Source organism: Psammomys obesus, unplaced genomic scaffold (assembly GCF_907164565.1).
Source record: "Psammomys obesus unplaced genomic scaffold, mPsaObe1.curated_primary_1811, whole genome shotgun sequence".
NCBI classification, from domain to species: Eukaryota; Metazoa; Chordata; class Mammalia; order Rodentia; family Muridae; genus Psammomys; species Psammomys obesus.
In genome coordinates this window covers 18,270,750-18,338,150 of record NW_026596109.1, presented here as the reverse complement: position 1 = coordinate 18,338,150, position 67,401 = coordinate 18,270,750, and the positions used below count along the sequence as shown (strand labels likewise).

The 67,401-nt window shown below is 38.9% G+C and overlaps 1 pseudogene; it reads left to right on the top strand.

Moving 5' to 3' along the window:
- The first annotated feature begins 30,516 nt into the window (after positions 1-30,516).
- LOC129692416 (tudor-interacting repair regulator protein-like) lies at positions 30,517-36,779 on the top strand (annotated as a pseudogene).
- The last annotated feature ends 30,622 nt before the right edge of the window (positions 36,780-67,401 follow it).

Genomic DNA, 67,401 nt, shown 5'->3' with positions numbered 1-67,401 from the left:
TTTCTTTCTTTCTTTCTTTCTTTCTTTCTTTCTTTCTTTCTTTCTTTTTTTGTCCTTGAACTCTTTTATTCTTATAGACCTTTTCTATACACTGTATGATGCACAAGGGTGGAGATGATGTCTATAGTTTTAATCATTTATTCTCTAGTCCCAGTGTATTTATTATTAATGCCAATAGTACATGCTGGGTGAGTAGAAAGGGAGAAAACGGTAACACAGGGGAAGAGTAATTAGGTATATAAAACTGGAGTCAGGAGCACTTTGGAGAGACATACATTTCCTACTGGGAAATACAGAAAAAGTCTTTCTGGGGAAGGTTACATTTAAATGAAAAGTAAATACTGGGACAGTTAGAAATATATCCATGTAGAGGTGATAGATAAGAGCCGGACACTGAATTAGGACATGAGCAATGCAATTAGGCATGCGATTGCCTATAGGGGTAGCAAGTACCAAGCCTGTTCATTTTGATACTTTCAGAGATCACTGTGTCTAACAGCATCTCTTTCTTAATTATTAAAGCTAAGTAAAATAAATGCTCATTTAAGTGTCAACTTAAAAATACCTCTTTTATTAATTTAAAACTATTAGCTGTGAAATTCCAGACACTGAATAATGACTGTTTAGTGTCCACAGGCTGGAGAGGCACAGCTACTGGCCTTAGGTAACAGTGATGACTATACTGAAAATATCAGACCCATTTAACTCTGTAAAATGTGTTACACTTACCTATCATCTATCTATTTATATCTATCTACCTATCTATCATCTATTGTGGTGTGTGTTGGGAGGCATGCTTTGGAGACAAGAGGAGAACTTGCATGTTCTACCTAGAGATCAAATTCAGTTTCTTGGGCTTGGCAGCCCATGCCTTTATACACCGAGTCAAATGGTGGGCCCTCATATCTCTCTCAGAGGGAATGGTGGGCCCTCATATCTCTCTCAGAGGGAATGGGAAGTTATGGAGCTGGGATGTTATTCTAAAATGAGATCTAGCACATGGCTTTTGAGTCCCATAGAATGTTATGTGGCTTCCTCTGCCTTTCTCATTTGTTAAAAATTGTTCCTCAGAATCTAACTGCTAAGTGTAGGTGTTCCAAGTGACAGAGGCCAACAACACTCTAGTCTTAGTATTCTGGACTTTTCACTACCATGGCTTTTGATCTGACCCCAGCCCTGGTTATAAACCTGCATTAAATATAACACCTTGATGAGACTACTCACCCTAGACTGATGAATGATCATAATAAGTTAGTGTTTTTGCTGTGTGAATTTTTAAAATAGTGGATGACTAAGCTGTTATCATTTGAAAATTCATATATTATTGAATAACAATGAAAGACAGTTATTGATACAAGCCAAAGGATTTGAAATACAGATGTGACCATTGCAGGTCATAAGTCTAGAAAGAGCTTGGCAGAGAAAATGAATTGGTAGATGGGTATTAAAGGAGGAGTATGAATAAATTCATCTTGACACAGTGTACATCAGTTGCTAAGATCACGTATTATGGAACTAAATAAAATATTTAATGTGTATTATAGGGAAAGTATTATAAATAATTTATAAACAGAGAAATTGGTAAACAGTTTTGGCATTAAGCCATTCAGTTGTAATTGTCATTTTATCTTGAATCACATAAGCCAAAAATATAAAATGTTACGAATAAAAAAAGCAAAACAAACTTAAAACTTGGACTATATAGAAGGGTTAAAGGGTATTTTTTGCAATGGAAAATAAAAAAAAACTGTTTTTCATTACTAAATTTATAATTTATAAATAAGAAAAGTTACATGGCTAATTAAAATAGAAGTCTTTGTGAGTGCTGAGGTTCTCACTGGTTAGGGGGCACTGCCTGCTTTTGCAGAGGACTTGGTTCTATTCCACATCAGTGGTTCACTACCTTCTACAATGATAGTTCCCCGGGATCTTACAGCCCATTCTGGCCTTTGTAGTCACCATGGTGCACAGACATACATGCAGGCAAAATATAAATATACATAAAGTAAGATAAAATTCAAAATAAATCAATATATTTATTATATATATTGTTGTTCTCATTTTTGCAATGGCACTATTTATTTATCATGTGTGTGCATATTCACATAATAGATAGATAGAGACAGACAGCTAGATAGACAGATAGATAGATAGATAGATGATAGATAGATAGATAGATAGATAGATAGATAGAGTGCTTGTCGCAGCTCACATATGGAGGTCAGAGGGTACCCTGCAAGAGTCACATGTCTCCCTCACCTCATTGGTTCCAGGGACTGAACTCAAGTTTTTACATTGCAGGACTAGGTGCATTATCTATTGTAGAAGTCTAGGCAGTCCTATTAAATTTTTTTTTTAATTGAAATAGAGTTACATCGCTTTCTTTCCTCCCTTTTCTCCTTTCTGCCTGTCTGTGCTACCCTGTCTCTAAGGCCGTCCATGCCTTCAAAGTCTCATGTTCGTAGCCTATTTCTCTTTGATTATTATTATTTATGTGTATATGTATATGTATGTATAAGTCTATGTTGTTGTGTGTGTGTTTATGGTTTCAAGGCTGACTGCTCTGCATTGGACAATTGATAAGTGGTTCATTCCTTGGAGAAGCTATTTCTCCTTTATTCATCTGTCATTAGCTGCCAGTAGTTCTTGGTCTTAGGGTGAGGCCCCCTTGGATTTTCTCTGTTCTATATTAACACATCCATTGAGGTTACCAATGTTATGATCTTGCTCATGTAACAATTTCTAAGAGAGACCATTTCATAACCAACTTCTTGGTATTCTGCACCTTTCTGCTACCTCTTCCATGATGTCTCCTGGGGTATAGATATAGGAGCCATGAGATAAATGTATCTATTGGGCAGAGCTCCCCATGGTTTGTTGACCTCTGAACTGTGCCAAGTTGTAGTTTCTTTGATGATATCACATTACTGTAAAAAGTGGTGAAAGTCGGTAGCTACTTTGATTCAGGAAACATGGCCCAGGCACAAAAGAAATCGGGTACATTTTAAAAAACTTGATGTTCAAACAAACAAGTGAAGGAATTAAAGGAAAAACAAGAAAATACATTCAGACAGGTGAAGGAAATCAACAAAACAGTTCAAGATCTGAAGACAGAATTGGAAAAATTTAAGAAAACACAAACGGAGAAAATCACAGACAGTGAAAACTTAGGGAAGAAAACAGGAACTACAGAGGTAAGCATATCCAACAGACTACAAGAGATGGAAGAAATAATCTCAGGTGTGGAAGATACAATGGAAGAAATTGATGTATCTGTCAAAGAAAATAATAAATCTAAAAAATTCCTGACACAAATCATCCAAGAAATCCAAGACAATATGAAAAGACAAAACCTAAGAATAATAGCAATAGAAGAAGAAGATTCCTGTCTCCAAGGCCAAGAAAATATTTTCAACAAAATCATAGATGAAAATTTCCCTAACATAAAGGAGAGGCCTATAAGCATACAGGAGGCCTACAGAACACCTGATAAATTAGACCAGAAAAGAAAATCCTCCCACCACATAATAATCAAAATAGTAACTATACAGAACAAAGAAAAATACTAAAACCTGCAAGGGAAAAAGGTCAAGTAACATATAATGGCAAATCAATCAGAACCACACCTGACTTCTCAACAGAGAGTATGAAAGCTAGAAGGACCTGGACGGATATCAGGATAACATGCAGACCATAGGAGAACACAGATGTCACCCCAGGCTACTATACCCAGCAAAACTCTCAGTCCTTACAGACAAAGAAAACCAGATTTTCAATGAAAAAAAAAAAAAAAAACAAATTCCAACAATACCTACACACAACCAGCATTACAGAAGATACTGGAAGAAAAAATACAACCCAAGAAAACTAACTACTTTCAAGAAAACACAGGAAATAAATAACCTACCACAGCAAAACAAAAAGAAGCCAAGCACACAAATACACTACCACAGCCAACATCAAAATAAAAGGATCTAACAGCCACTGGTCATTAATCTCTCTCAACATCAATGGACTCAATTCTTCAATAAAAAGACATAGACTAACAGAATGGATGAGTAAACAAGACCCAACAATCTGTTGCATACAAGAAACATACCTGAGTCACAAATATAGACATTACCTGAGAGTAAAGGGCTGGAAGATGGTTTTCCAAGCAAATGGACCCATGAAGCAAGCAGGAGTAGCCATTCTAATATCTAATAAAGTAGACTTTCAACCAAAATGAATCAAAAGAGATGGGGAAGGAAACTTCATACTCATCAAATGAAAATTCTGCCAGGAAGACATCACAATCCTGAACTTCTATGCCCCAAATACAAGGGCACACACATTTGTAAAAGAAACATTAATAAAACTTACATCATACATAGATCCTCACACATTAATAGTGGGAGACTTCAACATTCTACTCTCAACAAAGGACAGGTCAATAAAACAAAGTAAACAAAGAAAGAATAACTCTAACAGAGGTCATTAAAAAAATGGACCTAACAGACATCTATAGAACCTCTCACTCAAACACAAAAGAATTTACCTTCTTCTCAGCGCCTCATGGAACCTTCTCCAAGATAGACCATATAGTTGGTCACAAAGCAAGCCTCAACAGATACAAGAAAATTGAAATAATCCCTTGTATCCTATCTGATCTCCATGGACTAAAGCTTGACCTCAACAACAACAGAAACAGCAAAAAGCCTACACACACATGGAAACTGAACAACTTGCTACTAAATGACAGCTGGGTCAGGGAAGAAATAAAGAAAGAAATTAAAGTCTTCCTAGAATTCAATGAAAATGAAGGCACAACATACCCAAACTTATGAGACACAATGAAAGAGGCGCTAGAGGAAAGTTCATAGCACTAAGTGCCTTCAAGAAGAAATTCAAAACATGTCATTCAAGCAACTTAGTGGCTCACCTAAAAGCCCTAGAGAAAAAAGAAGCAGACACACCAAAAAGGTGTAGGCAGCTGGATTTAATCAAACTCAGGGCTGAAATCAATAAATTACAAACAAATAACACAATTCAAAGAATCAATGAAACCAAGAGCTGGTTCTTTGAGAAAATCAACAAGATAGACAAACCCTTAGCCAAACTGACTGAAAGGCAGTGAGACAAAATCCCAATTAGCAAAATCAAAAATGAAAAGGGGGACATAACAACAGACACTGAGGAAACCCAAACAATCATTAGGTTTCACTTCAAAAGTCTTAACACAATAAAATAGAAAAATCTAAATGAAATGGACAATTTTCTTGATTGATTCCATTTACCAAAGATGAATCAAGACCAGGTAAATCAATTAAATAGTCCTATATCTCCTAAGGAAATAGAAGTGGTTATCAAAAGTCTCCCATCCAAAAAAAAAGCCCAGGACCAAATGGTTTCAGCACAGAATTCTACCAGACCTTGAAAGAAAGCTAACTTCAATTCTCTTCAAACTACTTCACAAAATAGAAACAGAAGGAACACTACCAAACTCATTCTATGAAGCCACAGTCACCTTGGTACCTAAACCTTACAAAGATCCAACAAAGAAAGAAAATTTCAGGCCAATCTCCCTTATGAATATTGATGCAGAAATACTCAACAAAATACTTGCAAACCAAATCCAAGAACACATCAAAGGTATCATCCATTATGACCAAGTAGGCTTCATCCCAGGCATTCAGGCATGGTTCAATATATGGAAATCCACCAATGTGATCCACCATAAAAACAAACTGAAAGATAAAAAAACACACCTGATAATCTCCTTAGATGCTGAAAAAGCATTTCACAAAATCCACCATCCATTCATGTTTAAAGTCTTGGAGAGATCAGGGATACAAGGCACATACCTAAACATAGTAAAGGCAATATACTGCAAGCCTATAGCCAATATCAAACTAAACAGAGAGAAACTTAAATAAATCCCACTGAAATCAGGGACAAGGCAAGGCTGCCCACTTTTTCTATATCTCTTCAACATAGTTCTTGAAGTTCTTGCTAGAGCAATAAGACAATTCAAGGTTATCAAGGGGATACAAATTGGAAAGAAAGAAGTCAAAGTATCACTATTTGCAGATGATATGATAGTATACCTGAGTGAGTCCAAAAATTCAACCAGGGAACTCCTACAGCTGATAAACACCTGGATGTTTATCAGGCTGGATACAAAATAACTCAAAAAAAATCAGGGTAGCCCTCCTATATACAAAATACAATAGGGCTAACAAAGAAATTAGAAAAACTACATACTTCAAAATAGCCACAAAGGACATAAACTAACTTGGTGTGACCCTAACCAAGCAAGTCAAAGACCTGTATGAAAAAAATTTCAAGTCTCTGAAGAAAGAATTAGAAGAAGATATCAGAAGATGGAAAGATCTCCCATGCTCATGGCTTGGCAGGATTAACATAGTAAAAATGACCATCTTACCAACAGCAATCTACAGATTCAATGCAATTCCCATCAAATTACCAACACATCCTTTACAGACCTTGAAAGAAAAATTCTCAACTTCATATGGAATAACAAGAAACCCAGAATTGCTAAAACAATCCTCTACAATAAAAGATCTTCTGGAGGTATCTCCATCCCTGATCTCAAGCTGTACTATAGAGTAACAGTAATAAAAACTGCATGGTACTGGCATAGAAACAGAGTGGTGGATCACTGTAATTGAATGAAAGACCCAGAAATAAACCTGCATACTTATGGACACCTGATCTTTGACAAGGATGCCAAAACCATACAATGGAATAAAGATAGCATCTTCAGCAAATGGTGCTGGTCCAATTGGATGTCTCCATGTAGAAAAATGCAAATAGATCCATACTTATCACCCTACACAAAACTAAAGTCCAAGTGGATCAAAGACCTCAATATAAATTCAGACACATTAAACCTGTTAGAAGAAAAATTGGGAAGAGCCTTGAACTCATTGGCACAGGAGACAAGTTCCTGAACTGAACACCAATAACACATGCTCTAAGAGCAACAATCAGTAAATAGGACTTCATGAAACTGAAAAGCTTCTGTAAAGCAAAGGATACTGTTGTGAAAAACAAAACAACTGCCTACTGTTTGGGAAAGGGTCTTCACCAACTCTATATGACAGAGGGCTAATATCCAGAATATATAAAGAACTCAAGAATTTAAACAGCAACAAACCAAGTTATCCAATTTAAAAAATGGGGAACAGAGCTAAACAGAATATTCTCAATAGAGGAATATCTAATGGCAGACAAACACTTAAAGAAATGTTCAATGTCCTTAGTCATCAGGGAAATGAAAATCAAAACAACCCTGAGATTTCACCTTACACCCATCAGAATAGCTTAGATGAATAACTCAAGTGACAACACATGCTGGAGAGGATGTGGAGAAAGGGAAACCCTCCTCCACTGTTGGTGGGAATGTAAACTTGTGCAACCACTTTGGAAATCAATGTGGCACTTTTTCAGACAATTAGGAATAACACTTCCTCAAGATCCAGCTATATCACTGCTAGGCATATATCCAAAATATGCTCAAGTTCCACAAGGACCTGCTCAACCATGTTTGTAGCAGCAATAAAAAAACAAGGAAATCATCACGTTTGCAGGTAAATGGTAGGAACTGGAAAAGATCATCCTGAATGAAGTATCCCAGAAGCAGAAAGACACACAGGGTATGTACTCACTCATAAGTGGACATTAGATATATAATATAGGATAAACATACTAAAATCTGTACACCTAAGGAAGCTAATCAAGAAAGAGGACTCTGGCTAAGATGCTCAATCCTCATTCAGAAGGGCAAAGAGATAGACATTTGAGTAAGGAGAAAACAGGGAACAGGATAGGAGCTTACCACAAAGGGCCTCTGAAAGGCTCTACCCTGCAGGGTTTTGAGGTAGATGCTGAGATGCATAGCTAAACTTTGAGCAGAGTGCAAGGAATCTTATGAAAGAAGTGAGAAATAGTAAGCCCTGGAGAGGACAGGAGCTTCACATGGAAAGCAACAGATCCAAGAATTCTGGGCACAGGGGTCTTTTCTGAGACTGATACTCCAGCCAAGGACCACTTATGGAGATGGCCTGGAACCCCTACACAGAAGTAGCCCATGGCAGTTCAGTCTCCAAGTGGGTTCCATAGTTTCTGACAGGAACTGATTGGCCTCCTCTTTGGTCACTTCCCTCTGAGAGTGAGGAGCAGCCTCACCAGGCCACGGAGGAAGACAATGCAGCCACTCCTGATGAGACCTGATATACTAGGATCAGAGGGAAGGGGAGGAAGACCTCCCTTATCAGTGGACTGGGGGAGGGGCATGGGTGGAGAGGGGAGGAGAGAGGGAGCTACAGGGGGGATACAAAGTGAATAAACTAATTAATAAAAATAATTTAAAAATCTTTAAAAAAACTTACAGAAGGACTGTTACATGTTGGTACAGAATATGTAGTAAACTGTATTTTTTACATATAGTTGTACAATAAAATGTTTGCCATGCAATCTTATAATTAAGAAGAATGTGCATTACCTTCTCATTGATCTATTGTTGTGTTTGACTTTACACTTCTAGGTTCTACTGGATAACAGAATCTCTTTTGAATCTGTTCTCATTCATATGATGCTGTACACTTGAAATCTTCATGCATTTTTTGAAATTTTCATTTATAAATTGACAAAACTGAAAGAAAATCTCCCTGTTTATGTCTTTGTAATAGAGAACTTAATCTAGCTCTCTTAAATGGTGGAAGATATCAGACCACTGTTCAGCAAATATCTCCTGTCTTGCCCTTCTCATGGGAAGAATGTGCTTGCGATTTGACCACCGCAGAGCCTTTGATCAGTGAGATGTGGGAAACTGACAGAGCTTGCTGTCAGCTGAGAGGAAGGACTCCAGAACAGGCTTCATATGTTCATTGGGTCCTGGAACTGGACTTAGTACTAGGAATATAGCCTAGACTAGCAAACCTCAGACAAGTGACTAAATTACAGCTTGGTACAGAAATGTGAGTCTGAAACAAGCATTGAGAAGCCTGAATAATACACGTGACCACAAATATCAGACACTTTCATTCCTTTAGGACTTATTTTTCCTGAGATTGGAAGAATTAACTTTGTCTAAGGAAACAGTTGTCAATTTCCTTAACATGTTGTTATTTTCTAAATATGTAGGAACTTATAGATAGCTTTCTAAACTTAATATGGCGCCAGGGATTTAGCTTACTGATGAGATTTCATAACCACCCATATGCAAGTCTTTTCTTTATATTTATCCTGTCTGCATTTGGATTAGTTTGGAGAAGTCTGTTATAGTTAGTCACATGTAGTTATAAGCCACTCAGTGTGCCATCTGAGAATGTAACTCAGGTCTTCTAGAAGAAAAGGAAGTCATCCCAGCCACTGGACCATGTCTCCACCTTCTTAAAGAACACATATAGAGAGTCTCTAGACACTTTCCATGAAACCCTATTTTATGATACAAAGTATGAGGAATTAAAAGTATATTTTATATTTTAATTTCTCTCTGGTGAATATTATAGAGAAAATAACCTTTCTCATAGTATTGAATTTTTAACTTTGAAGTTTATTCTTCTTCTTCTTAGGTACTATTGTGGGATATTGGTGCACATATATATGCATTATATATATATATATATAAACCAAAAAGAGTTTACCTAGTTTTTAGTGGTGCAAAGTAATTGGTAGGTAAACTATCATTATCTGCAACAAGTTTCCACAGGCAAGTTTTATTTTCAGATTCATATATTGTACACTTACTTTTAAATAAATAAATAAATATTTATTTAGTTATTCAATTTACATTCTAATTATAGCTCCTCCCTCCTCTCTGTCCATAAATATATGGACAGAAGATAAATTTAAGGAGTTTAGGGAGAAAAATATTTTTTCCTTTGGTACACATTTGAAAACTTTTAGGCTCATGATCTTGGTAGGTGGAAGAGAGTAGTTCCCAAAACCAGGCAAAAAGGGAGGGACACCACCCACTAGAATCAGCAATAGATGGGGAACCTTAGGGTGTTGATTGACAGGGGTACTTATCTGGAGTCCATTTGACCTGTGAGAATTTAACCCAAGTCAATTCCCTGAAGCTAACAAGAATCTTTTTAAGTTTAAGATAAGATAAGTTTCAGACATATTAGCATTACTAAAGCCCACACTGCAGAGAAGGTAATAGCACACTCTTTAAGGAGAGCTCACAGAAGACAGAAGCCTGCCATGGAGCAGAAGGGGCAAAACTTGCTTGATCTTGATTTTCAGTATGACTACAAACCATGAAAGAAAGGCTTTTTCCCTCTTTCTAGAAGACTTCATGTATATTGATTCATCACAATGAGAAGCACTTTTAAGTCTATACTTAAAAGACAACCTGAGAAAATTTAAAATTGTGAGCTGGTAACAATGATAATAGTGGATTATATGATGGGAGGCTTTACCAGAGTTAGACTGAGAGCTTATCAAAACTCCATTGATTAATGTTAAAGATAAGGACTTTGAAGTCTTAATACAACAGACGAGGGAAAGGAATCTAACGCATTTTTCATACCTTTTATAAATCTTCAATCACTTTTTCAATAACCACTTTCTTATCACCACTTAAGTTTTCATGTCCTTCAACCCTTATAACTTGCATTTACCAACCTTAAAACACCTTCTTAGATCCTAAAACACTTCCTTAGATCCTCACAACTTAAGCTTCTGTATCCTCAGACCTCACACAAACTTTATATTTTTTCCCTATCCAATCATGAGACACAGGTGGTTGATTATTGGGAACAGGCATGGTACAGGGAGTTCCTTATATAAGGGAACAGTAAAAAGTTACATTCAAACCTGTTTTCTGAGTCTGGTAACAAAGTCTGACTAGACCTATTAGTTCTAGGAGAGTGAGGCCTGTAGCCTGATATTTTACTCATGAAGATAACCAGGAAGGCAAATGAAACCTTGGTCTCTGCACTTAAACCGACATATCTTTTACTAGTCTAGTCTTTGAATCCATGAGATACCTGAGAAGAATAAATTTTACTCTATTAAACAGAAAGTGCTAAGCAAGCAGCTTCCAAATCCATTAAAAATAATACAGATTACCAGGAAAGCCACCCAAGGTTCCTCTGTGGTTGGTGGGGCATCCATCTTTAGCTGCCAGGCACAGAAGATATGAGACTTTTTCTGTGAAGTGGGAACTTGGGCAGGCTGTCCTGGGGTGGCTGGCAGGCCCTTTTATCTGCAGCACATACCTGGTGCAGCCGGCAGTGGTAGGTGATGATGTAGGCGATTGCTAGGTCCCTGAGAGCAGGCTAGTGGAATTGCCTGTATGGTAACAGGGCTGTGGCTGGGGTCCCTGGGTCTGAAGTCCAACAGAAAGAAGAAAAGACACACTTCTACTTTACAGTCTCATTCCTTGTGTTTTTATTTTGCATTAAAGATTTATTTTAAATGAAACTATAAAACAACTAAAAGTACTATGGATAAATATTTAAATAAGCTCGAGAAGAGTCTGGTTTCCTAAGTATTAAAATAAATGCTGAAATTTCAGAGAAATAGTACTTGATAGAACTGCATTAAAACGTATTTGACATAACTGCTCAACAGAAAATCACACTGACAAGTAAATACTACAGACAGATTTGTAATGCACATCATAGGAATCGGTTGGGTTTCTATGTGGAAACAGATGACACGTACAGATGAGATAACCGAAGAAATGTAAATCACTGTAAAAATGTGTGAATGGGGTTGACAAGCACACAAAGCCCAGGAGCAATTAGTTCATTGGAGGCCCTTGGCCCTACCTGGCCTGCAAGACTGGGAGCAGGAGCCAAGGGAAGGCTGTCTCACAAACACCACACCCTGTAGCAAGGATAAACAGCCCAGCAGGGACAGTGCCAAAAGGATAAACACTGATAAATATTGAAATTTCTTTTTGCCTGTTACTCTCTATTTCACTCTGAATTCAATCACTAGAAGTCCAACCAGAATGTGAGGAAAAAAAAAAAAGTAAGTCTTCTGAGAGCCCAAAAGGTATGAGAGAAAGAAAACCTCCTATCTAGATTACGCACATATTTCTTAGAAAGAGAATTGTTATCTCACCAAAACAAAAATCAACAAACTTGTTCGTTCTTTTCTTACCTGGGAGCCTTTTCCTCTGCTGCTATTGGCAGGATAGGTATTCAACAGTGATGGTGGCAGACCAGCTTTTGCAAAGGAAGTGGTAGCATTGACTCTATTGTGTCCAGAGACTGGGTCATTGATTTTACTCAGTTATTTGGAGCCTTTCTGAGGAATGAGTACTTCCTAGTGATGAAAGCTTTATTCGCACATTTGGCTTATGCCTTTGTTCAGATGCAGGGGTCCATATCATAGACCCATTCAGGTAGTTTCTCCGTTTTCTACCTGTGAACTCCTGGTTCTGTTTATATTAATTTTCCTGTCCTGAGATATTTGGTAGTAGGTATTGTTCATGAATCAGTGCAGATTGATATTTTAGAAGACCTTTGCTTCTATACCAAGTTAGTTAACAAGTTTACTCACTGATTTTCTGACCCTCAGCACATTTATTTCATGGTAATTTCAGGGAATGGCTGCAATTATGAAAACTCCACTGAGGCAAGCATGAGGATAACAACACCAAGGACTATTCTGGGAACCAAGTTCGTGTGTGCTTCTCCCTTGCTAACTGAGTATAAGAAGCATTTCATACGACTGATTATAAATGTTGGTGGAGATGAATTAACAACCCAAGAGGAAGTATGGCAAAAAAGAAAAGAAAAGAAAAAGTACCTCTTACAGAGCTTTATAGTGCCTTCTGGGCTGCTCACACTTACTTCTTATAGTTTTACTTCACAATGTGATGTTGCTGTGGGCCTTTACCTCTCGAATTTGATGGATTAAATAGTTTTAAGGACATGGAAAACAGGGTGGCATATGTAACCACGTGAAGTGGACAGTGTTGTCATTAGTTGAGCTTCCAGTTTTGAAAGCAGACTTGTGTTGTTTTTAAGTATAGGAGATCATGGCCTAACTCCAAGAATTGTGTTGATTGTCATATTTTGATTTGGTTTTCGAAAGCCTGCATAGCACCTCAGCATGTTGTAGGCATTTCGGATACATTTGCTTAACTAATCAAAAGGACTGAAGAGTAAGATTACCTGTATCTGAGCTTGGACTGTCCATGCTTTAGATTGTTAGAAATAGGCAGCCTAGAAAATATGCTCAAACATTCTTGTTTCAGAATTTGATGTCCAACAAGTTCTATGAGTCTTCTTTCTTCTTTACGTCTGTCTGTCTATCTATCTATCTATCTATCTATCTATCTATCTATCTATCATCTATCTAATCTATTTATTTTTTTATTTATTCCCCTCCTATATAATACATCCTGATTATAATCTCCCCCATCTTCATTCTTCCTAAACCCTCCTTTCCTCTTCCCCAGATCTCCTCCCTTTTCCATTTCCCTTCAGAAAAAAATCAGGCCTCCTAGGGATATCAACTGAGCAGTCATAGCAAGACACAGTAAGACTAGGCACAAACCCTCTTATGAAGGTTGGACAAGGAAACACAGCAGGGGGAAAGGAGTCCCAGGAGTAGGCAAAAGAGTCAGAGACACTCTTCTTACTCTACTCCCACCGTTAGGAATCCCATAAGAGCATCAAGCTATGCAAACATGACATACATACAGAGGACCTAATGCAAACCCATATAGGCTCTGGCTCTGTGATTGCCACTTCAGTCTCTATGAGCCCCTGTGAGGCCTGCTTAGATCCTGTTGTCTGTGTTCTCCTGGTGTCCTTGACCCCTGTTGTGGGCCCTACAATATTTTCCCTATACTCTTCCTCAGGTTTTCCCAACTCTGTCTAGTGTACGGCTGTGGATCTCTGCATCTGCTCCCATCAGGTGCTGGATGGATGCCAACAGATCTCTGAATATTGCAGAATTTCATTAGGAATCATTTCATTTGCTTTTTCTTTTTTAGACAGTCAGGTTTGATTCTATTATGACTCTGGGCTATGCAGCTGTAATGCCTGGATCACAGGACCCTCAGAGACCACCAGAAGACGACTCCATGCAATAGCAAGAGAGGTTTATTATGAGAGCAATTGAACTCCGGACCCAAGTCTCACTGACCCAGCAGCAGAGAAGTAGGACCTTGAGCCCTGAGTGAGCAGGGTTTTTAAAGGGAAAGACTGCAAGCAGGGGGTTTCCATGACAGCACAGCAATCAGGGGAGCACATGTTTCCATGACAGCAAACGGTGGGGGGGAGCACATGCCTTGACGTTACAGGATTAGGTAAAAGTTAGAGGGGCAAGGTGACCTTCTCTGAGGCACATAATCACAGTTGCCTAAGGCATATGATCACAATTGCTATTCTAAACTGTATCTGAAACACTGGGGAGAATTTTCCCAGCCGATTCCCAACCGATTCTCATTGATTATTGCCAAGGAGATTGTCTCTAGCGTCTATGAAGTATTCATTCTGTGATATTTCCTGGAGGCTGTTGCTAGGAACGTTAACTTTGTTGTCTACCAAGTGTACATTCTGTGATATTTCCTGGTAACTGAGTTTAGCTCCCAGTCACGATGGCTCTCTATTTCAAAATGGAGATATACCCAGGCTGACTTAAATTCTTCACAGCCTCTGATTTCTGGCCAGCCAGGCAGTGTCATGGTGTGGGCCTCTGGTTAAACTAGTCATTGATTGTCTACTCCTGAAAGGTCAGCACTGCCATTCCTTCAACACATCTTTCAGGCAGGACAAATTGTATGTTGAAGGTTTTGTGGCTGGGTTGGTATTCCAAACCTACCACTGTAAGCTTTGCCTGGTTACAGAAGATGGCTGGTTCAGGCTCTATATTTCCACCACTGGGATTCCTTTCTAAGGCCACTCTGTAGATTCAGAGAATTTCAGCTGTATTGGGTTTCCGCATTGCCCCACAAATGCTCCCACTCCCAATCTCAGTTGTCTCTCCTTGTACTCACTCCTTCCATCGCTTCCTCTGACCTGATTGCTTCTCTTCCTCCCTCTCCCTCTCTCCACCTGAAAAATCTTGTTGACATTTCTCCTTCCAGGGAGGTCTTCTTGGTTGGAGCTCGTGGAAAGAAGAATAATATTTTTTGCTTATAGGCCATAGTTTTGTATGTCCTGACAATTAAGCTTTTCAAATTTTCCAGGTATTGCAATCCCTTGGTACACATAATGTCATCAATATAGTGAACCTGTGTCATGATTTGTAGCACCTCGTGATAATCAGGGCACCTGAATGCTTACTATATTAAAAAGAAAAAAAAAAAACCTGGTAAAATATGTAGTTCATTGCTGTATCTCCCGCATGACTGAAAACTGATTCAGGATATTGGTAAGGACTGATACAAGAAAGTATTTTCAAGGCAGAATTAATTAGCTCACTTTGCTGTAGATTCACTAAACATTCTGGACTGTGAGGCTCATCTTGTAAAGTTTCCACATCTGCTTTTAAGGGTGCATTTAACCCGTGTACGCCACAGTTACTTATTGGAGGAACTGACACAGTTCACTAACCGTTGTTCTAGGTTGCCAGTGCACCTGGTGGGGCCACGGAAGAGTAACCACTTACAGGCCTTTTCCTCCAGCTGTATGTCCAGCAGAAGTGTTTCTCATGGCTTGATGTGCCTTCTCCTCTCACCTTCAGGGTCCTTTGTTCCTAGTATGACATTAATCTCAGAAAAATCTAAAAAAAGGTGCTTTTTAAACATTTTAAATTTTTTTCATTGGAATGTATAATTTCAATTTAGCTTTTTAAATGGATCTTTTTCTTAATGATATTAGAAACCTGGATTTTTCTCCTATAGAGGCAGTTATCATTCTAGTCATATACTGTCATATCTAGCTTTGGCATACAGGCAAATATCTATTACAATAATATATTAGGACATATTATTGCAGCACAAACATTAATTTAATTAATGGCACTAAATTATTAGGTGCTTTTCTATATTGTCATGGGGTCTGAATTATCTACCCATGATTAATTTGCTATTTTTCAGAAAAAAAGGCATAAAGTTAAAGCAGTCCCTTTGTCTTATAAAAATATTTTTCTGTTTAATGTCAACTGATTTGTGAATACAATGGAGTTTTATACCTTTGATGGTTTCTCTCTCTTTCTCTTTTTGTTTTTCCGAGACAGGGTTTTTCTTTAGTAGCTTTGCCTGCATGGACTTGTTTTGTAGACTGGCCTCAAACTCACAGAGGTCTGCCTTCCTCTGCCCTCCCGTGTACTGGAATTACAGGTATGTACTACCACACCTGGCTTTTTCCAGTTTCTTAAAAGCCTCCAAATAGACTAGTATGTATGATAGGTATAATTTTGCCTGACCTCATAAGAATGTTTTTCTTTAATGTTACAGTCCTGAAATGTCTCATGAAAAACTCTTATACTTTGTAAGGTGTTTATATTACAAGTATATATTGATGGTGGAAATAATTTATAAGCCAATAGAATGTACCATACATATTTTGTTACTCTTGTTCTTGTGACTTAAGAATTCTATGAAGGTAGCGTGCACTACACAAAGAAACCCTGTTTCAAAACAATTGTTTTACTCTGAAAATTTCATACATGCATCTAGATACACCCACGCTCATTCTTTGCCTCTCTCATGTCTTCTTAAAATTATCATTGCTATATGCATATGAATATATACATACATGCATAAGCAGATATACAGATATATATGTATATGTATATATATATATCCTACTGAGTTCATCTAATTTTTAATTTTGCTCATAAGTGCATGTGTCTAAGAAAGACCACTTATGATTGGACAACCTGTGTGGGAGCTTGTCCCTGGAGGCAGTTGACTCATAAGTGCATGTGTCTAAGGAAGACCACTTATGATTGGACAACCTGTGTGGGAGCTTGTCCCTGGAGGCAATTGACTGTACCTTTTTCAACAACCATTGGCCTCCCATGGCTATTCATGCAGGTATGAGCTCCTTGGACCTTTGTTCCTATCCCCATGTCTGTTGCTATTTTGCTGGTTTTACAAAGGAAACCATATTGTTGAGATCTCATGGGCACTTTATTTATTTATTTTTTTTAACTATGTCTAGTGATGTGATCTATGCATAGATACTTTTGATCTCTGGCTCTTATTGTCTTTCCACATGTCCTTCTATGGTTTTCCCTGAGCTTCAGGTTTAAGAGTTTCATTGCAGATACATCGTTGAGGTTAGTCACTTTTTATCTGCATTTAGGTCAGCTGTGTATCTCTTTGATTGTTTTTATCTGTGGTAAAAAGAAGCTTCTTTGATGAAGAATGAGTGCTACACTTGCATGTAGGTATAAAAATGGGCATTTAGAAACCACCTATAAATTATATTTGTTTAGGATACTGACAGACTCTCAAGTCTGACCTCTGCAGCCATAGGTAGCAGGCTAGGTTTGAAGTACCAAGTATACCTTCCCTCCTGTCAAGCAGGGCTTGAGTCCAATTAGACAGCAGTTGGTCATAGGGCCAGTATTCCAACAGTGCAGATATCTTGCCAGACCAGTTTTTGCTGTGGTTCATAGGTTTACAGCTACCTAGAATTATTGATTTTCCCCTTCTTTGCCAACTTACATAGCACATTCAGATGCTATGAGATCTACTCCTCAAGGAGGAAGCTTCCAATCCTTCAAAGCAACTAAGGGCAATGACAATAGTCTGTATTGTTTAAGGTGTCTCTTGGCCTTCCCTGATCAACAACTCCAAAGTAAATATCTCATCCAGGGTGCTAGGGATTCCGTAGGAAGTCCATGGCTCAAGGTGTATCATTATCACCCCAAATAGTGTTGCTTGTTTAAACATTATGTATACACACACACAGACACAGACACATTTGTTATATGTAACTTCAGGAAAACATAAGATAGTATAATTCCCTATGTTTTATCTAATATCTGATAAATTAGACTTGAAACTGAAACAAATCAGAAGGGATAAAGGAGATGAAGGACATTCTAATTAAGCAACAATTAGCTAAAAAAAAAATTACAGTCCAGCTTGGTATGGTGGCTCATGCCTTTAATCACAGCACTCAAGGAGGCAGAGGCAGACATATTTTCTGTGAGTTTGAGGCCAGCTTGTTCTACAAAGCCAACCCAGGACAGCCAAGGCTACACAGAGAAACACTATCTCATAACAAACAAAGCAAAACAAAAACAACAAAAAGAAAACATTACAATCCTAAACATAGATCCATCAAATTATGGCACACCCAATTTCATAAAAGGCATTTTTTTCTCTAACCAACTTTTCTTCCTATGTTTATATTATTTTGTCTTAGTTATATAAAAGTTTTAAAATACAGAAATTTATTATTTTTCATATAATATGTACATTTTATTTTGAAATCCTGACAAAATAAATAAAATTTCTTTAAATAAAATTTTATTACTGAAGTTAATTGGCTCATATCTTTAATGGCAGTACACCAGAGACCTCTCAGGAAAAATAGTTTTGGACATAATGGAATACCAATTATTATGACTTTATTTTTTTACTTTGACACATGTTTTCTGCATTGTTTTCACATTTACCATCTTACTTTAGAAAATCTTCATTTACCACCAACTTTTGCATGTCATGTTATTGTACCCAGATCTTAAGGTCCCCGAAGACCGGCAGGAGCTGGGTCACATATGCAAGAGCAAAAAGCTTTATTCTCGGGGTTAAGCTCAGTTTCTCCACCTTCACCAATGCAGCGGATCAGAAAGAAGAGCCTCCAGCAGCTGCACAGTAGGGTTTTTATTGGGGATTGAAGAAGGAGCCGGAATTTCCAGTTTAACAATTACATGATTGGTTGACCAAGCGCAATCTTGTTACAAAGTGATTGGCTAACACACATAACAGTGAGCCATCTATAGACCTCAGGAATGTCAGGTATTTTCTGTGCCATGAAATGTTCTACTACAAGGTGGGTGGGCTGTCCAGCACAGATGCCCCACTCTGAGATAAGATACCTTCCCATTCTTGTGGTTATCCTAAGGCTGTTCCTTAGGAATCTTATGGCCTTGTTTCTGGAATTAGTGACCTATGGCCTAGTTTCTGGTGACCTTGGGGTGGGGTAACTAGTTTCTGGTGATTTACGGGTGATCTTGGTTAGGCCTAGTTCCTAGTGAACTTTGTGGTGTCAGGCCTGGTTCTTTCAATGTATTGCTTTTTGACACTTTTTCCTCTGTCTCTGTTTATCTATATCTATCCATCCATATATTTCATCTCTTCTTTCTGTAGGGATGATTATTTTTCAGTGTAAAAGTATATCCAGTGTAAATGTTATATCCACAGTGGAAAATTTTAATTATTAATAGTATGCTTATGAAATTACAAGATTAACCCTTTTTTTTTTTTTTTTTTACATAGGCTTTGTTTTGTTGAATTGAAATTGATTTATCTTTTGGAAGGAAATTTCAAATATGGTTGGTGACAAGCATACATTTTCACAGTTTTAGGATTCATATTTAATATTTTAAAACTTCTTCAGTGTGATATTTACCTCGTTTATCACAGCTTCTGTTGGCCTGCTTAATCAGAAAATATTTTGTGACATTTCATAGTGTAGTTTTTCCCAAAAGGTCATACCAGTGAGGATGAAGCAAGGTAGTTTTAATACATTTTACCTTAAAGTAATTTTAGGTGATTCCCTAGATTACCTTTCTTATTCCCTATATATATTGAACAATCCATCAATTCTTATTTTTTTGTTTATACATTAAGAAAATATCTGTTTGAAAGTATTTTACTCCTATAAATATTAATGAACTTATTTTTAAACACTTCTTTATCTAGAACTGTTATTTCCACTAAAATAAAAAAGCATGTCCCTAATGTAACCAGCATTTTATAAAAATTCATAAGGCCTTGAGATGAAAAAGAGATTAAGAAAACTCACAAAATTTCTATTTTTTCCCCAGTTAACCATTTTCTGACACCCCAGCCAACATCAATCAAAATGCATCCCTTGTGAACTGACAGTCTTTGCTCTTTTCTCATCTGATTTGATATTGACCTTGAGTTTTTCAGGAGAGCATTTCAATATGGCCACACTACATTTTCATTAAATTGAATAAAAGAATGCATTCATCTACAAATGATTGCCTACTTTTGAATTGCAGGTTTCTTAATCTCTCTTTACTTTTCCAGAGAAAGATAAAATATGATCTACATCATCCATATGTATGATACATCTCCGAGTACATATGCTGAGAGAGCAAGAGCAGAACTAGCACCATCTTGCTTTTCAGACACCACTCTGAATAACCCTGTCCTTTAGGTGACCCAAGGTCCCCCACCAGGAACTTGGCAAGTCAAAAATCCCAGGAGGAACTCTTCAAGAGCAAATAGGCCCACAGGAGGAACTTGGCAAGAATAACTAGCCCCTGCACCTGGAGCCAACTAGTGAAATACAAGTACACACACAGTTCTGGGTATTGCCTAGGTCAGGATGTTCCTTTTCAACACCCTCTTTCCCCTTGTGGTTTGGCTACCTCGCCGGAACCAATCAGCTTAAAGGTCACCTTGCTTGCTAAACCCTCACCCAATTGTGTAACACCAAGGCTTGGAATTCCCCACTTGCAGTTTTTCCCTTTAAAAACTCTGCCCTCCTGAGGCTTGGGGCCGTTCTTTCTGAACTGCTGCATCAGGGACTATTGAGAGCCTGAGCTCCAGCTTGAATAAAAATCCTCATGTGTTTACATCAGATTCGTGTTCCTGGTGGGCTTTTGGGGGCTCTCGTGATCTGGGCATAACATTTGGGGGCTCATCCTGGATTCCCCAGACCCTATCCCCAGGACTCCGACCTGAAGTATCTTGTCTTGGTCTGGCCAGTCAGTGTTCTTTGTTGTTTGTGCGTCTTGTTTTTGCTTTTGGTTTAAAGCTTGAGGTGTCTGTAAGGCGGCACTATGTGGCTAAGAGAGAACACACTGGAGGGTCCCAGCCACGGTTGAGGAGATGTTCTCAACCCTTGGGAGAGGACAGACAGCCTCTCAGTGGAGGATGGAGAGCCACCTACTCAGTTACTCTTAAACCCCTGTTTGTCTGACTGGCTCAGGGAGCCTCTACCAAGCAGTTGGTTTTGTTTTTGTTTACATTCACATTTTGGCTACAGAATCCGTTTTTGTTTTTCTGTTCTGTTTCTTGGTGTCTTGTGTGGTGTTGTCTTTTTGACAGTGATGGACATTATGGGACAAATTTCCTCTAACCCTTTAGCCTTGGTCCTGACCCACTTCAAAGAGGTTAGGACCTGAGCTCACAATTTGACAGTAGATGTTAGAAAAGGTAAAATGGTGACTTATTGCAACTCAGAATGGCCAGTGTTTGGTGTCAACTGGCCTCCAGAGAGGGGCTTTCCATCTCCCCATTGTGTTACCTGTGGAGGACTGAGTATTTCAGAGGGCATATGGACATTCTGAGAAAGTGCCCTACATTACTGTTTGGAGAAACTTGATTATTATACAACCCCCAGTTTGGCCTTATTGTCAGCACCAGCTTTGGGGTTACCTGACATTACCAAGCCCATTTTTCTGTTTGTGGATGAACATAAAGAAATTGCTAAGGGAGTCCTAACTCAAACACTGGGAACTTGGAATCACCCAATGGCATACCTGTCCATGAAGTAAGACCCAGTACCAGCCATATCTACTGAGACAGAAGTAATCTGGTCCCAGTCTCTCCCAGAAGGGTCTCTGCACAAAGGGCCGAACTGATAGTCCTAACCAAGGCTCTGACTTTGGGGAAGGTCTGGCAGTCAACATCTATATGGACAGCAGGCAGGCTTTTGCCACAGCCCATGTGCATGGTGCCATTTACCAAGAAAGAGGCCTACTTACAGCAGAAGGAAAAACCATTAAGAACAAAGAAGAAATTCTACATCTACTGAGAACCTTATGGCTACTGAAGAGTTTGCCAATTGTTCATTGCCCTGGACATCAGAAAGGAACCTCCACAGTTGCTAGAGGAAACAACATGGCTGACAAAGCTGCTTGAGGAGCAGCCCTACAGGAATCAGAAACTGCAGTTCTAGCAACTGTCCTTCTTCACCCTGGGAATCCAATTTACGAGGGTAACCAGAATATGCCTCTGAGGAAGTCCGATGGGCTTGAAATCTGCCCATGGGTCAATTGTTGGAAGGTTGGTGGCATTCGGCAGATGGTAAGTTGGTCCTGCCTGGCTCTCTGGCTAAGGTTATTCTTAAAAATATCCACAGGGCTACACAAAGGGGTGCTGGAAGGATGGTGGATGCTGTAAGGCAATTTAAAGTGACTTTCAAAGACAAGCATGCCAAAATTGACCAGATAATGTCAGACTGCAAGGCTTGTCAATTGATCAACAGAAGCAACCTTAAATACCCAGAGTCTCGACTCAGAGGTAAGAGACCAGGGGCTTACTGGGAAATTGATTTCACAGATATAAAACTAGGAAAATTTCGGTTACAAGTACCTTTCAGTGTTTGTTGACACTTTTTCTGGATGGACAGAATCTTTTCCCACCAAGTCTGAAAGAGCTAAAATAGCAGTTAAGAAACTGCGAGAGGACATTCTACCCAGGTATTTATTTCCTCATATGACAGGGTCAGATAGTGGGCCAGCTTTTGTGTCCAAGGTATGTCAGGATGTAACACAGTTTATTGGGGCATATTGGAAGTTGCATTGTGAATATAGGCCCCAGAGTTCAGGATAGGTAGAAAGAATGAATAGAACATTAAAAGAGACCCCAATTAAATTGACCTTGAAGACTGGCAGGGACTGGATGGCTCTCCTCCCCTTTGCCCTCTATAGGGTGAGGAATTCTTACCAAATGGTACTACCCCCTTTGAAATAATGTATGGTATTCCAGCTTCCATGTTCCAAACCTACAAACCTGCTATTGCTGAACTGGAAGATAATGACTTGTTATTTAGGATCAGAGCAACTCAATGGGCTCATAAGCATGTTTGGCCTAAACTATGTGCCCTTTGTGAAGCAGGCCCTACTCTGGAACCACATGGATACCACTCCAGTGACTGGGTCTATGTCAGGAGGTTCCAGCATGGGGACTCTTGAACCACACTGGAAGGGTCCTTACATCACCCTAGACAACACCCTGAGCCATCAAGGTTAACAGGATCACCTTGTGGATAAATTTATACCCATGCCAGGCCAGCTGATCCATTTGCTGCATCTGAACCCTGTGGTGCCTGAATGGAAGGCTCATCAAGGAGACAACCCCTTAAAGCTCAAGCTTTCAAGATCCTGATTTGTCTAGGACTCCTAAACTGTATGTACTGCAAATTTCAATCCTCATCAACCCTATAACCATACCTAGGTCCTTAAGAACTCACATGGGGAAACTGGCAAAACCAACACCTGGTATCCTGAAATTGTTTTCAACCTCATTGATGTGATGCCTTGGGGCCTGGCTTCGAATTCCTTATGGTCCTCTAAAGTTCCTTTTATGTCTGTCCACCCCTCTCCCACCCCCACACGCATTCCCCTGGAGAGTATGTAATTGTGGACAGGACAAAGATTTCTTCTTCGCTGTAGGGGGCTGTGAAACTCAAGGGACATGGTTGTCAGGCATATATACATTGCTTGGATGTGAATTTTTCTAGGGTTGCTAAATTGGGATCAGAAAAGGTCACATGTGCACAAAATTGATAATTTTTCTCTCAGTAGCCATTATATGTAGCTCTTTGTGTAAGGGTATCTTGGGGGCCCCCAACTTTGAAAACAACTGTGAAGAGTACCCATAAAAAAAATTTTAAAAAAGCCTCCACAACCCTGTAACCAGCTATGGTCACCTTTACCGATCAAGGGAAAATTTATGCTTGGGTAAAGGGAAAGTGGTTCAGGATCAGGCAATACAGGCACGGGACAGACTATGGGTGACTCCTGCAGGTGTAGTTATGTGTTTCCCTTCCACAGACTATATACCAGAGGCCATGGGCCCTAACCTACTATTAGCACCTATTAACCCCAAGAAGCCTCCCCTGGCCTCTACCACCACCTTGGATGGTCTTACTCAACCTCTGCCCAAATCTCTGCTAGGAAATACTGACCCCCTTTGGGCCATGATTGTCAGTACCTATCAGGTTTTAAATGAATCAAGATTGGATCTGACTGAATCTTGTTGGTTATGCTATAATTAACAGCTCCCTTATTATAAAGGAATTGGTTTCATTGATAACTATACCATTCAAAATGATTCCAGTAACTGTCAATGGTAGTCTGCTGGGCCAAAACTAACTCTTCAATCAGCGTCAGGACAAGGAGTTTGTCTGAACTAGGAACCACCATCTAGGAGCATTTATGTACATTACCTAACCCTTCCTTCACATCAGGCTAACAAATACTCGATTCCAACCATCCAGGGATGTGGGCTTGTGCCACTGGGCTCACTCCTTGCATTCATAACAGCATTCTAAATAATGCCCAAGATTTTTGTATTCTGGTTCAACTGGTTCGCAGGATTACTTACCTGGAAGAAGAGATGATTAATGCTCTTCTAGGGACACCTGGGACTCTAACTCAGTTCACATGAGAACCAATCATGTGATTGTTTTAATGTGATTAGCCTTAATCTTCAGCACAGCATTGTCTGGAGCAGGAACTGGAATTGCAGCCTTGGCCGAATAAAGTAAAAATTACAATGCTTTAAAGGCTAACATAGACCAAGCAATTCAACATGTAGAAAATTCCATCTCCTGCCCTGAAAGAAACAACTCTTTGCCTGAAGTGGTCTTACAAAATAGAAGGGAGTTAGACCTCCTATTTTTATAATGATTGACGGCCTGAGCTCGAGCTTGAATAAAAACCCTCATGTGCTTGCAGCAGATTCGTGTTCCTGGTGGTCTTTTGGGGGTCTCCTGATCTGGGCATAACAATGCATTGATATGCTAAAAGTGAAGACGTTTAGCAGAAACTTTAAAAATTTTTTCTTTTATGTATGTAAATATAATGTGGACATCTACATGATAGTAAATCTAGAAAAACCCTCAAGTGTTATATAAAAATATTAAGAACAATGAAAGATATGTATCCAGTTAAATTAACAATATTTTTAATTATAGTAGTATTTTATCTGTTTATAGCTACTTAAGATAATTATAATTAATGAAGTCTTATATTTAATAGAATATATTAGTCATAGTGCTATGGCTATCTGTAGTGATATATCTATAGTGATATAGCTGAGCATTACAAGGTGAGCTTGCTCAATGGTACTAAGTAGTACTTAGATTACTAGTTTTCCTCAACTATTGTTATAATTTGAAATAATATACATTTTTATATCTTTCATGTGAGTTTGTTTGAAGTGAAATGAAGCCTCACTAAGGCCAAATTGATTGGTCTACACAGCTGCCCTCCTCTGTGGTAACTCTAGTGGTAATTTAACTTCTTACTTTTCCCAACCCATAGAGGCACCTACCTTCCTCAGCTCCTTCCACTGACAGAACAAGTGCTGGTGTTTTGGTTCTTTCAAACAGAATCATTTGTATACTGAGATGATCTTGGCTAGTCTTTAGCATAAAGTGAGCTCCTTAGCAATGCTCCTTCTATCTGCTATCTATTCACCTTAGAAGCCTCTTATAGGCTTCAGAACTCATATACCACTGAGGGGCCAATATATATTTTTTTGTCTGGTATAACTAGTTGGAGGAGTTGTCAACTGTATTGAGTGTTTGCTCATCTTCTTCACTATGTTTTACTGCTATTAAATATCAGTGAAAGGTCGTCCTTTTAGAATAATCTAATAGGTTGAAACTGTAATTTCTGTGAAAATATCACTAATGTAATCATTATTTTGTATAAATTTATAACACTTGGAGAAGATTTAATAAGAAAAAAAGTAGAGATATTTTATTAACCTTAGAAAGCCAGTGAGGTTCAGTAATTTTGAGGAATTAAAACATGGAGAGGTACCTTGCAAAACTTGCTACTTGGTAATGGTCATTACAGATTCTAAAACCTCAAGCTTTGGCTGTAGAAAAGTGTTTTGTGAAGCATCATGTTGTAATACCCAAAATCAGCCTGTAAGAACCCTACCTGCCCAGGAACTAGGTAACTTCTTGAAGTGCTGGGAGTAGTAGTTCTTAGGGAAAGGGCATAAGGGGAGAAGAGGGAAGGTGGGTGGGACTGGGAGGAGATGAGGGAGGAGGCTGCAGAGGCAATACAAAGTGAATACATTGTTATAAATAAATAAATAGATAGATAGATAGATAAATAAATAAATAGATAAATAGATAAATATTAATAAAAGATGGCTACCAAAGACCCTGACCATATATACTTAGTATTTAAATAAAAGGCTATTCAGGCTCACTTCTTGTGAGTATCATTTCATTGTATATAATATATTGATGTAATTCCCCACAGCATCATATTGTAGACATTAAATCTGCATAATAATTTTTTTCAAAGAAAAACAAAACAAAAAACAAATTTGGCCAAAAATAAAATGGTAGAATCTGTTTTTCCCAGGAGAATTTCAGGATTAACAATGTCATATCTAAAATAAAACAAAACAAGACAGATGTATGAAATTTACATTTTAAGAGGCAGTATGAGTTTGTGTGAGAAAGATTCTTCTGATAGAGAAGTCCCATTCTGCCTCCGGAACAACTGCTCAGCACAAAGGTTCCTGGCAGCACCAGCGGGTAGTGTTTCCACTGTGTGACTGTTTCCCTTCTCCCTGCTGCAGAGTAAGGAGGACATTTTCAGTACAAGGAACTTGGTAAGAGAATACATTTGAAATATAAAAGGAGTCTAAAGAGTGCTAGGCAGCCGATGCTAGAAACAGCAATCAAGGCCAAAAAGCAGATGAAATTGGCACAATTAAAAAAAGTACTGAGGAGCTTAAGATTCTTGAGTCCAGGAAGTAATTAGGTGAGCAGAGTTTTAATGCACATTGGAAGAAGATGGTATGTAAAGTGTACAATGGTGATGCTAAGTGAAATTGTAGAGCAAGGACTGTTCATGTCCTCATGACTCACATCAGAATTGAGTTTGAGTGTTGAACTGGGTCTGAGTGCAGAGGAAAAACACACCTCATATTTAGCTGTGGGAAGCCAAGAGGATCTCGAGGCTAGGACTGGATATCTGTCTGTCTAGTTGTCTATCTGTCTGTCTTTCTCTCTTCTATATTTCTCTCTAATTATGTGTCTATAAAATTCAAACACTCATTTCACTGAGGCTGTCCAAGGACTTTGCCTCAGCACTCTGTCATTGGGTAAGCAGGGACTAAAATGTCATCCTACCAATAGGAAACCACCATGATCTATTTGAGCTTTATGGTCCTCTGGGTAGTCATGACAGCTCATTTTTTGTTGTTGTTTTGCAACATATGCATGTTTGGTGCCCACAGAGACCAGAAAAGGGAGTCAGATCTACTGGGACTGAAGTTACAGGCAACTGTGAGCCACCATGCGGGTGTGGAAATCGAGCCTAGGTACTCTGCAAGAGTATTCAGTGCTCTTCGGCGAGCCGTCTCTCCAGCCTTGAAACACTTGAAATTAAATCTTTAGAGAATCTGCCAATATCTTACTGTTTGTTTCTGAAGAGCCCTATCTTCAACCCATTATAATAATTATTCATTGTGGTTTGTTTGGAGAATAAATGTAGTTGAAAAATTAAGAACTCATTAATCCACCCCGGAGAAGCAAAGCCTGTCAGTAACTACTTTATTTCTATCTAATCTATGGGAATATTTCCATATACATCTCTTTTTAGCCATGCTAACACTCTAGGAAGCAATAAAACTAACATTAGAAAAACACAGATAAGGTAAACTACGAATCTGAGAACAGCAATAAATCAGTAAACAATTACTTTCATGAAGAATGAAGCCTTCAAGTTGATTTTTTTAAAACCATGAACAGAAGTGTTTCTAACCTAAAACATGAGGAAATGACATAAATGATACATTATAAAAATGCTGAGACTAGCCGTCATAATAAACTTAACCTCATTAGTCTTTAGTGAAATACAAATCATGACAAAAACTTGACATTACTGCTTTCCAGCAGATTAAACGAAGAAAATGAGAATGCTAATCATTCGTGGGCATGAGGAACAAGATAGCCTTCATGCATTATTAGTAAATTGATATAATAACTTTTAAAAATATTTGACTAAATGTTCTAGGTGGAAGCTGAATCACGTTAAAAAATATAGAATTGAAATGACTTTGGAAAATAAAACCCTGGTGGCAAGAGGCAGTTATTATATATGTTGTGGTGGGTAAATTGTACATTAACTGTATCTGCTAACATAAAAAATAAGACAACAGATGAAAATTTAGTTTTTCTTAAAGAGCCTCTACAGAAAATTTAAGACAAATGACATTGAAGAGGTCAAACACTTTGAGTTTTAAAAGGAGAAAAAGTTGCTTCACAGGACTCTTTCATGCAAACCCAACTTCCCAAGCCATTCTCTTTAGCTGGAAGGTCAGGTGCTACTATTTATTGCAGAAAAGATAAGACTATCCTGTTTGATCTTTTTTTATTATTATTATTTCTTAAAAGTAGTCAAACCTTTAAAATAATTTGCTGCCAAATTAAATTGCCTTAAGTTTATCTGGGAAGCCTAATCTAAGAAAGTCCAGGGTTCTATCCTAGGAAATTTTGATTCATTGTAGATAGGGTGGTTCTCAGAACTGTCACTCTTAATAAGCTCTCTAGGTCCTCATCGACTTATAGTAAAGGGTTTTATAGCATATTTTAAGATAATTGCCTTCATGTTTGTAAGGCAGATGGTGACTTAATGAATACAAAAAAGTGAAGCGGAAATAGATGTGTCAAGGGATTATTTTCTTCACACACTAACCATCCTGACTTAAATTTATCAACAAGCAAACCCACCTTGATGGCAAATTCTAAATATTTTTTCAATATGCCCTGTGTACCAGATTAAATCTCTTAATCATTACTGTAGTATTTTTACTGTCTCACAGATTTTTTCGACTCTCATTTCTTTCACGTACCACTTTTTATATGTCAGGAACACAACTGGAAACTTAAAAGGCAGGGAGCATGGGAAATAACAATAATAGTAGGCAAATAAGATAAGGCAAGGTGAGGAGGAGCCTCTTCATAGCCTAGTGGGATAACAAAACACACTTGCTGATATTAATCTGACAAGTGATTCATATCCAAAATGTGAATATCACCTACACTTAACAGTGAACATACAACAACAGATACCTGATAGAAATAGCAGAAGACTTGAACAAATATTAGTCAAGACAAGAGATGACCACCAAGTACACAAAAGATCCGTAGCTTTACTAAATGTCACAAGAATCATTAATTCTTCTCTTAGGTATCCAAATGCCTAAGAGATGTATGCACTGCCAAATTCACAGAAGGATTATTTACAGTAGGCAAGAAGTGTATCAAGCTATCAGCCAATGAATGGTTGAGCAAATAATGGTTGAGAAAATGTGTTGATGAATTCAATGCAATTTTTTTTAACTAAAATTTTAATTTTGGGGTACAGAGTGGATTGGCAATTTTGCTAAATGAAATAAGCCAGCTGGAGACAGATGAATGTTGTTTTATTCTTTTTCATGAAGTGCTTGGTAGTCACCATTCTCAGTTCTCATGTCCCTAGGCTAGATATTGTTATGATACCCCTCAGTTATTGTGAGATACTTTTTCATGTCCAGGTTGAAGTTCTTCATTTTTTTGATATAAACTCTGCCACAGGGAGATGCTGTCAGTGTAGCACAGGAGTAAGTCTTTGAGATTCACATGTCCTGCTGTGTCTGAACTTTATTAACATGGCAGAATTTTGCTGAAAAGTTATTTTCCAAACAATTATAATTTCTCTTTAAAGAATTTACATTTCTCTAATGGGGAAATACTTTTAGGTGTTTCAAATGATTTCACCAATTGATTTTAGCATCTATTGTTGGACCTGCCAAAATTATTACTATATTGGTTTATTTTTTCACTGGTTAATCAGGCATTCTCCTATAAATAAAGAACCACTATTTCTAATGTGCTTTTTGAATTTATTGATTCATTCATACATTTGTACTAGTATGAATTGTTGTATTTTCATTTTGTATTTATTGTTACAGTGATGACAGCTTTGCCTCTAGATGGGTCCTTTGAATTGATCAGGATGCCCCACAACTTTGGTGTATGACCTAACTTGTTGGCAAATCAAAATGTTCTAATATCCTGTTGTCCATTTCCTTGATCAAGTTCTGATACTGTAACAAATTCTTTATATTGCCAAAAATCATGCAACATACCACAGACCCAGAGAGGCTAAGTAACAAGGAGGGCTCAAAAGGAGATGCAGGGAACTCCCTGGGAATGGAAAATGGAGTGATTTTGTCAGTAGACTTGGGGAGGGTGGTGACAGAACAGGAGGGATCAGGAAGGGGGCAGGATTGGAGGGAGAGAGTACAGGAAGATAGGACTGAAATTAGAGAGCATTTTGGTGGCAAGGTGGAAATGAAGAGCAATGGAAACACACTGGAGTCTAATATGGTGACCCTAGCAATGACTTCTGGTCATGGGGGTTAAGAAGTGTGAACCGGTCATCTTCCATAACCACACAGGGCTTCCAATGGAAGCCAGCTCAGATACGAAACCTTCAATATACAATTTATCCTGCCTGGAAGATGTGCTGGGGTAAATGCAGCACAGAACTTGTGGGAATGGTCAACCAATGAATGGTTAAGCTTGAGGCCCACTCCACTAGAGGAGGCAGGGAGCCCAAGCCTGATGCTTCCTAGATGGCCAGGAACCAGAGGCCGGATCGTGCAGAGATCTAGGATAGAAGGAAACATGACTGGCAAAAAAAAAAAAAAAGTCAGAGAAATGATTCTAAATAATATTCTGCCATACTCCTAGACCAGACCCTAGCATAATTGTCACCAGAAAGGCTTCATCAAGCTACTGATAGAAGCAGGTGCAGATATACACAGCCAAACATTAGGCAGAGCTTAATGAATCCTCCTGAAGAAGCAGCAGAGACAGATTGTAGGAGCCAGAGCTGTCAAGGTCACCACAAACAAACAAACAGATGACCCACAGGATCAACTGACTAGGGCTCACAGGGGCTCACAGAAACTGAACCAACAATCAAGGAGCCTGTATGAGACTGTTATATATGTTACGACTTTGTAGCTTGGGACTCCTAACAATGGGAGCAGAAGCTGCCTCTGAATCCTTTGCCTGCTTTTGGAGCCATTTTTCTCCTACTAGGTTGTCTTGTCTCGCCTTTATGTGAGGGCTTGTGAGTAGTCGAATTGTAACTTGTTATGCCGTGTTTGGTTGATATCCCTGGGAGCCTTGATCATTTCTGAAAGGAAAGGGAGAAGTAGTAGATCTGGGGAGAGGAGGAGGTAGCTGGGTAGGAACTGGGAGGAGAGGAGGGTGGGGAAACAGTATCTAATATATGAGAGAAGAATAAATAAATAAACTAAACTAAATAAATAAATACAATTTTATATTAGTTTGTTTACTTTACATCCCAAGGGTGCTGCCTCCCTCCCTCCTTCCAGTCCCCTCACTTTCTCTCCTTTCCTTTCTCCTTCTCTCTTTCCAGCCAGAAAAGAGGCGCTCCCCTCCCCCCATATTAGCCTTCTCCAGCACATCATATCACGTCAGGACTGAGCATATCTTTATTGCCTGAGGCCAAGAAGGTAGTGCTGCAAGGTGGAAGCGATCCAAAAACAGGCAATAAAGTCCGTGTTAGAAACAGGCTCGTCTCTTCCACTTGCTGGTTGTCCCAAATGAAGACCAACATGCCTTTCAGCTACATGTATGTAGAGGGCCTAGGGTCATGGACGCTCCTTAGTTGATGTCTCAGTCTCTGAAAGCCTCCATAGACTGGTTTGTTGTCTCAGTTGGTCTTCTTGTGGGGTCTGGCTGGAGGCACTATTGCCATGCCACGCTGTATCCCACCAACCTGGGCAGCTCTTAGGCTGTATCCCCATGTGCTTCTCAGGTCTGATGCAGATGCCCTTGGACAAGCTGCTGGGCTTTAGACAGGCACTTCCAGTCATGAGAGGATAACTGCTGGGCCCGGGAAGCGGGCCCCTTACTGAAGCTGACTTCTTGAGCTCACACCTGACTGAGGGTACACTCCCTGAGGTGGTGGCGAATCTGAACTCACGACAGCTGACACTGCGGCAGCTGCTGAGATCAGTACTGTGCACTCGCGGGACCATGGTCAGGAGGTGGGGACCGCTTCCTGAGACCTGTCCCATTCTCGCCGCTGAGGTTTGGCTCTGGCATCACAGAAGGTACCGACGGGTTCTGAACCTTGAACGTGCCTCACTGTACATCCAGAGGATGAATCAGAGGCTTTCCTCAACTTCAGGAGCAAGGCCTTCATCAGCACTGTCCGGCACCAGCTACTGTTTGCCCTTCAGGTCCTCAACACAAACGCTTTCAGAAAAGCTGGCTGAGACCTTGGCCTCAGCCACAAAGAAGAAGGCCCCAAAAGCTGCTTTCAACCTCAACCTGAGGAGGTGTCTGTGTGGGTTCTTGTCTTCCCTTGGCTGTCTCTGCCCACAGGCCCTGGGATTGCTGGGAAGCATGCTTTCTAGTGTTCAGTTTTGGACCCCCTTCCACTTCAAGGGACAAGCAGTCAGTTGCTCATTTTTACTATCCGAAGCAGTCCCTGGGAAATAGCTACCCTCTCAGGTTGTTCAGTGGGGTTCCCTGGGCATCACTTTTCAAGCAGAACATCTTCAAAGATCCCAGTGCTCAAACTGTCCTGTGTGAGTCTGTTAATGACTGGTGAGGTACCAGCTGGAGCCCACTTTTTCAAAGCAAGCACTTGATGGGTACATGGTGAGGGATGTTGTTCAATGTAAGTGACCCATGTTCAATCACTCCTTACCTTAGCCCAGAACTTGATTCAGCTTGGCTGTTCATTTGGGCAGCTGGTGGCCTTCTCTTTTAGGTTTTTCTTTCTTGGTATATGATCTGTGGGTTGGTTTCTGAACGGCTGTGCCTCACATAGCTGTTTTCCCCATGAGGGCTTTGGTTTAGCTCTGTGAAACTGAGGAAGGAAGAAGACAGTAAAGACATTCCTTTGATGCTCATAAAAAAGAGCAATAAGTGGGTTCTGGATTTATTTATTTGTTTGTGTACTGTTAATTAATTTTTTTTTACATTCTTACTGCAGCTTCCCCTCCTTCCTTTCCTTCCAAGACCTCCCACTCACATCCCCTTACCCCCAACCCAGCCCTCCATACCTTCTCCTCAGAAAGGGGAGGCTTGCATGGATATCACTGGGCATATCAAGCTGCAGTCAGATTAGGCACATCTTCAATTCAGTCTAGACAAGGCAGCTCAGTTAGGGGAAAAGGATCCAAACAAAGCCAATGTAGTTGGAAACAGACCCTGATCCTGATTTTGGAGTCCCACATGAAGACCCAGCTACACAACTGTTACATATGTGCAGAGAGCTTAGGTCCCGTCCATGCTTGTTCTCTGGTTGGCAGTTCAGTCTCTATGAGCCCCTAAGGGTCCAGGTTTCTTGATTCTGTGGGTTTTCGTATGGTTTCCTCGATCCCTCTGCCCCCTTCCTCCCGCTCTTTCACAGGATTCCTCAAGCTCTGCTTAATGCTTGGCAGGGGGTCTCTGCATCTGTTTTTGTCAGTTGCTGGGTGAAGCTTCTCTGATGACAGTTATGCCAGGCTCCCATCTGCAAGTATAGCAGAATATCATTAATAGTGTCAAAGGTGGGCTCCCTCTCATGGCATGGGTCTCAAGCTGGGCCACTCATAGGTTAACCTTTTCCTGAAATTCTGTTTTGTCTCATACCCCTTTACATCTCATAGGCAGGACAAATTGTGGGTATAAGATTTTGTGGTCTGGTGTCTCAGTCTGTCTATTGGATGTCTTTTCTGGTTACAGTTGATGGCTAGTTTTGGCTTCATATCCCCACTCCTAGGAGTCTTAGCTAGGGCCACCCTCACAGTAAAAATGGCCATCCTACCAAAAGCAGTCTACAGATGAAATGCATTTCCCATCAAAGTTCTTTGATGTATACAGACCTTGAAAGAAGAAGAATTCTTTACAGACCTTGAAAGAACAATATTCAACTTCATAAGGAAAAACAAAAAACCTAGGATAGCTAAAACAATCCTGTAAAATAAAAGAACTTATGGATGTTTCATAATCTCTGATTTCAAGCTGGACTACAGAGCAATAGTAATAAAAACTACATTAAAAACAAACAGGTTGATCAATAGAATCAAATCAAAGACCCAGAAGTAAATCCACAAAGCTGTCGACATTTGATTTTTGACAAAGAAGCTAAAATTTTACAATGGAAAATAGAAAGCTTCTTCAACAAATGCCCTGGTCTAACTGGATGTCTACATGTAGAAGAATGCAAATAGATCCACATTTGTTATGCTGGACAAAACTAAAGTCCACTTGGATCAAAGACTTCAACAGAAAACTGCATATACTAAATCTGATAGAAGAGAAAGTGGGGAACAGCCTTGAATGCATTGGCACAGGTGACAACTTCTTGAACAGAAAACCAACAACTCAGCCACTGAGATCAGCAATTAATAAATGGGACCTCATGAAACTGAAAAGCTTCTGTAAGGCAAAGAACACCATCAAAAGGACAAAATGGCAGCCTACAGAATGGGAAAAGATTTTACTAACTGCACATCTGACAAAGGGCTGATATCAAAAATATATAAAGAATTCAAGAAACTAGACATCAACAAACCAAATAACCCAAATTAAAAATGGGGTTCAGAGTGAAATAGATTCTTGGCAGAGGAACCTGTAATGGCAAAGACATACTTAAAGAAATGTTAAACATGTGTAGCCATGAGGCAAATGAGAATCAAAATGATTCTGAGATGTTATCTTACACTCATCAGAATGACTGAGATCAAACCTCAAGCAACAGCTCATGCTGGAAAGGATATAGAGCAAGGGGAACACTCCTCCATTGCTGCTGGGAATGCAAATTTGTACAACCACTTTGGAAAACAATTTGGCGATTTATCAGAAAACAGAATAGTTCTACCTCAAGACCTAGCTATACCACTTGTGGGCATATACTAGCAGCTTTATTCATAATAGCAAGAAACTCCAAACAACTCACTGAAGAATGGATAAAGAAAATGTGGTACATTTACACAGTGGAGTATTACCTAGCCATTAAAAGCAATGCCATTATATAATCTGCAGGCAAATTAATGGAACTAGAAAAGATCCCAAGTGAGGTAACCCCAGAAAGACAAACATGGTATGTACTCACTTACAAGGGGATATTGGTCATAAAGTATACAATCCACAGACCTAAAGAAACTAAGTATCAAAGAGGGCCCAAGGGCTGGGGGGGGGGGAATGCATGAATCTCAATGAGAAGGGGAAATAGATTACACATTGGGGTGGTGTTGAATGGATGGAGGAGACTTGGTGGGAGAGCGGATGGGATGAAAACAGAATGGCTGAGTTGGAGGGAGAGAGTACTGGGAGAGAGAACCGGATTGAGGGGCATCGGTGGGATGAGCTGGAAATCTAGAATAATGAAAACTTCCTGGGCTTTGGATTTAAGTCAGGCACATGTGTAGACATGAGTCATGATCAGATAATAATGTTCCTGAACTAAAACTTCTAGATCTGTATGTTGGAAACAATCTAGTACATTTTTGCTTTGTTTTGGCCAGCACATTTTGCATAGTTAGGGGATCCTGAACTTTAAAAAAGAAGTGAAGTTTATATGAGCAAGCAGTTAGGAAGCATAGTTTTATTTGCTTTTTACTATTTTTAACTGTGGATGTGGTATGACCATCTCAAGCTCCCGCCTTTGTGATTCCCTTATGGTGATGAACTGTAACCTAGAATTGTAAACCACATAAATCTCTTCCAATTCTAAATTGCTTTGGGGGATGGTATTTTATTACTGGAAAAGAAGTGAAACTAGGTATAAAGAGAGCAAACAGGGAGCAATATGGAACTTAACATTTTGGCATAAATATTTTCTACTTATTTGCTCTTAATCTGAAATTTTCTACTATTTTCATAAAGCACATTGCTCAGACTTTTTCTTTCCTAGGATACCTACCATTAGTATTTTTAATAATATGCTGACATGTTAACAGAGAACTGTCATATCATGTTGGCCTTGTGTGTTCAGTGCTCTCAATGAGGACCTTTGAAGGGCACCTAATATCTGGAATGCCAGAGCTTGAACTGAGCACCAATACTCAGCTCCAACTGGCCAAATCAGAAAGATATGGATGGAAAGGCATCCTTCAATATTAACTAAGACACCAATCACCTATATTTGAAATAGTGAGCCGAGAGCATTTGTGCTAAATAGAGTGTGAACCTTGGCAATTATTTAAACTTGAATATTGTTATTCATTTTTTATTAATTTCTCACTAATGATAGATGGTAAGGTATAAAAGTCAGATAAAAATAGAACATTAAAACAAAATATTTTAAGGATCAGGGTTGAAATGGTATTACTTAAACTATTGTTAACACAATAACACTAACAATAGATAATTTTGAGATAGCTTTGTACCTCTTTACGTTTCAGCTCTTCTTTAACTAATATGTGAATATAAATTGAACACATTTACTGTTGTTATTGTTTTTGGCTTGCCTTCCTGATCAGGTGGGAAAGTACCCAGGAAACTCACAACTCAGAGCTCTGTGAAGGTATCCCAGCTCTGAAGTGGGACAATGTCCCAAGGGTGTCTTCAGGCACGGGAGCTCAGGAGCCTCACCGCTGTGAGAGGAGGCCTCCTGAAGAGAGATGTTACTCCAGCCCCTAATGAGCTAAGAAGCTATGGACCCTAAGCTTTGCTCCTTCTATGCTTCTTTCTTCTCTTCTTCTTCATTGCTTCTTCTGATGAGAAAGTCACAGCAGGCAGAAAATCTCTTAAAAGAGATTTATTGAAGGGATAAATCCACAAGAGGAGGCAGGAATCCAGGAGTGGTTGCTTCTTCTCCAAGGAGAAGATAACAGGGAACTGAGCAGACATAGCCTTTATATAAGATTTCTTAGGGGATGGAGCTTTCTAGGGCAGACACTTCCAGAGTGAGGACTGGTGGGATTTCAAGTCCTGATCTTGGGGAGCTCAGGATTGGTAGGCTTTCCTGTTCAGGGGTTGATCAGTTCTCCTGCTCAAGGATTGGTAGGTTTTAGTGGGAAGCTCAGGGATTGGCCAGTTTTCCTACTCAGGGATTTGTGGGTGTTTGTTCAGACTTTTCACCTCAAATTAACATAATCTGGGATGAGTCCTACTGAGGGGCTGGAGATGACAGCTATAAAGCTCTAGGTCAGGAACTGGGCTGCTGGAGCTTCCTCAGGCACGGGTCTGGCCATTTTTCTGCTTTGAGGGATTATAAAGTATGCAGAGTCCAAAATTTACAGAGTCCACTGTCAAGGCAGTAGACTGAAGAATGAAAAGTTATCATCAACATGGATAGCTCCATGGCAGCAGTAGGCATTCTGAGGCAAGAAAGGTGTTGATACCCATTGCAGTAGGATAAGGCAGATATAGGATATCTCCCGCTGAGTGGCTGACAGGAGCCACCATTTTGTCTTCTGCCTACATAGCCCCAGGCAAAAAGGGGGTTGGCATCACACCATTGAAATTTTAGTGGCATGCTCAAGCAGGTGTGTGTGGCGGCAGTGGGCCACCACAGCAGGGAGCAAGTGGGCCACAGGGCAGTGGGAACAGTGAGCCACTTGGATTTGCCACTGCCATGTGGAAGGGGGGTTGGCAGTGGGTCAACAGGGCGTGGGGGCATCGAGAAGGCTTGGGGCAGCCTCATCTTGGCTGGCTGCAGGTGCCTGTGGCAAAATGAGATGGCCTGACCCAGTTTGGGAGAAGATTGCTATCACTGCTACTTCCTGGGGTGTCCCTCGTGGCTTGGGGTGCTATCTCTGCCCAGTGGGCTGCCCTGGTGGGCTGCTCTCCCCACTGTAGCAGCAGCCAATTTGATCTGTTGCATTGGAAGCCACCTAGGCTTTTTCTGCTACAACAATTGCATGGCTCTCCCTGGCTGCAGAGGGGTGGCTGTTGCTGCCCTGGGTGCTGCGGTGGGGTGCCTTGGCTGCAGTGGGACATCACTTTGATAGCTGCTGGCCACCACAGCAACAAAACCCTACACTTAACTTTTTGATCTCAACCATTCTGATGGGTGTAAGATGGGATCTCCAAGTCCTTTTGATTTGCAAATGCTGACGAGAATGTAGAGAAAGGGAAATACTCCTCCATTGCTGGTAGGAGTGCAAAATTGTACAACCACTTTGGAAATCAATCTGGCACTTTTTCAGACCATTGGGAGTAGTTCTACCTCAAGAACCAGCTATACAACTCCTGGGCATACACCCAAAACATGCTCCACCATACAATAAGGACATTTGCTCCACTACATTCATAAAGCTTTATTCATAATAGCCAGAATCTGAAAACAACTCAGATATCCCTTAAACAAAGAATAGATACAGAAATTGTGGTACATTTACACAATGGAGTACTACTCAGCTATTAAAAACAAGGAAATCATGAAAGTTGCAAGCAAGTGGATGGAACTAGAATATACCATCTGGAGTGAGGTAACCCGGAACCAGAAAGACACACTTGGAACATATTTATAAGCAGATATTAGTCATACAGTTTAGAATAACCATACTACAATCCATAGACCTAAAGAAGTTAAATAACAAGGAAGACCCTAAGGAGAATGCCTAATTCTCATTCAGAAGGGCAAATAGGATAGGCACTGGAAGCTGCTGAAGAGAGGGAACAGGATGGAAGCCTACCATAATTGTCCTCTGAAAGACTCCATGCAACAGGGAATAGAAATAGATGCTAAGACTCACAGCTAAACAATGGAGCACAGGGAGTAGTAAGAAAGAGTGGGGTAATAGAAGGATCCAGAGTAGACAGGAGCTCCATAAAAAGACCAAAAGAGCCAAAAATCTGGGCCGATGGGGCCCTGCAGAAACTGATGCATCAACCGAGGACCATGCATGGAGAGGACCTAGACCCTCTGCTCAGATGTAGCTGATAGGCAATTCAATTTTCATGTGAGTGTCCTAGTAAGGGGAACGGGGGCTGTCTTTGACATGGACTCTGTTGCCCACTCTTTGATTACTTCCCTCTTGTGTGGTTGGGGACATTGCCAGGCCCCAGAAGAAGAAGTGGCAGGCAGTCCTAATGAGACTTGATAGTCTTGGGTCATATGGTAGGGGAGGAGGGTTTTCCCTTTCTGAGGAGTGGGGGAGAGGAATAGCAGAAAAAAGGGAAGAAGGTGGGACTGGGAGATGAGGGAGAGGCTACAATTGGGATGTAAAGTAAATAAATTATATAAATAAAGTTAAATTTAAAAAAGAACAAAGAACACAATAGCACCAAGTGTTTTTCTAAAGGATCTCCTGCTCTCCAGACATAACCTTTTATACCTCAACCCTGGAGAAGTAATCCTATTTCTCCATGGTAATATGCATCAATCACCCCTCCTAATGCTGTTATTCCTTTCTTAGACTGTTGGTTTAAGGGCATCAGAAATCCAAAGTGACCAGGGGAAAGTCTGAGCTCCCAGTTCAATAGAATGTTTGTTGTGGCTTCAGGTAGGAGTACTTACTACTCTGGAAACAAAATTTCTAGGTTAGAAGAATTTAGGGTTATAAGGGACAGAGATCAATTTTTTTTCTAGTAGGTCACTAGGAGTGATAGTGAGTGGAACTAATTCTTTTTCAGTCCCTCATTTCTTAGACTTATGGGTCCTGGCTATGAGAGAAACTGTACCACATATTAGATGCTGATTCAACGCGTATGCTGCCTTCTGGAGAACCTTACTTCAGCTCTCTGGGTGGCTACCATCTAATTGGTGTGTAACTCTTTGTCTTCAAAGGGCCTTTCCACCTTTATATTAGACTAGGTGCTTCCAGTTGATAGGAAACATGGTAAGATCAGTGGAATCCATGATTGTTGGCTCAGTGTCATACCTCTCTGGCTGTAAAGTGAGTTCCTTGGTTAGAAGCAATACTGTGTTGAATATCATGACAGTGGATAAGGCATTCTGTAAGTTCATAGATGGTCATTTTCATAGAATCATTACATGCAGGAAAGGCAAATTCATAACTAAAATAAGTATCTACTCTAATAAGGACAAAGCATTGTCCCTTCCATGAAGGAAGTGGTGTAATAGAGTCAACCTGCCTCCAGGTTGCTGACTGGTCACCGAGGGAATGGTACCATATCTAGGGCTCAGTGGTAGTCCCTGCTGTTGGCGTATCTTGTGCATGGCAGCAGGTATATTCAGGTCAGCCTTGGTGAGTGTTAAGTCCATGTTTTTGAGCCCATGCATAACCCCATCTCTACCACCATGGCCACTTTGTTCATGGGCTTATTGGGCAAACACAGGAATGGCTGAAGAAAGAGGCTGGCTGTCCACAGAGTGTATCATTCTATCTGCTTGAATTTGAACTCCTCTCAGTTGAATACAGTTTTTAATGAGCATTTACAAGGGGAACAAGTATGGTCACATCCTGTGCCCATTTGGAGAGATCTTTATATATACTTCTTCCTGATATGTCTTTCTCACCAGTTTTCCAAACATGCTTTTTCCAAGTCCCTGACCATCCAGTCAATTCATTGGCTACAGGCCATGAAGCAGTTAATAATCACACATCTAGCCATTTCTCCTTTTAATGAAACTGTAATACCATGTGTACTGCCCAAAGTTCTGCCCACTGGGAAGATTTCCCTTTGCAGGTGTCTTTTGAAAGGGATAATGAAGCGTCATGTCAGGCACAGCCAATGCAACTTAGATCTCGCAAAGAGGAACATCAGTCTGACCCCTGTACCTATACTGAGTCATCTAGTCACGTACACTTTTTCCCTACCCAGTGTTTTCATTGGCGAGAAGCTTTGTTGGAGATTTGTGGTCAAGTAAATGGGACTCTTCTGCTGAATTTCCCATGATCGACTCATAAAAGGGACATATTTTAAAGGAATATTTTGGTATGGTATTTTCATCAATAAATTTATAAAATTAGTGATTCATTTGCAATGCTTTTAAAATTTATATTTTTTTGTTATAGTCTGGTATGAGATATCTGATATGTTACTTTTTCTCTTGACTTTAGTCAGAATTTAAATCCACTCAGTGAATACATGGATGATTTACTTTTGTAATTGTCTATAATTTTAATAGAAAAGTATCAAATTAGTGGAAAATTAGCACTTAATATATTTTATTTACTAGCCAACACGTTTATAATATGAATTCTTTAGAAATAATAGAATGAACCCTAAATTCTTTTCATATGTCCTCAAAGCAGACACGTATTTAAAACCAACTTGTACACAGCAGGAACCAAAAATGTCATATAACAAAAATATCATACAAATAATACAAATAATACTTCAGTATTGAGTATTGGGAAGCAAAAGACTGAAAGAGCTTTTAAAAATAGTCTTGCATAGATATTCCAAAAAGAAAGATAACATAGATGAACTTTTTTACCCAGGGGCACAATTCAGTTATTTCTAAATCTCCTCTATGTGAAGTCTAAAAACCAAATGTAAAAACATGTAATAAAGTGAAAATTTCTATGTTAGGACATAAGCTATGACAAAGGAAACAAAAACTCAAAACAAGCCCTACTGTGTTGGATCTTAGGGAATGGTACTGAATGATGGGCAGATAGTAGAGAAGAACTCAGAGATCTGCCTGTCTCTGCCTCCCAAGTGCTGGAATTAAATGCATGAGCCACTACTACATGGCAAATAAGTGTAACCCTGGCTGACCTCAAACTTATGATCCTCCTGCCTTCACCTCCTTCAGCAAATTCTGTTGCCATGCAAAACAACAACCAGAAATAATTTTTCTTAATTTCCTTTTATTTTATTGTCTAATGTAGAATTCATTAAATGAATACTATTTTAGACCTGTGAGTTATTTGATGAAATTATTAAATATTTTTGTCAAAGTACAACTTATAAAAATATTAAAAATATGAAGTAGGAAATAATCTCCACCCCCCACTTAAATCTTTTTTATTTGCAAAATGTTATATTTAATAAAGAATTGTTAGAAAAACAAAGAAAAACTCTTAGCATTCAGCAAGAATGTACTAAGCATACACTTACTAAATATGTCAAAGACCTTAGCAATAAAGAGGTAAATAAATACAAAGTGAAGCTTTGCCTGATATGTCATTAAGAAAATTCAAATTAGAACATTTTGCTAGGATGGCAAAAATCTAGGACATAGACAACAGCAACTGCTGGCGAGGATGTGGAGCCACAATAACTGTCACTCATCGCTCGTGAGATGCAAACTGGTAAACCTTCTTTAGAAAACAGTCTGGCAGATCTTTTACCTGAATAAAACAAACAATTTGCCTATGATCCAGCAGTTGTATTTCTTGGTATTCTTCACATGACTCCTCCTCTTTTCTTTTTTTCTCCCTGTCTTTTTCCTCTTTGATTCTACTCTCCGTTTTACTTTTCTCCTTTCTATTTTCCACTCATGATTTCTGTCATAGAAATCTTTCCTATTTCAATCCGAATGCACTAAGGGTATGAAACACTTCAGACAGTTGCAGTGATATTCTGTTGCAGTTAAGATTGCTTTTGGTCATGAGCAATAGAAGCCTATGGTTACTTATATTAGCATAACTTTATGCTCCCAAGATGCAGTGATTTGTGAAAACAAAAAGTTGTCTGCGTAATATATGTACTATTTAATATGATTTAGAAGCTAAAATCAGTAGACATTTTGGTTATGACTGAGGCTAGGTTATTGCTTATATATAAGAGAGAAAAAGGTGTAGTGTATCTGGTCAATTTTATGAACTTCCTGAAGCTTTTGAGAAATTTGTTTCATAAGCCTTAATAAGCCTCTCTTTAGAACTTACTGATTCAAAGGATCTCCCATGAAGGATAAAATGCTTCACCGCTGGCTCCTTTGAATATGCCCAGCCTTAACGAACTTCCATTCAACATGTGAGAAAATTGCTGCTTTGTCTGATGCTCCAGCACCAGTATTGTTAAAACAGTTCTTGTTTGGATGTAGAAGGAAGAACTAACCTGGGAATTTAAGCTCTGGGTTTCTGGACTAATATTTTGTTACCTTTATTTCCCTTCTGGAAACATTTCAGTTTTAACATTCTACTGCAGTACTCGAGAAGTTCACCAAATGATAGTTTCATCCTCTGTTTCCTCACTCTGCGAATAGTGTGACTTCCTCTTCCTTGACAGGGTTGCCCTTCATACTTTTACTTTGAAAATAGATTTAATTTTTTATACAGTCGTAAATATGGGTGGCAATGAATGGCTTGACAATATATGATTACCTATAATCCTATAAATTTTTCAGACATAATATTATAACCTGTCTTTTGTATGTTTACAACTCATAAAACACTTACACAAAGAACCTAGTGTTCTACACAGTCCTAAAGAGTAGATATTAACAGTTATTTTATGAAAGTTGAATCTGTAGATAAGAGACTTGCTGGTGAGGGTAACTTACTAATTAATGAGAGTCAAAGTTATCTCTCTCTCTCCTTCACACACACACACACACACACACACACACACACACACACACACACACACACACTATGCTTCTCTTTATCTTGCTTTCCTGAGGAGATAGTAAGTAACCTAAACTATCTGAAAAGCAAAAAGTTCTAGAATAACATGTGTTAAGAAACAATTTGTTTTTCCATATGAAGTTGAGAATTGTTCTTTCTAGGTCTGTAAAGAATTGAGTTGGTATTTTGATGGGAATTGCATTGAATCTGCAGATTGCTTTTGGCAGGATGGCCGTTTTACTATGTTGATCTTCCCGACTCATGAGCTTGAGAGATCATTCCATCTTCTGGTATCTTCTTCCATTTCTTTCTTCAGAGAATTGAAGTTTTTTTTTTTGTTTTGTTTTGTTTTGTTTTTTGTTTTTCAAATAGGTCTTTCACTTGCTTCGTTAGAGTAATACCAAGGTACTTTATGTTATTAGTGGCTATTGTGAAGGATGTAGTTTCCCTAATTTCTTTATCAGCCCTTTTGTCTTTTGTATACAAGAAGGCTACTGATTTTTTAAAGTTAATTTTGTATCCAGCCACATTGCTGAAGGTGGTTATCAGCTCAAGGAGGTCTCTGGTGGAATTTTTGGGGTCACTCATGTATACTATCATATCATCTGCTAATAGTGATACTTTGACTTCTTCCTTTCCGATCTGTATCCCTTTGATCTCCTTTAGTTGTCTTATTGCTCTAGCTAGGACTTTAAGTACTATGTTGAAGAAATATGGAGAGAGCAGGCAGCCTTGCCTTGTCCCTGATTTCAGTGGGATTGATTTCAGTTTCTCACCATACTTGATAATAAATAACTAGAGAAAAAGGGGATCAATAACTATGAAGATAATTAATGCTGTTTCACCCGAGTAAATGAGGGCTTATTTGCTTTCTCTCAATCCCTCCTCACAATGCTCATGTGAATTAATAGTAACACCATGGAAATATCATTCACTCACACTTCCCTTGCCTTTCAGGGAGAGAAAGGAGTGCCAGGAGTGAGAACCCATGGACATGGCCAATGCATATTATGAAATTTGAAATACAAGAATTTCAAGGGCTTATGTCTAAGGTGACCATGGGAGGACTTGATATAGGAGGAATTGTGGGCGAGTTCTAAATTGAATTTGAAGGAATACTGTCCACAATGCTCATTGCTATGTTTCTAAAGTCAGCAGCTATGAAAAATGTGATCCAACAGAAATTGTTTGTCCTAAAATTCTGGAAAAAAATAGCAAATTTTAAAAGGTTGATGGAGGATTAAATGAGAAAAATATAAGTAGGAAGCTTCAAAACCAATATAAACATTCTTGGAACTCTGCACATGTGAATTTTAGATAAGAGATTAAGTTAGAGGTTTTCACAGAGATCAACAGATCAACAAGGCTCATTCTACACATCAGATATTCACAAAAGGCTATTGTGTCATATGTGTTAAATCCTTGCTTGGCCCTAGGAAGCTTCTTAATCACTCTGAATCTATATTTTAAAAAAAGTACATCCATTGAGAGTAACCGTTTACAATAATAATTCAAAGCTCTAGGAAGAGGTTTGTGAACTTCTGAATTGAGTGGGTAAATTGTTTTTAAATGAAACAGACTGAGATGCCGAAGTTAATACTAATTAAGACAGATTTATCTGTGCGAGCTGGCAGAAAGTACCTTACATATGGCATCCCTGATACAACACAAAGTTGCTTATTTGCCTTCTTGCTCCCATAAGCAGTTTTTTTTTTTTTAACTTGAGAAGACTTTGAAAATAATTACATCGGCATCTATTTTATTGCTATGATATGTCTGTACAGCTGGACAGACTTACTGAAACTAAGCATTTCTGCTTCTAGAAACATAATTATCTACATTGACATGAAAGGAGACCTTTCATTTGCTGATAGGAACTACACTGATTACTTAGTAATTGACCTTGCCAACCAAACCTGATGAAGCAGCTTCAGAAACAGTGGCTTTCTTCATCCTTCATGGCTTATTAGCCTGTCTGCCTACACAGAGCAAGAAGCTAATGTCTATTATAGATTACCTTTCAGCGAAGAAGGTATTTAAAGGCCAGATGCGTATAAAAATAGCTTACACTGTGTTAAGAGAATGACAGGTTTGACACTGCAGATCTCACAACTGTAATCTAAGTTTTCCTCATTAGTTTTAGTCCTATTGCTAAAACTGAAATGGAATAAAACAGATTCTGAAGACAGTTTCTAACTTAAATACAATGCTAAGCAAAATGCTCATCATTTTGCCATTTTTATTTATCCTGACACCCCACCAAGTGTAAAGGAAGAATAAGGTGATGGTGGATGGCAAACGTTAAAGATGTTTTGTTGATTCAATATTAATTATAAACAATTCCATCTTTGTTTATTGTTTACAGGAATTCATTGCCTTCTAGGAGATTTGGAATTTTATGCATCAGCTTAGCAATAGAATAATAGAAAGGGTACATAGAAAATTTAGATGGCTTTATTTTGTTGTTTTAAAAGGCTGATCTCATAAAATAAACTGTGAAGTTTAAAATATAGCCAGGTCATATAATCCTGTATGGAGGCTCCTGGAAGCAGTGTAGTGTGTGTTTGTGTGTGTATACATTTGTGTAATCTAGTTGTTCACCTTGATTTTGAGAAGACATAGGTTCTGTCTTTAGAGTAACACTTCATAGCCTCTTTAGAAGGTGTTTTTTTTTTTTTTTTCAGTTTTGACACAGATCAAATGCTGAGTAGCCCATGGGACTCTAAAGACAAATTCCAAGAAAGAGTGAAAGAGGTTGACTTTCTCCTAGTTTGTGTTAATCACAACTTAAACAGAATTACCACATTAAAACTTTTTTTCTTTTAGAGCTCCTGTCCTCTCCAGGTCTTTCTATACTCCCCTTCTTTCATAAAATTCCATGCGCTCTGCCCAAAGTTTGGCTATGAGTCTTAGCATCCGCTTCGAAACCTCAATCAGTAGTCTTTCAGAGGCCCTAAGTGATGAGCTCCTGTCCTGGTTCCCTGTCTTCTCCTGCTTCCGATGTCTATAGTGTTTGCCCTTCTGAATGAGGATTGAGCATCTTCCCTAGGGTCTTCATTGTTGTTTCACTTCTTTAGGACTGTAGATTTTAGTATTTTTATCCTATATTATATGTCTAATAACCACTTATGAGTGAGTATATACCATGTATGTCTTTCTGCTTCTAGGTTACCTCACTCAAGATGATCTTTTCTAGTTCCCACCATTTGCCTCCCAACAGATCCAAAAAATACTGGGCCCTGGGTGCCCGGCAGAGACTGATACCCCAACCAAAGACCATGCATTGAGAGGGCATAAAACCCCTGCTCAGATGTAGCCCATAGACCCATTCTCCAAGTAGATTCCCTCTTAAAGGGAGCAGGGATTGTCTGTGACATGAACTCAGTGGCAGGCTCTCTTATCACCTCCCCCTGGGGGTGGGGCGAGGTACTGCCTTGCCAGCCCACAGAGGAAGACAATACAGCCTGTCCTTATGAGACTTAATAGGGTAGGGTCAGATGGAAGGGGAGGAGGACCTCCCCTGTCAGTAGACTAGGGGAGGGGCATAGGAGAAGAAGAGAGAGGGAGGGGCGATTGAGAGGAGACAAGGGAGGGGGCTAAGGCCGGAATACAAAGTGAATAAATTGTAATAAATATTAAATAAAAAATAAACCTTTCTCCTGTCCTATTTTTCCACCATACACCTTAAGTGTATTGGCAATATTTGCATGTCTGCTTTGTCTCCGGTGCGTTATTTCATTTGCAGAGGAGACTTTGCTGTTAGCACAAACTGAGCTGTGCCCAGGTCCTGTTGCTACTTTTGATATGCCTGTAACAACCAACACTAACTGTGGAAGTTAACTAAAGAACAAGTTGTAGGCAAGTCAATGGCTCTGTGTCTTTTCCTCCAACCAGGCTGTCCTCAAACTCAGAGAGATCTCCTGCCTCTGCCTCCCAGAGTGCTAGGATTAAAGGTGTGCTCCACCACACCTGGCTCTCTCTGATTTTCTTGAGACAGGGTTTCATTTTATAATCCATACTGGTGAGAACGCTTTACTTAGATCATGTTGGGCTCAGACTCGCAGCAGTCATCTCGTTTCAGCCTCCTAATTCCTGAAACTGCAGGCAGGAGCCCCTGTGCCCACCGGCTGTACTTTTATTTGAACTTTGTCTTATTTGCTTCAGGGCCATATCCTATGTCTGAAAATTCCTTTTGTTGTTGTTGTTTCGTGTGTTTTTAAATTTTTACTTAATTTTTTTTTTTACAATTATTCATTGTATATCCCAACTGAAGCTGTCTCCATCAACTCCTCCCAATCCCACCCTTCCTCCCTCTCTCCCCATCCCCTTCCCCTAGTGCACTGAAATGGGTAGTTCTTCTCCTCTTGTCATCTGCTCATAGCTTATCAAGTCTCATCGGGGCTGCCTGGATCTTCTTCCTCCATTGCCTGGCAAGGCCGCATCGCCAGGGGCAAGTGATCAAAGAGCAGGCAACCGAGTTCATGACAGAGGCAGGTCCCAGTAAGGGGACCCACATGGAGACTGAGCTGCCAATCAGCTGTATCTGAGCAGGGGGTCTAGGTCCTCTCCATGCATGGTCCTTGTCTGATGTGTTGTGCATCAGTCTCTGCAGGACCACCTGGGCTCAGATGTTTAGCTTTTTTGGTCTTTTTGTGGGGCTCCATTCCTCTCTGTGTCCTTCTATTCTCCATCCCTTCTTCCATAAGACTCCCTGCCCCCTGCCCAAAGTTAGGCTGTGAGTCAGAGCATATGCTTCAATCCCCTGTTGGGTGGAGCTTTTTCAGAGGACCCTCTATAGAAGGCGCAGATCCTGTTTCCTCTCTTGCACCTCTTCTGGTGTCTGTCCTGTTTACCATTCTGAATGAGATTTACACCTCCTCTTTAGGGTCCTCCTTGTTGTTTAGCTTCTTTAGGTCTGTAGATTTTGTTATGAATTTTGTCATTCATATACATCCAAGCATTATTCTATCCCTTTACAATACTGTTGAAAATACATGTATTTTATAAATTTGCATGTATTTTTCATTACCAGTTTTGTGTCTGATGATTGTTTCATGCATTTATATAACACTAAGTTGTTTTTAATGCTATTCCATTCTTTTAGGCCCTTTCCTCTCTACTGGGGCACTTCTCAGCAAGTTCCCCTCCTACTATCATATTGGGTGTGTGTGCATGTGCGTGCGTGCGTGTGTGTGTGTGTGTGTGTGTGTGTGTGTGTGTGTGTATGAGAGAGAGAGAGAGAAAGAGAGAGAGAGATAGAGACAGAGACAGAGACAGAGACAGATAACCTGCTGTCTCTAGGGTTTAACTAGGGCTGCTTTAATGAATATGGTTAGAAGGTTATGTACTGGATTATGAGAAATTTCCTAGTGGATATACTGCTTAAGAAAGCGACACCATTTCCAGCAGCCTCCATAAACCATCATATTATTCCTCAGGAATGGGTGGGGCCTCATAGGCCCTTCTCCAGTCCATGAAGAAGTGTTGACAGGCTCAACTGCAGTGAGTTCATGAGTGCAGTGACATTGTAGTATCCAGAACATAGCATTTCTCCTATTTTTCTGGTTCTTATATTCTCTCTGATACTCATTCTGTAACCGTCCTTCAGCCTTAAAGAATGGGATATAGCTGTGTCATGTAAGCTGTGCACTCAGCAATCACTTATTGACCAGTTATGCGACATAAATATTGAGAAAGCACTGTCACAACACCTCTGTTTAGCAGACTGAGAGTAGTAATTTCCCCACTGGGACTCACAACCTCTCCATTAGCTTGCTTCTGGTTCAGTTTCTAGCGTCGGGTATGGATTCCCTCTTGTGGAGTAAGCCTCAGACTTAATCAAAGAGCAGTTGCCTACCTCACTCACTAACGGGCACACTGCTGTGGCACTGGCAGCCACCTCATGACTGACGGGTTGTATTGTAGCTCTCATGGTGAGCCGGTAACAGTATTGGGGACTCCACAGCAGACTTGAGAGCACCATCAGGCATGTGGAAAGCTAGCTAGCAGGAAAGAAGCTTTCAGGTTAGCTCTAGCTTGATTCCTCTCTGTCTTATTTCTAAAGTATACAGAATCTTGAGCAGTAGTGCTTTCCCATTTAATTTCCAGCTGGTAATCAAGAGCAATGGCAACAACCTTTTGTTCTTATTCTCAGTTAGAAGCCAAAAGTCGGTTTATTCATTATTAGTTTCTCTGGTTCTTTTAAGTCTGAAGGATTTAAATCTTATAAAATCTAAAATAACTGAAGGCAATTTATGTTCTATTTAAAATAGTCTCCGTGTTTGCTCCTGTGCTACTGTATGGTCTTCAAATCTCAGTGACTTAAAACAACAAAGTTTAATTCCTACAGCGCTTGAGCTAAATAGAGTTGTTATAAGCAAAAATCACAAAGTGGAAAAGAGCAAAGTTAGCATTAATACTAGAACTGTTGGTAAAAAAAAAAAAAAAGAAAAAAGGCTCACTTCCGCTGATGTTGTCTTAGGCAAGGAAAGCTGTATTACTAGTATATCTAGATGGAAATGGAGTAAAGAAGTATATTCCTTTAATATGCCAAGAAAGGTAAAGGATTAGAATACCCAACCAATATCCCCATAATAGTTGCAAAATCATGAAAACAGTGATCCACCAGATAAACAGTGCTCAGTCGAAGGAAAACACCTACTGGCTTGGGGGAGAACAGTGCATCATCCAGCAACGCATGGCTAACTGTGGAAAAGAATTTTTAAAAAACGGCAACAAAAATGAGAAGGAAGTGTTGGAACAGTTGCATTTTGCATGTTTTTCTTTTGCAGAAAAGGATTCTGAGAACTATGTGGCTATTCCTGATGCACTAGTATAAGCCTCACCATTAAAAAAAAAAAAAATTCAGACCTTTTGTATCTTTATTCTCAACTCTATGGGAAAATGCAAAATCATCCCTAGGCAATATGTTAATAAGTTTTGACTGTGTTTCAATGAGACTTCATTTACAAAACCACTTAAAGTGTCATTTTTTTCATCTAACTGATGTATTTTGTGGACTCTGTGTGTTGGTTAGTTTTTGGCTAATTTGATACAAACTAGAGTCATATGGGATGATGAAATCTAAATTGGGACATTTCCTCTACAAGACTGACTTATGGGCCTGTCTGTGAGACATTTTCTTGGCTATAACTGATGCGGTAATTCTAGGCAATGGCATCCCTCGGCATGCGGGCTGTATAAGAGAGCAAGTTGTGCAAAGAAAGTGAAGCAAGCATGCAAGCAGTGTTTGCCTGTGGTCTCTGCTTCAGTTTTTGCTTTGAACTTTGTGTCTGACACCCCTAGTGATAGAATTGAAAGTGTAAGATAATAAAACATTTCCTCCCCAAATTCCTTTTTGTCAGTATTTATCACAATAACAGAAACAAAGTAGGAAACTCTATTAAAGGGATTCTACATTTGTGTATACACTCACATTTTAAAATGTGTCTACCAATGGCAAATACAAGAAAGGATGCTCTAAGACTATGAGTGTGAATGAGTTTGAAACATATATTAGGTTAGAAAAAATAGATAATTATACAAATAAAGCGCACAACTTAGAGTTTGTTACATTGTACTTCTGCATGCACACACCCATACATTTAAAATAATATTCTGTATTTTCACCTAAGAATGTTATGAGCTTAATTAAGGTTCAAACTGAATGAGTTATGTGGTAAAACAAGTATGGTATTGACATGCTGTATTCTGAAACATAATATTCAGAAAGTACATTTTGTGCATGTAATTTAAAAGGAAGGCAAGAAGAAAATTTATAGATTTCTTAATGAGTTAGTGAAAGTAATTTTATCTTTACACAATCATTTTCCCCAAGAAATGCTAGATTCTTTAGTGTGAAAAGCAATTAACAAATCCATGTTATGGTGTGTGTGTGTGTGTGTGTGTGTGTGTGTGTGTGTGTCTATGTGTTAAAGAAGATTTCTGGTCTTTTTTTTTTTTTTTTTTTCAGACAACAAAGGTCTATGCAACCATAGGGAGGAGATGTGATCAAAGCACTTCAGTGTAGTTGGGGCTTAGCATCTGTATAGGTTACCAGAGTCATTTGCTATGGCTGGAGTAAATTGCGCAGTGAGGGATCCTCGTGATAAAGAATGCCAAAATGATCAAATTAGCCTCCAATTGATTTATAGCACCATGTCTAATCACCTAATATTTCTCCTTGATAGAAGTTTGATTTGGGGATAGTGTAAATGATGAAGACTGATAAGAAGTGAGCTCTGCTTTGATGATTTATTTGAGTCATCCAAAATGAAGAACAACATCAATTATAAAGACAGGTGATCTAGCTTGGAAAAAAAGCATAAAGTGAAAAATCATGAAATAACTGCTTCATGGTTGGTGTTTTCTAGTAACTTAGAAGATGCAGATTCTTGCTATCAAGGTATTCTCACCTAGAAAATTTTGTTCTGTGGGAGACACAGAGATTTCTATTTATAGTAGTTTTGTTCATAGTAGACAAAAAAAAAAATAAGAAAATGGCATATGGAGAAGCAATAATTAAATACCCTGTTTACCAAAGTAAAGCTTATTTGAGTAAATATGAAAATGTGTATGATGGCTAGAGATATAAACAGTTTTAAACATGTGTTTACTGGCCTCATGTGAGTCATGATTGTCGACATGTCATGTCATGAATTCATTTAAAATACTTTGACTTGTTTTGATGTTTAGATTTTGAGGTCTTCATGTATCCTCAACTATGGTTAGCAAGGGTTTTCTCCTGTATTGCAGGCTATACTTTTAGTTGCTGGCCCTGCTCTGGATATATTTATCTATTATTTTTAGTAACCAATTACTAATTAATTACTTAATTAATTTTCAGTATATTGTGAATGGATTTATTTTTCTTATTTCCTTCTCAGACTGATTATTATTGGAATTCAGGAAGACTTCTGATTTTTGAATGTTGATTCTATATCTCTTTTCTGAGAGTGTTTAGTTCTAACAGATTTCCAGGGTCTTTAGGGGTTTGTTATATATAGGATTAAATTGCTTTCAAAGAGACAATTTTTCTTCTCTATGTCTTTACTTATAGTGCTTCAATTTGGGTGAATAGTTGTTTTAAATATTATTTAAATAAATAAATATTATACTAGTATCACATGTTTGCAGTCTTAGTGCCTTAGGAACCTGTACATAAGTTGTGGTACTCTTACAGTATATTAACTAGATTTTTTTTTTTCTGAGCAAACTGGATTTCAAGAAGACATGTTAACCATGTTTCTTTCATCAGCTGTATCCTTCACATGCATACATACACAAACATGGTAAACTTAATTTATCCTCTTGTCCTAACTGCAATTTTCAGCAGTTTAATGATAAGTATTCTAACATAAACAATCCACTGACCTAATTGATAAAAATTCCATTCTCCCCTGCTAAAGCCATTCATTTCTCCTTATGAGTTCAAGCGGTAAACACAGTAAATCTTGTGCTATAAAAGCAGCACCGCAGGCATAATATGAGCAAAATTTATGGGATCTACCTTAGAAATTATATGTTAGTCTTGAAGGAAGCTTGGGCTGACTTGGGAAAAAAAAAATAGAAAACCCAGACAAAGAAAAAGTATCACAAATCTCAAGAGGCAAAATCACCGGAGAAATGAATTTTTTTTAAAAGACATATTACTGAATTTACTGACTGAGGAGTCCTTATTATTTGTCTTCTATACTCCAGGAAATATGCTAGTTTTAGTGCAAAGATTATACAAAGAAAGATATATGATGCTTGTCAGAAAAAATAATCAAAACAAGTGGTTAGTTTTCCCCCTCAACTCCATCCTAAAAATTACAGATGCAAATAAGTAAATTGAAAAAAAAAACACTTATTTCTCCACTGCTAGTGAAAGCTTAGTCATGGGAAGAAAGCTCTTGAACAGGATGAGAGCACTGACTGCTTTGAGGTCTTGTGTGGAAGGTTGTCGGGAAGGCAGTAACAGCATATAGTTTAGAAAAGCTTTTAAAATTATGTTCTTCTTCTGTGCATGTTGGAGGAGGGGCATGTTTTCCCTTCTGCTTCACAACATCCTTCTCACACCCTGTAATTTTTTCTTTTACTATTGCGACAGTATCAAGTTAGGGTAAACAATTATAAATGAATGTCTCCATCCTGTGACAAGCCTCTTAGGCTGATACAGTTGAGTTAAAAACTCTCCCTTCAGATACTAATTATATTAATTATAAACAGATAGTAATTACAAGTAATGGCTTATATTTGCAGTGGCGGAGACAATTATTGAAAATAGGCACACTGAATCCTATAGATGAAGTAATAACTATAATAGTTCAATTAAGCAGAGAAATATTAACCAAGAAGGGGAAACAGAAACAGAAACTCTGGAGTGCAGCATTTGACCATAGAAATGCTAAACAGAGAGGACATAGTGAATGGACAGGCATATGCCCTGAGTCTGTTTGGATAAAATTAGACAGAGATTGTTCCAGAATAAAAGAATAAATAAATATATATTAAAAGTCTAAGAAGATGACTTTAATTTTGGAGAGGCCTACATTAAAAAAAAAAAACAAGTAAACTGTAAAGACAGCCAATTGTAAAATGTGGAAATGAAAAATATAGTGTCTAAAGTTAAATGACTAAGATGAACAAAAGGACAGCACTTTAATTGTAGGTAGATGAAAACTAAATCCTTGACCTGGGGCTCAGCCAGCAAATTAGCTGAACTCTGAGTTCCTGGACTCCATCATCCAACTCATGGCTCTGCCTGCCTTTTTGAGGAGGCCTGTCAAGCCCCAGGAATATCCATAATAGAACCATCCCTGCTAATCCCCTGCCTATGAGGTCCTCATGGGTCACAGCCAGCAGCAGTGAGCTCTGTCCCCTGAGCTTCATCTTTCTGACCACTGTTAATACCAATACTCTTCCAGATAGTCCATGAGACAGAAACTGAAGGAACCTTATCAAACTCGCTCTATGAAGCTACAGTCACTCTAATACCTAAAACACACAAAGACTCAACAAAGAAAGAAAATTTCAGACCAATTTTCCTTTTGAACTTTGATACAAAAGTTCTCAACAAAAAACTGGCAATCTGAATTCAAGAACATATCCAAAAAATCATGATCAAATAGGCTTCATTCCAGGGATGCAGGGATGGTTCAATATGTAAAAATCCATCAATGTAATCTATATATAAACAAACTAAAAGGAAAAAATATGCATGATCAACTCAATAAATGCTGAAAAAGCCTTTGACATACTCTAACACTCTTTCTTGGAGAGCTCGGGGATACAAGGCACATATCTAAACCCAATAAAGGTAATATACAACAAGCTAATAGCCAAGACCAAATTGAATGGGTAAAAACTTAAAGCAATTGCACTAAAACCACGATCAAGACAAGGCTGTGTCTTCATATCTATTTAATATAGTATTTGAAGTTCTAGCTAGAGCAATGAGAAAACTAAAGAAGATTGAGGTGATACAAATTGGAAAGAAGTCAAAGTGTTGCTATTTGTAGATGATATGGTGTTAAGATAAGTGACCCCCAAAATTCTACCAGAAAACTCTTACAGCTGATGAACACCTTCAGCAAAGTAGATGGATACAAAATTAACTCAAAAAGTCAGTTGCCTGCATGCTTCTGACATAGAAAATAAATGGTGGATCAATAAAATTGAATAGAAGACCCAGAAATAAACCCACACACCTACACATATTTGGTTTTTTACAAAGATGCCAAAACAATACAATGGAAAAAAGATAGCATCTTCATGAAATGAAGTTGGGCTAACTGGATGTCTACATAGGCCTATATTTATCACGCTGCACAAAACTAAAGTCCAAGTGGATCAAAGACCTCAACATAAATCCAGACACAATAAATCTATTAGAAGAAAAAGTTGGGAATAACCTTCAACTCATTGGCCCAGGAGAAACTTCCTGAACAGAACACCAACAGCACAGGCTCTAATATCAACAATCAATAAATGGTACCTCATGAAACTGAAAAGCTTCTGTAAAGCAAAGGACACTGTCATTAAAATGAAACGACAGCCTACAGACTGGGAAAGGATCTTCACTAACCCTATATTTTACAGAGGGCTAATATCCAGAATATATAAAGAACTCAGGAAGTTTAACACTAACAAATCAGGTAATCCTATTGAAAAATGGGGTGCAGAGCTAAACAAAGAATTCCCAAAAGAGGAATATCGAATGGCAGAGAAGCACTTAAAGATATGGTCAACATAGCAGCTCAGTCTCCAGGTGGGTTCCCTGGTGATCAGAACAGGGACCTTCTCTGACATGAACTCAGTGGCCTGCTCTTTCAGGGAGGTGGGTTCAGCCTTGCATGGCCACTGAGGAGGACAGTGCAACAACTCCTAATGAGACCTGATGAACTGGGGTCAGATGGAGAGGGAGGAGGACCTCCCCTATTGGTGGAGTGGGGGAGGGGCATGGGTGGAGAAGAGGGAGAGTGAATTGGGAGGGGAGAAGGGGGAACTGCAGGTGGGATACAAAGAGAATAAACTGTAATTAGTAACAATAAAAAAATAAAAACCAAACCACCCTCCCTAATTAAAAAAAGAAATGGACAACATCCTTAGTCATCAGAGAAACATAAATTAAAACAACCCCTGAGATTTTGCCTTACTCCCATTGAAATGGCTAAGATCAAAAACTCAAGTGACACTACATGCTGGAGAGGATGTGGAGAAAGGGGAACCCTCCTCCATTGCTTGTGGGAATGTAAATTTGTACAACCACTCTGGAAATCAATCTGGCACTTTGCCAGACAATTAGGAATAGTGTTACCTCAAGATCCAGCTATAGCACTCCTTAGGCATATATCCAAAATATGCTCAGGTATATAACAAGGACATTTGCTCAACCATTTTCGTAGCAGCTCTATTCATAATAGCCAGAACCTGGAAACAACCATATGTCCTTCAACTGAGGATTGGGTATAGAAATTGTAGTACATTTACACAATGGAATACTACTCAGCAATTAAACTCAAAGAAATCTTGAAATTTGCAGGCAAATGGTAGGAACTGGAAAAGGTCATTCTGAGTGAGGTATCCCAGAAACAGAAAGACACACATGATATATACTTAGCTATAAATGGATATTAGACATATAATACAGGATAAACATACTAAAATCTGTGCCTCTAAGGAAGCTAAGCAAGAAGGAGGACTCTGGGTAAGATGATCAATCCTTGTTCAGAAGGCAGATGAGGCAGACATAGGAAGAGAGAGAAAACAGGAAAGAGGACAGGAGTCATCACAGAGCAACTTTGAAAGACTTTATCCAGCAGTGTATCAAAGCAGATGCTGAGACTTATAACCAAACCTTTGGCAGAGTGCAGGGAATCATATGAAAGAAGGGGGAGTTAGTATGACCTAGAGAGGATAAGAGCCCCACAAGGAGAGCAACAGAACCAAAACAAAACAAAACAAAACAAAACAAAAAACCAAAAACCTGTGCACAGGGGTCTTTTCTGAGACTGATACTCCAACCAAGGACCATACATGGAAATAACTTAGGACCTTACACAGATGTAACCCATGGCAGCTTAATCTCCAAGTGAGTTTCCCTAGTAAGGGGAACAGGGTCTGTCTCTGACTTGAACTCAGTCTCTGGCTCTTTGAGCATCAACCCATGAAGGGGGAGCAGCCTTATCAGGCCACAGAGGAAGAAAATGCAGCTAGTACTGATGAGACCTGATAGGCTAGGGTCAGATGGAAGGGGAAGAGGGTTTCCCCTATCAGTGGACTGGGGGAGGGGCATGGGAGGAGAAGATGGATAGAGGGTGGGGTTGGGAGGGAAGTAGGAAGGGACTACAGCTAGAATACAAAGTGAATAAATTGTAATAAAGAGAAAAAAATAAACATAAAATAAAAATGGCTATCCTACCAAAAGCAATCTATAGATTCAATGAAAACCCCATCAAAATTCTAACAAAATTCTTTACAGACATTTAAAGAAAAATTGTCAAGTTCATATAAAAGAAAAACAAAAACAAGGAACCCAGGATATCTAAAACAATAAAAGAACCTCTGGAGGTATCACCATCCCTGATTTCAAGCTGTATTACAGAGCAATAGTAATAAAACTGCATGTTACTGGCATAGAAACAGACAGGTTAAACAATGGATTTGAATCAAGGAACCAGAAGTAAAGCCACATGCCTATTGACACTTCATTTTTGATAAAGAAGCCAAAACTATACTATTGAAAAAAGAAGTAATCTTCCACAAATGTTGCTGGTCTAACTGGATGTCTTCACGAAAAGAATGCAATGACCTCAAGATCAATAACCTCAAAGTAACCAGATACATTAAATCTGATAGGAAAAAAGTAGGGAATATCCTTGAATGCATTGGTGCAGGAGACTACCTCCTGAACAGAATAAAAACAGCTCAGACACTAAGATCAACAATAACTGAGATGTCGTGGAACTGAAAATCTCATGTAAGGCATAAGACATTGTCAATAGGAAAAAAATGGCAGACCACACAATGGGAAAAGATCTTCACCAACTCTACATCCGAGAGAAGGCTCATATCCAAAATATATAATGAGCTCAGAAGTAGAAACCAACAAAATGAATAACCCAATTACAAAAAAAAAAAAAAAAAAAAGGAGACATTTCTAGGATGAGCCAGAAACTTCATATAAGGGAAACACCAAGGAATCTATGAGGGTGACCCCAGGCAGGACTCCTAGCAACAGGGCATACAGAACCTGAGAAAGCCACCTCCTATAATCTTGCATGATATCCAATGGAAAGATGGGAGCACCAGCCCAGCCACAAAAACCTTCAGCCCACAATTTGTCCAGCCTAAAGTAGGTACAGGGATAAAAATAAAACAGAAATTGAGGGAATGGTCACCCAATGTCTGTCCCAAAATGATACCCTTCCCATGATGGAAAGCCAACAGCAGATACTATCAATGGTATTTTGTTTTACTTTCAGATAGATGCCTAGCATAACTGTCCTATGAGAGGCTTTACCCAGCTGGAATCAGCTATAGAGACCCACAACCATACATCAGCGGAAGCTCTGGGAACATTGAGGAACAGGAGGTGGAAGGATTGAAGGAGCCGGAGAGATCGACAAGAAAATGTGCAGAGGCAACTAACTCTGGCCCATAGGTGTCACAAAGACTGAACCACCAACCAAAGAGCATGCATGGAATGGACGTGGCCACCTACACATATATAACAAATGTGTAGGTTGGTATTCATGTGGGACTCCTAACAACTAGACCAGGGTCTATTTTGACTCCTTTGCCTGCCTTTGGATCCCTTTCCCTTAACTGGGATGCAGTTTCTAGTCTCAATAGGAGAAGATATACCTAATGTTGATACTCCTGATATGCACATCCTCCCCTTCTCTGAGGAGAAATAGAGGAGAGGTGAATGGTTGGAGGAGGGGAAATGTAAGAGAGGACTGGAAGGAGAGGAAGAGGGGAAGCTGTGATTGTGATGTCAAGCAAGCAAATAAAGTAATGAAATAAAACCTAACCAACAACCAACCAAACCAAACCAAACAAAAGGTACAGTCCACCAGCCAAAATAAACAAATAAAGAAAGAAAAGAGAAAAAAGAAAATTAAATCATTTGATTTTTTAAAATTTTTTATTAATTACACTTTATTCATTTTGTATCCCCTCATAAGCCCCTCCCTCCTCCCCTTCTGATCCCACCCTCCCACCCCTTTCTGCATGCATGTCACTCCCCAAGTCCACTGATAGGGGAGGTTCTCCTCTCCTTTCTGATCTTAGTCTATCAGTTCTCATCTTGACATAATCTGATTGGCCTGCTCATTTGATTTTTTTTTTTAACGAAAGAGGTAAAGTATTAAACATAAATTGTTACTCTCAGAAAATAAAAATTGCAGTTTTCTTAAAGATTGTGCAAGAATTACTGGGGGGTTGGGGGTTGATATTGTGCTATGTATTCAAATGCTAAATACTGGTACCTAAGTCTGTGTTTCAAGTATTTTATTTTTTGCATTTATGTTCATCAAGTAGATTAGTTTATAATTTTCATTGTCTATCACACAACTTACTTTTGAATAATCCATCAAAGGAGAAATTTGGAAGAAAAAATTAAAATATTCTTGAATATTGAAAATGTAGAATTAAAATCTTTGGGTAGGATATTATAGTCATCGATGTGTACATCAAAAACAAATCTACCAGTGCATCTCAAGAAGCTAGAAAAAAAAAGAACAAACCAATCCAAGTTAGTAAAGAGAAATAAGAAATAAATGTCAGTACTGAAATAAACCAAATGGAGAATTTAAAACCTACAAAATATCAACAAAACTATGCATTGCTTTGTCAAAAATTGTTATCATCGATGTGTTGATTAAAAGTACTTTGCAAAATCCACTGTAAAAAATTTAAGAAGTTTCATTGTAGGAAATTTCAGAAAAAGTACTGGAGCCTTCCACAGACAATGTGTTTCTATTTGCAACTGGGTAAAGAAGAGGGTGTCATGGTCACTAACACTGAGCTTTGACTTGGAAGATGCCGTGAGAGTGAAAGCAAAGGGAAGCAAATGATGCAGACTGGAATGTAATCTTTAAGAATGAGTGTATGCACAAACTTGCTTGTGTAGAATTGTATAACATGACAATGCTGGTATGTAGCACATGAGCTTAATGAAGTCCTCAAACCTCAGATGTTTAATCACGATATTTATGTTTCTGTGTGCTAGGTATAATATTTCAACAGTGAATTTTTCAATTCACACCACCCAGGAACTAAAGATGATCTTTCTTGTAAAGAAAAAACAAAAAAGTCTTTAATTAACAGTCATTCTGTGTTAGAACAGCCCTTAAAGGCAAAAGGGAGGGCACACAGAAACAGAAAGGACAAGCAGTAAAGCTGGAGCCATGGAGTGGAGAGACGTAGAGATACATTCACAAGTCAAGAATTTCAGGGGCTTTTCAGAAATTCAAGGAAGGACTTTTACTTAGAGCCATCTAAGGTATCATAACCTTCCTACTTTGTGGTTTCTACTTCTATATTTTGAAACTTTGAGAGAATAACTTCTCCTTGTTTAAGCCAGTATTTGATGCTTCCATATTGCAGCCTCAGAAGACTAATACCATGGGAATATAACTCAGAAAAAGAAATTATAATATTCTTTTCACAGAATATGGTTTTAAAAATGTAAGTGTGATTTCTACATGAAATCTACCAAAATAGCTGCCATTAAAAATAAAGATAATTAATGATATCCCATGTTTGTGTTAGAGGTTAATTATTTATATGAGTTCCATTTCTATAAATTGATCTATAGACTCAATAGAATCGCAGTATATATTCAGGTGTTTTGATACTTTCATACTTCGTGGATGAGTAGTCTGTCTGCATGTATGTCTGTGCACCACAGAGATGCAGTACCCACTGAGACCAGAAAAGATTGCCTGATTCTGTGGGACTGGAGTTACAGATGATTGTTAGCCACCATGTGGATGCTGGGATCAAAGCTGGAAGAGCAGCCAGTGCTCTTTCCCACTGACCTGTTTCTTCTATAGAACTCTTCCCACCATGCAAAATTCAGTTTTAGAAGAGATTTTGGCAAGTAATTGCTAATATTTGTTCAGATTAACAACCTATAAATATGAGAATAATGTTGAAGTAGTAGGCTTCCATCATAGAAGCAAACACATTCCATGAAATACCGTTGGTGTCAGGTGGACAGAGTGCTTAGAGAAACACAGTGGGACACCTGGAAGTAGATGGTCATTTATACAATCCTTGAGAAGGAAAAGAATAACAATTCCAAAGATACAGAAGATAAAATTGGTTAGACACAGGGAAACGAAGTAATGATTGAGCTTTTATTCACATCAAACTCAAATGGAATTTATTTTCAGATATAATATATAAAAACAAAATTAAGCTTAACACTTGTAAAAGAAAGTATAATATATACAAACTATTGTATATACATTGTATATTGTATCTTATCGTATATGCAAGAGTGTACAATATATGCCTGTGTGGTATCTGCCAGCGTGTGTGTGCAGGTGGGCAGTGCGTGTGGTCCTTGCACAGGAAGGTTTGTGTCTGTGCTGACAGCACAGAAACCCACTGTGTGATAAGACTCTTACTGGGGAGACATAATACATGTCTCCAAATAAGGAGCCCACAACAGACCAAAATGATACCACCAAAGTCCAACTCAGTGAGCCGCGAGTTGTGTTGAGGTTTCTTACAAGAATACGGGTGAAAGGTTATATACAGGAGCATAAATGACTCAAAAACAACTATGTCACCAAAAGCCACCCCAGCGTGGGTAACACGTCATAAAACCAAGGAAGCTGGGGTACACTGTACAGCCTACAGGAAGCTCAACATGTAAGAGCGTGTCCTTGCCACATCACTCAGTTGATCTGAACCTTTTTCAGGTGGCTCGGCTGTCAGTGTGTGTGTGTGTGTGTGTGTGTGTGTGCGTTTTCTTTTTCTTTTTTTCTTTCTCCCAGGCAGCTAGTGTTTCTTAGACTCATGTTTGCAACTTGGCTTGTTTGAGAGTGATAGTCAGCAGTCTTGGGGAAGCAGGGAGCTAGCAAATCTGTTCAGTTGAACTTGCTGAAGCTGTTTTGACTTGTTTGTCTTCTGACTAAGAAGCTTTGCTGCTGGGTGGGCTGTTTCAATCTCCACAGAAACTGCTGCACAGCAGACCGCAGCTGACCTCCTCTAATGTTCCCGCTATTGTCTTGATAAAGGGTCTCTCACTGAAATGGAAAGCTGTCATTTCAGCTGGGCTGTATTCACTGTGTCTGTGTCTGCCTGCCAACGCTGAAATTACAGGTAGGTTGTGCCGTGCCCAGCATTTTACCCATGCCCCAGGGATTCAAACTCTGGTTCTCATACTTGCCGAGCAAGCACTTTATACCCACTGAACTATCTCCCAGCACCTGTAATGCATCAAATTTAAAATAAATTAAAGTGTATTGTATATAAAACCCCCTTTTATTTATAGATGTTGTCTGTAATATTAAAATATAAGCTATGGTCTTGAAGATGCATATTTGTGACTAAGCTCTGCATGTAAACATATATATATATATGTTATATATATACTATATATATAACATATATATATATACACACACACGTATGTATAACAAGGTATGTATATATATATATATATATATATTTGTTTATAATATATATACATTTATGTTGTTATTCCAAAATAGAGGAAGAACTGCTGTGTGGTATTTGGAATAGGCAGTCCCCATGGACTCCTGTGTTTGGATGCTTTGCCCGTAGGAGTGGCACCATTAGGAGATGTGGCTTTGTTGGAGTAGGTGTGGACATATTGGAGGAAGTGTGCCACTGCTGGGGTGAGAGGTGAGGTCTCTCATGCTGAAGACGCACCCAGTGTGACACTCTCTTTTTGTTTCGAAGGACTCTTGGTTCTTTAAGTGCTGTCTGCCTGTATAGATCCGTGCTTCCCACCATGATGGTAATTGGCTGAACCTCTGAACTGTAGGCCAGCCCCAATTAGTTTTCCTTTGTAAAAGTTAACACGGTCATGGGATCGCCTCACAGCAATAAAACCAGAGCTAAGAGAAACTGTGTCCTTAAGGCTTCTTGAGCGGCATTAATCATATTTAGTCTTCATAAATATGTAACTCTAACCTAAAAATAAGAAACCATTTCATACAAAATAGTACATTTTAAACATGAAATTTTAGCATCGATATGAACTAAAAGCACCGCCACATGCTTTTCTGGTGGGAATATAAATGAGTATAATGACCTAAACTATTTGACTATCATTCAAAATATTAACGATACACCTACTCTGTCATCAATGCCTAAAATGCATTAAAGCATATTTCTAAAAATAAAGACATGGAGGCTAGCTCAGTGAAGCTTTGTAAATACTCAAAGGGGAAGCACTCTAAATGCCCATCAATGGAAGAAGGGATAAACACATTGAGAGATAAAGTGATATATTCCTTCCCCTTTCAGTGCTGCTCAGAAGTGACAATTGCAAAAGACAATGCACACTGTGCTACTCTCCACATGTGAAATTCTGGAGCCAGAGAGGAAAACTACAGCCGCCTATGAGGTTTGCTTTCAAGCGGTTAATGCTCAATTAGTAGATGAATGGAAATAGGCATTCCAGCCTAACTTAGTGGTAAATATGCTGGTATGTACATGCATCAAAGCCTAACAGATTTTATAAAACTCCACATAATGTACATAAATTTACATATACAAAGACCCAGTACAATTTATTTGATGGGTTTCTGTACCAGTCTTGATTTTCCATTTCTATTTCTTCTGTCAGCAGTATGTTTTGTTAAAATAAACTGAAATGCAAATGTACTTCAAAGTGAGTCATTTTATTGGGTCTTGTCCTTTCTCTGTCCTAATTGAAACTTCACACAATTCTTACCCTTTATTGTAGAGTGATCTCAAATTAGGACCCCAAATTCATGAGTTTCTCTTGAATGGAATTACTAGTTTCTTAATCATCTATATCTAGCAAGCAGAGTGCTTCACAAGGCTCCATATTATATTCTATTTACCATATCCCACTTAACTAGGGCACATTGCACGCCAACTGTGCATGGCTGTAGTTTCTTCTACTTTTTCCTTGCCTGCCATTTTGGTTGATTAGTAATTCCAGATAGTTCACAGTCATTTCCTGTCTCTAGATCCTTTGTAGGGCTTAAAATCAGCAGGGGTCCATGGACCAGTTTCAGCAAGATGCCAGCCTAAGTGTGCTCTCAATATGTGTTTGTCTGTTAACAAGGAAATGAGGTAAAGGAAAACATCTACTTCAGTATGTGTTGGTCGGAGAGGATTAGGCTCAAGAGTTAACAAACTAGTGTATATTCAGGATCCACAGTAACAAGAATCTCCTGTTGGAAACAGGCTAAAAACAGCGATTTAGAGAAGATGATTATTAGAACACAGACAGATTCAGTGCTATTTTGTGGGCAAGGGTTTATGAAAAATGTGGTATATTAGATTACCAAAGCGAAAGAGGCATTTAATGCGATTATTATACAGACTTGATGATGCTACTGAGGATCCGCCAGCCTAAGTGCAGTGGAAATCTAAGGTTGTCTTGTACAGATGTTCTTTCTTTTATAGCTTAGCACAGAAATGTCAATATCTTACATCTTTAATTAAGTGGAGAAGGGCTGTGCATTTGAGACAGTCTCTCAAAATGGCTGTCAGCTTGAACTGACATGGGTCATTACACACAGTTGGTGTTTGTGCAATGCATTCTATCATGTAAAATGAGAAACAAATGTGTTCCTCATGTTTTCTTTTCAGTATCAGTTAAGCTTTTCTGATTATTTCCTTAAACCTTTACCAAGTCACCTTTTCTATCACTTATACTACTTTTCTTTAGAATCTGCTGCCTCTAATGAGTATAATTACTCAAAAATTTGTATTTACCCAATATTATGTATTTCACAATATTGGAAATAACAGTGAAGATAATTGTTTTGGTATTATTTTATGTTGCTTTGGTATAATACAATATCCTGACAAAAAGCAACCCAAGGGGAAAAAAAGGTTTATTTTTAGCTCACAATTCCCAGTTACAGTCCATAATGAGAAGAGGTCAAGGTGGCAGGAAGCTAGTCATAATCTCATTCAAGAACAGAGTAAGAATAAATGTGTCATGCCTACCTGCCTGCCTGCCTTCATTCAGCTTGATTTCTTCACTCCTTTAGAGTTCAGGGTGCCGAACCTAAAGAATGCAACCACCCAAAGTAGTCTGGATCTTCCCATATTTAAGAATCAAGACAATCCTTGCCTGAAGGTGTGCCCACATGCTAGCCTAATACGGACAATCCTTCACTAATGCTCTTTTAAGGTTACTATTATAGGTTGTGTCAACTTAACAGTAATAGACTAACCTTCACAATGACATACAAGTATTACTTCAGCCACTTCAATTTCCTACTGTGACTTATTTCCCGCAAGCAGTGAACACTGTGCTGTATGTACACCATTTCATTTCCTTAAGTGATAAGTGACATGATAGGTCTGTATGCTGGGAAAGGTAATGAAACATCAAGTTACCAATATCACAAGTAAGACTACAAGATTGTGTGCTATGCCTGTTTCCTTTCGCTGACGTAACTCATTACTCCTAACACAGTAGCTTACAACAACGCACAGATATTGTCTCATGTTTTAGAGGTTAGAAGATCAAAACAGATCTCAAAAAATTAAGTGAAGATGTTGGTTGTGCTTTTCTGGACTTCCTAAAGAAAAACCCTTTCCCTTGCTTTCTAAATCCTCTAGAGATGCCCTTAGTCCTTGGCTGGATCCCTCTTCTATCTCCACACACCACATATTTGTGTGTCACTCATCTGCTTCCATATTTAAAGGCCTTTGACATTTCATCAGCCCAATACTAAAACTTCTAATACTAATTAGCTTCAATAACCAATTATATTCACAGGTATCAGTAATCAGAATACATTCATATTTTGGAAATAAGTATTGTTTTGTGGTATACATAAACTCTGAGATTATAACCAGGATTTTAATCATTACCCAACTTTACGAGTATCCTATGACATAGAAATTTGACTGTATGACACTTTTTCAGAGGCATCAATGATTCCATGTTTTCTTTCTTTTTTTATTAATTTCTTACTTTTTACATTAATCATAGTTTATTCACTTTGTATCCTAGCTGTAGTCCTCTCCCTCATTCCCTCCCAATCTCACCCTCCCTCCCTCATCTCCTCCCATTCTCCTCTCCAAGTCCATTGATAGGGGAGGTCCTCCTCCCCTTCCCTCTGACCCTAGCTTATCAGGTCTGATCAGAACTGGCTGCCTCTGTGGCCTGGCAAGGCTGCTCCCCCTTCATGGGGGCTGGTCAAAGAGCCCACCACTGAGTTCATGTCAGAGACAGTCCCTGTTTCCCTTACTAGTGTATCCACTTGGATACTGAGCTGCCATGGGCTACATCTGAGCAGGGGTTATAGGTTATCTCCATACATGGTCCTTGATTGGATCTCAAAAAAGACCCCTGGGCCAAGATATTGTGGTTTTGTTGCTCTCCTTGTGGAGCTCCTGTCCTCTCCAGGTCACAGGGAGTCCCATGTTTTCTTTAAGATAAAAATATTAACTGAGGATGCTTGTCTCATTTTAATTTCACATGTTTCATCACTCCCTACTTTCTGCAGTAATATTTACAACCTCACTGATAGACAGCCCTGGATTTCTGTTGCTTCTATAACGTATGTAACCAGATTTGTCCACCATTTGTATTACAGGTGGTTTCCTTATCAAGAAATTCCTTTCATTCTTTAACCCTTGTTCATTCACATGCTGATTTATCTACCTCACTATCTGGTTGCAATCTGGATGTGGCATTGTGATGCACCTGTCTCAAGTTTGTGTAAACTTGCTACCATTTGTTTTCTTGTTTTCTAAAGAAAACAAGAAGCCAATGGAAAGCAATGGAGAGAATAGGGTGGGACATACTAGTCTGGAAGAGTGGTGAAGAAAAGGAATGGAAGGAAAGATGAGAGTTAGATATTTGAGAGAAGAGGACCTGGAAATACCAGGAGAAATGAACCGGACCTAACATATGACTAAAAACTAAGTATAATGTGGGAATTCTGAATGGGAAGAAGCTGCAAGCTTGGAGGCTTAGGATGGAGTAATTATTGCCCAGTGTTGTAATACAGGTTAATTAAATGAATTCTAGTTTCTATGTGTTAATTTGTGTATACAGCTGGTTTAGGAATAACCAGGGGTTCTAGGTTATATCCATACATGGTCCTTGGTTGAAGAAACAGTCTCATGAAAGACCCCTGTGCCCT